Below are 67,170 nucleotides of genomic sequence, written 5' to 3' on the forward strand. Positions count from 1 at the left end.
TTGACAAACAGTTTTACAGAGAGTTTTAGACTCCGGCAGCCCTAATTATTACAGCATAACTAAAAGGGAGAGCAAGCAGGTAACAAGGTCATGAAGGCTTTCACAGGACATCAGCGCCCATCTCCCCACCGTCACCAAACCTGAGTGATCGGACAAGAGAGGCAGAACGACAGCAACCCAACATCCCTGATCACCACAAGTTTCTATGACCAAGAACCCCCAAGCTCTGCGCCTTTGTCTATACTAATCAAAAGCCTGAGAAAATAAATATGTTTTCAGTCTAGACTTAAACATTGAGACTGTGTCCGAATCCCGAATAGAGGCAGGAAGATTATTCCAGAGTTGTGGAGCTTTGTAGGAAAACGCTCTTCCACCAGCCGTGATCTTTTTAATTTTAGGAACTATAAGTAACCCTGCATCTTGTGAACGAAGTGGACGCGCTGGGCTGTAGTGATTAATAAGTTCACTCAGATACTGTGGAGCCAGACCATGTAGCGCTTTATAAGTTAGTAAAAGTATTTTGTAATCAATGCGAAATTTAACTGGCAGCCAGTGTAGAGATGATAGAACAGGAGTAATATGGTCAAATTTTTTAGTTCTAGTTAGCACTCGAGCTGCTGCATTTTGAACTAACTGGAGTTTGTTTAAGGATCTACCAGAGCATCCAGTTAGAAGAGCATTACAATAATCTAACCGAGAAGTTATAAACGCATGGATCAGTTTTTCGGCGTCATTAACAGATAGTATATTTCTTATTTTAGAAATGTTACGCAAATGATAGAAAGCAACTCTAGTAATATTATTAACGTGTGTATCAAATGAGAGATCTGAATCTATTGTGACACCTAAGTTTTTTACATCTGGGCTGGGAGTAACAGAGAACGTGTTTAAGTTTAGCACCAGGTTAGACAATTTGTCTCTTGCAGCTTTAGAGCCAACAAGTAAAACCTCTGTTTTATCTGAATTAAGTAAAAGAAAATTACACGACATCCAGTTTTTTATGTCGTTTACACAATCTTCTATCTTACTGATTGTGTCAGTATCATTTGGTTTGGCTGATATATACAGCTGTGTGTCATCTGCATAGCAGTGAAAGTTTATGCCATGTTTATGAATAATTTCACCTAGTGGAAGCATATAGAGTGTAAATAATAGCGGTCCCAGTACCGACCCCTGTGGAACACCATACTTTACTTTTGTAGTTTCCGAGCATTTATTATTTACATAAACGAATTGAGAGCGGTCAGTCAGATATGATTTAAACCAAGAGAGTGCGAGTCCTTTAACACCTACTGTATTTTCTAGCCTCTCCAGTAAAATGTTATGATCGACCGTATCAAACGCTGCACTAAGATCTAATAGAACAAGAAAAGAGACACATCCATTATCAGAAGACATTAACAACTCGTTAACTACTCTAATTAATGCGGTTTCGGTACTATGATTGGGTCTAAATCCTGATTGAAATTTTTCATGAATACAATTTTCATTCAAATAAGAACATAACTGTTTGGAAACGACTTTTTCTAATATCTTTGAGACAAAAGGAAGGTTTGAAATTGGCCTATAATTAGCTAGTACATGTGGATCAAGATTAGGTTTTTTAATCAGGGGTTTAATAACAGCACTTTTAAACAATTTAGGTACATATCCAAGGCTAAGGGATGCATTGATTAATGTAAGCAGGGGCTCTACAATAGCTGGGAGTAAATCTTTAAGTAAACGAGTTGGAACAGGATCGAGTATACACGATGATGACTTCGATGATTTAATCAACACAGTTAGTTCATTTTGGGAGATATCACCAATGCTGCTCGGAGTGAGTCCATACTTAACATTGGCAAGTGACACAATCTGACTCTGAAGTCGTATTTTTTCTATCTTGTCATTAAAGAATTTTAAAAAATCATCACTGGTACAGTCAGGCGGTATATTAGATTCAGTTTCATTAACGTTTTTAGTTAATTTGGACACTGTCTCAAAAAGGAATCTGGGATTGTTTTTATTTTTCTCTATTAGGGATGAATAATATAAAGATTTAGCTTTTATAAGTGCATGTTTATACTCAGTTAGAGCATCTTTCCAAGCAATCTTATACACTTCTAGTGTAGTGTGACGCCACTTGCGTTCTAATTTTCGTGCTGCTTGTTTAAGTGCGCATGTGTGGTCATTGTACCAAGGAGCAAGTTTTTTCTCCCTAATCAGTTTAGTTTTGAGTGGGGCTACGTTATCTAAGGTTGTGCGCAGTACGGTCTCTAGGTTTTGAGTTGCCTGATCTAGTTCTTTAGGTTCTGATGCTGATATATTTGGTAATTCTGGTAGGCAGTTTATGAACGCTGCTGCAGTTGCAGATGTAATAGTGCGCTTACATTTAAAACGATTTGGTTGCTGTATATTATTGGACAGGGACACTTCATAAATTAGTAGAGAGTGATCAGAGATTAAGTCATTCTGTGGTATAATTTCCAGGTTGTCTATGTTTATACCATAAGTAAGTATTAAATCTAAGGTATGTTTACAGCGGTGAGTGGGTCCTGTTACATTTTGGGTGATGCCTAAGGATTCTAAAATAGAGTCAAACGCAATTTTGAGTGGATTACACTTATCCTCATAATGAATATTAAAGTCACCAACAATTAAAGCTTTCTTAGTTGATAAAACTAATTTAGAAAGAAAATCGGCAAATTCGTTAAGAAATTCTGAGTAAGGACCAGGGGGTCGATAAACAGTAACCAGCTTAAACATACTATTTTTATCAGATGAACATTTATTGGTTATGTCAGAGATAAGAACTTCAAACGAGTTTGTTATGGGAGATGATTTTACAGTAAGACCTATGTCTTTATCATAAATTGCGGCTATTCCTCCACCACGACCGCTAAGACGTGGCTTATGTTCATAACTGTAACCCGGAGGAGATGCTTCATTTAAACCTAGATACTCATCAGGTCTAGCCCAGGTCTCGGTTAAACACAGGGCACTAAGACAATTATCTGTAATTATTTCATTTACAATTACTGTTTTGCATGCAAGTGACCTGATGTTTAGAAGTCCTAACTTTAGTTTAACTTTACTAGGGTTTTCATGATGCTCATTTAGATTAATTTTAATTAAGTTATTATGACATACTTTTTGATTTTGTTTTGGCTTACACCTGCCACGGTAAACAGACACAGTCTCAATGGTTTGTGACCTAAGGATTCCAGGTGACGTCCGATGGCGACTCGCAGACAGTCGGTTAGGCCTGTTAGTCTGCTGCCTGGTCTTGGCTCTGGATAGTCATTTAACACTATCTGCCGCTACACTAACGCGGTGGTAAAGCCTGTCACCTATGCTGCAAGAAATGCGAGCAGCACCCTCCCACGTGGGGTGGACACCATCCCGCTTCAAAAGACCAGGCCTTCCCTCAAAGGTGGACCAGTTATCTACAAAATCAATGCAGTTTTCTGAGCACCATTTAGACATCCAGCGGTTCAGCGACAACAACCTGCTGTAGGTTTCGCCACTGGGTCGAATCGGTAAGGGGCCAGAGCACACTACTGCCTCAGACATCGACCTAGCTAACTCACACACCTCTTTAACATTACTCTTAGTAACCTCAGACTGCCGTAAACGAACATCATTAGTGCCGACGTGGATAACAATCTTCGAAAATCTACGATTAGCATTAGCCAGCACTTTTAGATTTGCTCTGATGTCAGGCGCCCTGGCCCCCGGAATACAGGTGACTATGGTTGCTGGTGTCTCTATGGGGGTTGCAATACGCACGTGTCGGAGCTGAGAATCTCCTATAACCAGAGCACTTACATTAACAGGCTTCTCAGCGGGTGGCTCACTGAGTGGGGAAAACCTGTTGGACACGTGCAACTGAGATGGTCGGTGCTTTTCCCTACGACTATGTCGCCGAGACGTCACCCAGTCGCCCCGCTGTGAGGGCTCTAATGCCGGAGTCTGGGGTTCTACACCTGAACTGCTGGCATTCGGGACTGCTACAGCTGAATCTAAGCCCTCACTAGTAGTAGTCTGTTCTAACGCCCGAATGCGCCCTTCTAACACTGAGATCTTCTCCGTCAGACTAACAACTAATCTACACTTATCACATGTAAAGTTATCACTAAACACGGAGAAGGAATAACTGAACATATTACACTCGGAACATGGATATAATGCTCCTGCTGGGGCCATAGTAGCAAAGAAATGTACTTAGCTTTACAAGATGAGTTGGAGATGATGTTAATGTTGGATTCACCGGCGCTTCTGCTGGTAGTCACAGAAGAACGGCTTTAATTCCGGATGAAACAGGCGATGATGAGCTTCTCCTTTTTTGTCCACCTGTTTTTCTTTTCTGCTGTTTTGTCAGTGACAGTTTAACCAGGTGGATTCGCCAAGCCCCCCTCAGTGTGGCAGCCTGCTGGCAAATCGATTTTATAGTGCAAATCGATTTTATAACACAGAAAATAAAATACTGAGGACTTTAGCAGCTTTTGTTTTTCTTAACCTCTGTTTGGCTCTCTGATAGCAGTGGCATGTTTATTAGCAATAACAAAAACTCTACAATAAAATCTGATTATTACAGAACATAGAAAAATAAATGTAAATATCAAGGATTAGGAACAAAGAAGCAAGTTCCTGAACAGGCAAATAAATACCTAACATTTCCATTGAAATAAAGCACTGCAGATGAACAAAGCCAAAACACAGCAGTTAGTAAAAATCACAACAGTAATCTTCCTGACTGACACTTTGTTCATGTAGAGAAACAGATTTAAGTGAAAAACTGATCAGCAACAATCAGAACAACAATATATGTATTTGATTTTGAGAAAGGTTTTGATTTGATTTGATTTGGTTTTTATGTCAGATGAGGTTTTTTGTTTGTTTATAAATGCTGGCGAGTGTGTGAGGACCACAGAATTATTTTAGGCCTCAATAAAATAGCTTAGTTATAAAGCATTCAAATATTAATAAACAATTTGAAGAATAAACCTTTTTAATATTGGGTGAATAATTTAAGGGTGTTATTTGTAAACCCCATTTGATTTAACAAATAAGTAACAAAAAGGTAACAATACAAATGGGCTAGCAATTAGCTTATTTTTTATAGCGGTGGAAAGAGTACTAAAATATTGTACTCAAGTAAAAGTACTATTACTTTGATGATATTTTACTTAAGTAGAAGTAAAATTACTAGTCTAAAAATCTCCTCAAGTAAAAAGTAAAAAGTAACTCATTTAAAATGTACTTAGAGTAAATGTTACTTATTTAACAGAAGGAGGGACATTATTTTCCAACAGACGTTCATACATCAATTATACAGCAGACTACACACAGCTCACCAGACATGCAGTGCATATTAGCAGTTAATGTGTGGATTTAGCCACTTTACAGACCTAACAGTCTGCAACTGCTGTTATCAATTCAAAATAGCATTCTGTCTGTGCTCACCAGCATCCGATTCTCCTCTTGATGCTGCACCAAACATTTCCATTAGAAGACAGATCTGAACTCCACAGCAGGCCAATCAAGCACACGCATTCTGTGTCTATGAAGTCATGCTGTTGTAGCACATACAGAATGAGGCCTGACATCGTCTTGCTGAAATGATCATGAACCTCCTAGAAAAAGATGTAGCAGCATGTGTCACTTTAAAATCTAAATATACACCTCTGTGTTAATGGTACCTTCAGACATATACAAGTTGCACTGATGCCCCTCTATGCGGTGACAAATGTTAGATTTTGGACCTGTCACTGATAACAGTCTGGATGGTCTTGTTTTTCCAACAATGCCAAATTTCCAACAAATAAGCTGAAATGTGACTCATCTGACCACAACAACCTTTCCTCTGTCTGTTGGTCCATCTCAGGTGAGCTCAGGCCAAGAGAATTTGGTGGCATTTCTGTACATAAATGATGTATGGCTCTGTCTTTGTTTCAGATTGCACTTCTTGATGCAGTGGTGGACTGTGTTAAGTGACAATGGGTTTTCAAAGTACTTTCAAGCCCTTGTAGCACTATTTATCACAGTAACGTGGCTGTTTCTCATTCAGTGCTGTCTGAGGTTAATTGAACAGTGGCTTCCTGTATTGTCTGAGATTTCTTTAGATCCCTGAATCTTTTCACAATATTATGTACAGTAGATGGTGAAAGATCTAAATTATTTATCATCTTGCACTGAGAAATGTTTTAAATAAACTGATTGACAATTCTGTCACAAGGTTTGGTATAAAGCAGGAGTATTCAACTAAAATTTAAAGAGGTCCAGTTAGAGAAAATTTCTTGAAGCAAAGGTCCAGAATGTCTAACTATTTAGTGATGTGTATATACACAGTATCTCACAAACAGTACACCCCTCACATTTTTGCAAATATTTGATTATATCTTTTCATGGGACAACACTATAGAAATGAAACTTGGATATAATTTAGAGTAGTCAGTGTACAGCTTGTATAGCAGTGTAGATTTACTGTCTTCTGAAAATAACTCAACACACAGCCATTAATGTCTAAATAGCTGGCAACATAAGTGAGTACACCCCACAGTGAACATGTCCAAATTGTGCCCAAATGTGCCGTTGTCCCTCCCTGGTGTCATGTGTCAAAGTCCCAGGTGTGAATGGGGAGCAGGGCTGTTAAATATGGTGTTTTGGGTACAATTCTCTCATACTGGCCACTGGATATTCAACATAGCACCTCATGGCAAAGAACTCTCTGGGGATGTGAGAAATAGAATTGTTGCTCTCCACAAAGATGGCCTAGGCTGTAAGAAGATTGCCAACACCCTGAAACTGAGCTGCAGCATGGTGACCAAGACCATACAGCAGTTTAACAGGACAGGTTCCACTCAGAACAGGCCTCGCCAGGGTCGACCAAAGAAGTTGAGTCCACGTGTTCAGCGTCATATCCAGAGGTTGGCTTCAAAAAATAGAAACATGAGTGCTGCCAGCATTGCTGCAGAGGTTAAAGAAGTGGGAGGTCAGCCTGTCAGTGCTCAGACCATACGCTGCACACTGCATCAACTCGGTCTGCATGGTCGTCATCCCAGAAGAAAGCTGACGCACAAGAAAGCCCGCAAACAGTTTGCTGAAGACAAGCAGTCCAAGAACATGGATTACTGGAATGCCCTGTGGTCTGATGAGACCAAGATAAACTTGTTTGGATCAGATGGTGTCCAGCATGTGTGGAGGCGCCCTGGTGAGGAGTACCAAGTCAACTGTCTCTTGCCTACAGTCAAGCATGGTGGTGGTAGCATCATGGTCTTGGGCTGCATGAGTGATGCCGGCACTGGGGAGCTGCAGTTTGTTGAGGGAAGCATGAATTCCAACATGTATGTGTTTTCCAACACGATAACAACCCCAAAACACACCTCCAAGATGACAACTGCCTTGCTGAGGAAAGGTGATGGACTAAACCCAATTGAGCACCTGTGGCGCATCCTCAAGTGGAAGGTGGAGGAGTTCATGGTGTCTAACATTCACCAGCTCCGTGATGTCATCATGGAGGAGTGGAAGAGGATTCCAGTAACAACCTGTGCAGCTCTGGTGAATTCCATGCCCAAGAGGGTTAAGGCAGTGCTGGATAATAATGGTGGTCACACAAAATATTGACACTTGGGCACAATTTGGACATGTTCACTGTGGGGTGTACTCACTTATGTTGCAGCTATTTAGACATTAATGGCTGTGTGTTGAGTTATTTTCAGAAGACAGTAAATCTACACTGCTATACAAGCTGTACACTGACTACTAGTTATATCCAAGTTATATCCAAGTTTCATTTCTATAGTGTTGTCCCATGAAAAGATATAATGAAATATTTGCAGAAGTGTGAGGGGTGTACTCACTTTTGTGAGATACTGTATATATATATATATATATATATATATATATATATATATATATATATATATATATATATATATATATATATATATATTATTTTTTGTTTGTTAATAACATTTTTTGAGTGTGTGAGGACCACAGAATTGTTTTAGGCCCTAATAAAGTAGCTTAATTATAAAGCATTAGGATTAAACAATTTAAAGAATAAACACTTTTAATATTGGGGGAGTAATTTAAGGGTGTTATTTGTAAACCTCATTTGTTTTAATAAATATTTCTTACCTCTCCAAACTAAAAATCTTCATTTTTAAATGCTTTTGTGAGTTATAGACTTTTACAGATTATAGCATTTTACAGAATGTCCCAACTTTTCTGAAAAAAAGTTACTATTTGCAAATATTTGAATTGTACCATAAAAATCATATAATTTTACACATTTTTTTGTTTGCATTAAGGAGCCTAAATTATGTTCAGTTGGTCTATCACAACCATTATTAATTAGTTTGTGTCTTTCTAATTAGTGGCTTGATCACGTTAGCAAAACCAGTAATGATCAAAAGCTGGTAACAATGGTGAGCAGAGGAATTAGGACACTTTAATGTTTACCATTTAAATGTTATGTCACTGAATACGGCCCTGACCTCATCTCAATATGGTTTGACTTGTTGATTTAATACAATATGAAATTTAAGTTCTAAAATAGTGTTTTATTTATTAAATAACATGAATTAATTCAAAATTAGGAATATTTGTAGAGTTAAAATTATTAAATGCACTTTACTTCACCTACCAATCTCTTAATGAAAGTACATGTTAAAATTTATTGTGTTTTTTGTTGTCAGATGAGGTTTTTTGTTTATTTATAAATTTTTATGAGTGTGTGAGAACTCATAGTTTTAGGCCCTGATAAAATAGCTTAATTATAAAGCATTAAGATGTTATTAAACAATTTAAAGAATAAACACTTTAATATTGGGTGACTAATTTAAGGGTGTTATTTGTAAACCTCATTTGATTTAATAAATATTTCTTAACTCTTCAAGCTAATAACAGTTTGAGTGTTGAGTGTTACAGAGCTACAAATTGGTGCCATCATGTCCCATAAGGAAGAACAATACAAATGGGCAAGTAAGTAGCTTATTTTCATTACTCAAAATAAAAAATACAACCCCAAAAGACACAGGTAGAACATTCAAACTCCTCAGAAGCAATAAAAAGAGTTAAATATTGAACTCAGGACCCATACTGCGTGTGACACAATATGCTCAACAGTGTGTGCTTAACAGTGGAAATAAAAACTAGTATCCAGCAATTAAAACAATTATATTGAAACAAACAAAGACCCTGACTTTATCAGTGTTCTATATGAGCACCACATCAATAAAATGTAATAAAATGTTATCTCATTATTACAGGTGTACATGGCATTTTGGTTCAATCTTTTTACATGTTTTTTTTTTTATACAAAATGATAAAATCTGAGCTTTAAGGTCTAAAATAGTTTAATTTATGAAATAACATTTAGTAATCCAGAATCAGTTTGAAATATTTGTAGTGTTATTATTATTTTAATGCACCTTCGAAACCAGGGGTAAAACAGAGCATAAATCACCGGATTAATGGTGGAATTAAGACAAATTATAATTAATGATTTCTGTACATACTGTAGATCACCTACCAAGCTTTGTATGAAATATGGTAATAAACAGGCTATAAACAAGGAAACTAAAATGCCAAGAACTTTAGCTGCTTTTCTCTCAGATTTCATGGACTCGGTGTGTGTTTGAGATCTTGTTTGTTTACTAAGCTCTCTGATAGCAGTGGCATGTTTCTTAGCAATCACAAAAACTCCAGAATACAAAATGATTATTACAGAACATGGAAAAATAAACGTAAATACAAGATCAATTACAGACAAAACCTCATTAAAAAAGAGTGAACAGACTTCTGGACATTTTGTCCAACTGCTTACATTTCCATTAAAATAAAGCAGTACAAAGCTGTATACCATCCACACACACCAGTTAATAACAATCACAACATTAATCCTCATCACTGAGACTTTGTTCATGTAGAGAAACGGGTTTGAGAGGGCAAAATATCGATCAACAGCAATCAGAACAACATTGTATATGGATATGGATGTCAGGAACATTAAATTAATTAAAAAGATTATGCAAAACCCTTGACCTAAAATCCAGCAGGACTCGATTGTCCAGCTTAATATTGGAGGCATCACTAAAGCTCCGATGAGGAAATCTGATATGGCCAGAGAGAGCACGAGCATGTTGGTCGGTGTATGAAGCTTTTTGAAGTGAAAAACAGAGATGATGACCAGCAGATTTCCACCCAGTGTTAGTAGAACCACAATAGCTGCAAAAACATACAGTAAAATATAAACTGCAGGAGATCCAGGTCTCTCTGTACAGGAGATGTTGAGACAGTAATCCAACTGATTCAGCTCTGTAAGATTCATCAAGATAGTATTTAAAAACAGTGTACACCGTTTAGAAAAATAACTTATATATCTGCTTTTACCAGAATAAAGTTCTGTAAGTACAAAATTCATGATGAAATGAAGTATGATCTGAGCTGCTGATATTTTTATACTTTAGAAATGAATCACGCCCCCAAGTTTGATTTGCTACATGAAACATACGTAATGCCTCAGTGCAACAAAAGCCTAAATTATTGATTGGTCATAAAATTCCCTTGTTTCTGTATGTGTGTTGTGTGTTTCTACACTACAATGATGACACATGTTCCCAACACTGTTTAAATTAACCTATGAATACATCAGAAAGGGGAAAAACTGACACTCCAAGGTCTCGTCACATTAAAATATTTAGTGTGTATTGGGTGACAATTTATAATTTATTTAGGAAAGTCTTTGCACTTTTGATGTACTTATTTACAAACCTCATTTGCAAAAAACTCAGTATTTTGTAAATATGAACACATTCAGAATGGGATGTCCAGAACACACTCCATCAAGGTGTTTCATCACCTTTCCTTTAAATGAGACGTTGAATGGTTTGGGAGCTGAGGACACTAATTGATGCACTTTTGCAGGTGGAATTTTCATCCATTCTTGTTTGATATGAAACTTCAGCTGCTCAACAGTCTGTGCTCACCAGCGTCTGATGCTCCTCTTGATGCTGCACCAAACATTTTCATTAGGAGAAAGATCTGAACTCCAGAGCAGGCCAATCAAGCACACGCATTCTGTGTCTATGAAGTCATGCTGTTGTAGCACATACAGAATGAGGCCTGACATCGTCTTGCTGAAATAATCATGGACCTTCTAGGAAAAGATGTAGCAGCATGTGTCGTTTTGAAATCCAGATATACGCCTCTGTGTTAATGGTACCTTCAAACTGATACCTTTCACTGATAACAGTCTGGATGGTCCTGCTTTTCCAACAATGCCAAATTTCCAACAAATAAGCTGAAATGTGACTCATCTGACCACAACAACCTTTCCTCTGTCTGTTGGTCCATCTGAGGTAAGCTCAGACCAAGAGAACTTGGTGGCATTTCTGTACATAAATGATGTATGGCTCTGTCTTTGTTTCAGGTTGCACTTCTTGATGCAGTGGTGGACTGTGTTAAGTGACAATGGGTTTCCAAAGTACTTTTAAGATCTTGTATAACTATTTATCACAGTAACGTGGCTGTTTCTCGTTCAGTGCTGTCTGAGGTTAATTGAACAGTGGCTTCCTGCCTTGACTGAGATTTTTTAAAATCCCTGAATCTTTTCACAATATTATGTACAGTAGATGGTGAAAGATCTAAATTATTTATCATCTTGCATTGAGAAATGTTTTATTTAAACTGATTGACAATTCTGTCACAAGGTTTGGTATAAACTGTTGAGCCACAACCTATCTGTGCTGGTAAAGACTGATCCTCTGGTGGATCCAATTAAGATTCCCTCACCTGTGACCAGTTTACTTGTTTATTGTGGAACGTTTCAAAACACTGTAAATCTTTAAACTTTTACAGAATGTCCCAACCTTTCTAAAATAGGGGTTTGCAAAAGTTACTATATGCAGATCTTTCAACTGTACCATAAAAATCATATTATTTTACGCATTTTTTGTTTGCATGAAGGTGCCGAGATTATGTTCAGTTGGTCTATCACAACCATGAATAATTCGTTTGTGTTTTTCTAATTAGTGGCTCTGCTTCAGCCCGCCTAAAGCACTGCGAATCTAGAGAAGTTTTCATTCATCAGTAGCCAGTTGCATTTTTCCTTTTGTTACGTACATTGTTTGTGAAGATGAGTGCACAACCAAGCACAAATAAACCAAAAACGGTTCGATTCGGGCAAGAACACTGCAAACACACTGCAACGTTCCTACGTGGAAGAAGCTGAGAGAGAGATTTTAAACCTACAACCTGACATTTATATGAAGTAGAGGCCTCTGCTGGACAATTTTGGAACTTGCTGGCTGAGGTAAAATACCCTAACATCAAACTGTGCCACATCTGCCAGCATTTTTTAAAGATCAACCTACTTGTGTAAAAGCTTTTTCCCCCACATAAAAATAATGAAGTCTAAATATCGGTCTACACTTACTGATGAACACTTGAAAGCTGCTTGAGAATTGGCATCAGCAGCTACTGTAAAGACGACATTAACCTGTATGCTGTCCTCACTAAAATTCATTGGAAAACAATTTAGCTATACAGCTAGCAAACAAAAATTACTATTTCCAAGTGCGTATCCTCTAAGGAACAGGCAAGTGTTGTGTTTGGCAGGATTTGGAAAAAACAGGTAATCTTCTATTTTGTAAAACTATGAAAAAGAACAAACATGGTAAATACTCATGTAAGTATTACAAATCAGTGTGAGTAATGAAATCTTAGAAATATTAACAAACCATAGTACAATTACTATAAACAAAGCAAAACTCACAGATAAAGCCGGGTTCTGCGAACTTTAAGGCAAAGAAGATGATTAACGGAGCTGCTCACTCTACAAACTCCTGAAGAGAAAAGGAGTTTCTGTGCTGCTCTCCGTTTCCTTTCTACATCATTTCTATCAACAGACTTTCTATTCAGAGCAGCTACTGGCAACCGCCACTAGGTGGTAATAAAGACCAAACAATGAAAATCGCTACACTGAATCCAATGCACTCCCCGCCTGGCATATTAAGAAATATGCCACTACACATAATGACCCACAGTCCATAGAGTCTTTACAGAAGAATAGTTAAGTTGTAAGCCGAGGCCTATGACAATTACATTACTAGCAAGTCACGTAACACAGCTATTCTGTTATTGACTCATGTGCGAGAGGCTGTTGAGTTAAAGGAGAGGTCTCTTGGGTTTGCTCGTCCTCCTGACAAAGAAGAAGGACAACCTCAGAAATCTTGACTGTCTGATTTCTTGTCACTTTGACTTCCACTTTCCTAACCAGTCCATCTCGGCTGGGAATGGCTTTCACGATAACTCCCATTGGCCACTGATTTCTTTTTGCTTGACTGTCTTTCATTAGAACTATGTCTCCTTCCTTGAGATTGGGTTTTTGTGATTGCCACTTCTGCCGACTCTGAAGTGTGATCAAATATTCTCGTTGCCATCTAGCCCAGAAGGTCTCTGCCAAGGCCTGAACTCTCTTCCATTGGTTCTTGAGCAAATCTCCTTTTGAAAACTCAATGGTAGGAGAAAAAGGTGTGCCTGTTTTCTGTGTCAGCAGCATAGAAGGGGTTAGAATGAGGGGAGCCTCTGGATCAGTGGATACGGGAATGAATGGCCTCGCATCCACAATAGCACTAACCTCTGCCATAAAGGTAGTAAGGACTTCATGGGTGAGTTTAGAAGGTCCAACTTCAAGGATCATGGAATCTAGAATTCGTCATGCTACTCCAATCATGCGCTCCCAAGCACCACCCATGTGAGAAGCGTGAGGAGGGTTGAAAACCCAGGTGCATTTTTGTTGAAGGAGGTAGTTTTCTATGTTTGAAGGACCAGGGCATGGTAAATCCATTTTCAGCTCTTTACATGCACCAATAAAACTGGTCCCACAGTCTGATCGAAGCTGTCTGGCACAACCTCGGATGGCAAAAAATCTCCTGAGTGCATTTATGAAACCTGAAGAGGTCATGGTTTCAATTACTTCAATGTGAATGGCACGCGTGGACATACACGTGAATAAAACTGCCCACCTTTAATTCTTGGCTTGCCCACCTCTGGTACGACATGTGAGGACTTCCCATGGCTCAAATACGTCAAGTCCTACATAGGAAAATGGGGGGTCTACTTGTAGGCGTTCTGCAGGTAGATCAGACATTTGTTGTTGCTCCATCCTTCCTCTCAGTTTTTTGCATGTGACACACTTGTGAATGCAGCTGTTGATGAGGCGTTTTCCTCCCACTATCCATAGACCACTGGCACGAATTGCACCTTCAGTGAAATGTCTGCCCTGATGTTTCACACACTCATGATGGTGGCGGACGAGCACAGTTGCTACATGGTGACGGCTTGGTATAATGAGAGGATGGGCTTCACACACCGACAACCCATCCATACACATGTGCCATCCGACACAGCCACGATTGCTTAATGGAATTCTGAAGCATTGACCGGTGTGACTGAGACGGGCTACAGCTTTAGTAAGTGAGTTCCACTGGATCTATGAGGTCATATGTCATCTCATTCTCAGTGTTGACATCTGAACTGGTTGGCTTGGTCAAGAAAGTTGGTCCAGTCAGCCATGTAGTGCTTGCAAGCTCAACAGCTGGAACAGACCGGGACCCATAATCTGCAGGGTTTAGCTCAGAGGGAACATAACTCCACTGTTCTGGCTGTGTTGACTGTCGGAGACGTTGTACACGATTACTCACGTAGACGTAAAATCTTCTCGTCTTATTGTGAATGTATCCTAATACGACTCTGCTATCGGTGTAGAGTAGTACTGCATTTACTTTAAGATCAATCTCTCGGATGACAAGCTCCATAATCTCAACGGCCAATACAGCTGCACACAACTCTAACCTGGGGATTGTCAGCTCGAGCTGGGGTGTGAGCTTGGACTTACCAAAAACAAAGCCTACCTCACCGTGACCATGCCCATTTGTAACCTTTAGGTAGGCCACTGCGGATATTGCTTTGACAGAGGCATCAGAAAAAACACACAGTTCTATGTGTTTTGCTTTGGACGTAGAGATAGACGTATACGTGCGTGGGATATGCACCTCCTTCAAAGCTGACAATAGAGGGTTTTCCATCCACCAACTTTTTGCGAATTTTGAAAATGTGCATTAAAAAACCTAGATGGAGAAGCTCAAAATTCGAAAAAAGACCCAAATATCGCAAAAAAAGTTTTCATGCTTGAACAAGGTGGAAAAGTTAGAATATCGCATTGCCGAAATGCAAAAAAAGGGGATGGAAACAAGTTTTGCGAATAAACGATGACGTTTCAAGCTCTAAGTCACATGATTTTGCTTCACGTGATCATTAGTTTTGATGTTATTGCTTGGCATACAGTGTATACACTACGGTGAACTGTTGTTACGCTTACGCCGAACGTCTCGCCCACTACCCTGTACTCCGCACAAGTGGCCAGCCTGTACATGGCAATAGCAATCCTCTTTTCAGTTGGCACGGGTGGCCGGTGACTGTAAACTTTTGGCTCTACAGATGACCCGATCATGGTGCATAGCTTATCAAAGGCTGATTTTGACATTCTGAAATTCTTGATTCAAAGCTCGTCTGAAAAATGGTTCTGCACAATGTGCTCCCAAAATTGTTTAGTGCATTTACATTCCCAGATGCGAGGTGAACGTCGCCGTGGCACGGAGATTTGAGCCCACATTAGATGGGCCACTGCTCGTTTTGCCCGACGTCTCTTAGCTGCAAACAAAATAAATATAATTCTACTTACAGCAAAAACCGAATTAAATCTCTCCAGCTTGCTCGTTTCTCTGCAGTGCGTTGACACGCCATGTAAAGGTTTTTTCGCATAACTTGATGGAAACGCGACATTTTCCACTTTTTTTTCTGCCGATATTTCGTAAATGCGCATTACACTTGCGAAACGTTTGGATGGAAACCCGGTTAATGATTCATGCCATGTTCTCCATTCTTCAAATTTGGCTTCAGGAAGAGCTGTATCCCACTCTGTATCTTGAGTTGAAAGCTCTCTAAGGAGTAGTCTGCCTTTAATAGTGACAGGGGCTAGGAAACCTAATGGATCAAACACACTGTTCACTGTTGACAGGACGCCTTGACGTGTGAATGGCTTTTGAATCTCAGGAACATGGAAAGTGAAGGTGTCCGACATAATGTTCCAGTTTATCCCAAGGCTCCCTTGGACAGGTAGGTCATTTACAGAGAGGTTAAGGTCTTTGATGTCATTTGCTCTTTCCTGTGGGGGAAATGCATTCATCACTTGTGCACGATTTGAGGCTTGTGATCTTGTGTAGTGTTATGTTTGACCTAGCCAACATTTGCTGTGTTCGACGTAGAACATAAATGGCTTCAGCTTCCGTTGCAAATGAGCAAAGTCCGTCATCGACATAAAACTCTCTTTTAACAAAGTGTCTGGCATCACTGCCATAATCGTCTTCATGGTGCTTTGCTTCCCTCCTCAGGCCAAAGATTGCTACTGCAGTTGATGGGCTGTTCCCGAAAACATGAACTCGCATGCGGTAATCGACCACTTCTTTACTAAGATCATTTCCCTTGTACCATAAAAACCGTAAGAAGTCTCTGCAGTCTTCACGTACCACAAAACAGTAGAACATCTGCCGTATATCCGCCATCACTGCCACAGGTTCTCTTCTGAATCTGAGAAGCACTCCAATGAGGCTGTTGTTAAGGTCTGGTCCAGGAAGCAAGACCTCATTAAGTGATATGCCATCATACTGTGCACTGGAATCGAATACTACACGAATCTGATTCGGTTTTTGGGGGTGGTAAACTCTAAAGGTAGGGAGATACCAACATTCTTTCCCTTCTTTGAGCGGTGGTGCTTGCTCTGCATGTTTATTGTCAAGCATTTTTTGCATGAACTCAGTGAAGTGAACTTTCATTCCAGGTTTCTTTTCTAACATTCGTCGCAATGACATCAGACGGCTGTAAGCATATTCTCTGTTGTTAGGGAGATGCCTGCGTGAATGGCGGAAAGGAAGAGGAGCAACCCAACTGTTTGTGTCATCTTGGAAGAACTCCTTGTCCATGATCTGAAGGAAAGTTATGTCCTCAATGGAGTGAGCGAGCAGGTTGTCATTCTCCGTCGTGCAAAAGACTGTTTTTCCCAGACTATCTTTATTTGATACCACTGATGTACTGTGTGTGTGTTTTTGCAGAGGAGGATTCTTCCTATTGCCGTTCACACTATAGATCTCTTTCACACGTATCTGATTTTCACATGGAGTATGGAGTCCATTGTCAAGGACGCAGGTTTTTATGACACTTGCTATGTTTGGTTTGTGAGCACCTTCTAAGCATACTTCACCTATTATGACCCATCCAAGGTCTAGCCTTTGAGCATATGGTGCATTGTTAGGACCGTTGTGTTGTTCACGAACCTTATAATGTCTCTTCCCAATAGCAGCAAGATGTCAGCAGCAGGATCAAGAGGTGGATCTTGTGTGCTATCTGTTTTAGGTGATGGTGGTGGGATGCAGCTTCTGGCGTCGGGATCTCTGATCTATGGTTGGGGATTTCGTTACACTCAATGAGTGTAGGTAGTGGGATTTGTATTTTTCCATCAATAGATTCTACTGTGAAACCACAGGCTCTTCTGCCAGCTGATTCCACCCTTCCTGCACAGGAGTGTGTATGTCACTGCTGTTCCCTTGACGCCGAATATGTTAAAGAACTCTGATCTAGCCAAAGACATGTTGCTTTGGTCATCTAAAATGGCTTACATTTTTCTCTGTAGCTTGGGATTACCATCGGGGTGCACATTCATGAGGCAAATCTTTGAGCAGGATCTGCCCTTGAAGTCTTCACCACATACCTTAGTGCAACTTGATGAAATATCTGGCAGCTCTGTATCCTCTCTCTCCCCGCCGTTCTCTGAAGAAGAGGATAGACTTAACTGTGACTGTGGAGCAGGCGCTGGGTGAAGAGCAGCAACGTGTTTATCACTGTTACACTCCTTACAGTTGATGGAGGTTTCACAAGATTTTGCCCGGTGAGTTGTAGAAGCACAGCAGCGAAAGCATATGTTGTTCTCTTTTAGGAATTTCTTTCTGTCATCAAGGCTCATTTTCCTGAATCCTCTGCATTTCTTCAGTGAGTGGGGTTTGTTATGCATAGGGCACAGTCGATCAGGATTTTCCGTTTTGTTTACCATATCAGATGACGACATGCTTGTTTTATGTACAGAGATAGGTTTCATTTGACCAAACTTCTCTTTTTTATAAGAGGTTGTTGAGAGAGTGGGTAGGTTGAAACTGGGGTCATTTCTCTTCTCAGCTTCCCTACAAACGAACTCTTTGAAGTAGCAAAAAGGAGGAAAAGCAACGCCATGTTCTCTCTTATATTTGCATCCTTGAGACAACCACTTGTCTTGGAGATATAAGGGCAGCTTTTCGACAATGGGTTTCACTCCTCTTGCTGTGTCAAGGTAAGCTAACCCTGGCAAGTACCCATCTTTCTTGGCAACATCCAATTCCATCAGTAGGTCTGCTAGCTCCTGCAGTTTTTTACTGTCTCTGTTATGGATCCTGGGAAAGTTCTCAATTTTAATAAAAAGAGCACTTTTGATTACTTCTGGAGATCCATAGGTTTTATTCAATTTTTCCCAAATTATTTTAAGACCAATCACGGGTTGTCTGACATTTACTGATCTAATTCTAAATGCCTGCTCACTGGAAGCCTTGCCTAGCCATTTGATCAACAAGTCCATCTCTTCACTTGGTGACAGCTCAAGGGTTTCACTTGTGTTGATGAAGGTCTCCCTCCAGGCTTGGAAGTGTTCAGGTAAGTCATCAAACTTTGTCAGTCCTGAAGATACTAGCTGGTTCTTAGCAAGGAATTTGGCAAGATCAGCTGTTGTAGCGTTTTGATTGGTGTTGGTCGAATATGATGGATTATTGGGGAGAGCACTGTGCTGATGATCATAAGCTCTTGGTTGTAGTAACTCTGTGTGAAGCGGCTTTGTATCTTTTTGCTGGTACATTGGCCTCCTATTGATGCTCTGTGACTGAGCTCCTCTCTGACCATTGTAGTCTTGTTGCCCTACGACGACTGGAGACAAGGGGCGGTTGACGTCCTTCTCATTTTCAGGTGCCTGGGTGAATGGTTGAGGTGTGAGCACAGGAGGTAGGGGGTGGTAGACATCTTTCTCGTGTCTGTATTCCTGTGCAAAGTGATTCAGCGCATGGTGAGTTACATAGTCATCAGTCCTTTTTAGTGCATTCTCTTGAAGGGGTAGGAACTCAAATCCTTTGACTCGATCAGCGCCATCTATGTCTGCTGCTGCTGTCTCCAATACTACAGCTCCAGCATTGGCAGCTTCAGCTTCTCGCTGAAGATTGATGTAATCAATTCTGGCTTCCGACTTGGCTTTCTCAATTTTGAGTTCAGTCTCTTTCTCTGTGAAGGCCAGCCTGGCTTTGGCTGCCTCTGCTTTGGCACGGGCTCTTGCTGCTTCTAAGCTGGCTCTAGAGCTTGTTGACGAGTGTGAAGAGCGCGATTTCCTGGAACGGCTGTCAGAAAGGACTGAACCTGTCATCTTGTGGACTGTTTGCTTTGCCTTCAACTGGGACCCGTACTGACTTGTCTGTGGTTTCCATGATGATAAATTGCAGTGCAGCTCGTCTATCTTCAAATCCTTCCTAAATCCTGGTTATCTTTTTACTATGCTGTCCTCACTAAAATTCGTTGGAAAACAATTTAGCTATACAGCTAGCGAACAAAAATGACTATTTCCAAGTGTGCATCCTCTAAGGAACAGGCAAGTGTTGTGTTTGGCAGGATTTATTATTGGAAAAAACAGGTAATCTTTTATTTTGTAAAACTATGAAAAAAAAAAAACATGGTAAATACTCATGTAAGTATTACAAATCAATGTGAGTAATGAAATCTTAGAAATATTAACAAACCATAGTACAATTACTATAAACAAAGCAAACTCACAGATAAAGCCGGGTTCTGCGAACTTGAAGATGATTAACGGAGCTGCTCACTCCACAAACTCCTGAAGAGGAAAGGAGTTTCTGCGCTGCTTTCCGTTTCCTTTCTACATCATTTAATTTAATAATCAGAGCAGCTACTGGCAACCGCCACTAGGTGGTAATGAAGACCAAACAATGAAAATCACTACACTGAACCCAGAACAACCTGACAGACACCATTCAGAGCAAATCATCAGAATAATTTGGAGTGATTTTTCAGTCGCTTGCCCTGTAATGCTGAATATCAGTGTAGGAACTGAAGCACATTTAAAAAAGCTACAAAGCTTTTTTGAAAAATGATGAGGCCACCTTTAAAAAGAGGACAGCAATGACCTGTTGACTGAAATAGTAGATCTCAAACCACGAATGTGTGGGCACCCCTGATGTAGAGAAACAGATTTGAGAGAGCAAAAAAAATCGATTAGCAGCAATCAGAACAATAATAGATTGTGTTTATGGATTTGATTGTGAGAATTCTTTGAAGAAAATGATTACATATTAAAATCTGTTTAGTTTTTTTGTTGTCAGATGTGGTTTTTTGTTTGTTTATAAAAGTGAGTGAGGACCACAGAATTATTTAAAGTCCTGATAAAATAGCTTAATTATGAAGTATTACAGTGTTAATGAATTGATTACATTTTTACATTGGGTGACTAATTTAAGGGTGTTATTTGTAAACCCCATAAAACATTAAAACAATCAAAGACCCTGAGTTCTGCATTTATCAGTGTTCTGGATGAGCACCACATCAATACAATGTTATCTCATTATTACAGGCTTACATGGCATTTTGGTACAATCTTTTTACATGTATTGTTTTTTTACAAAATGATATAATCTGAGCTTTAAGGTCTAAAATTGTTTAATTTATGAAGTAACATTTATTAATCCAGAATCAGTTTGAAATATTTGTAGTGTTATTATTATTTTAATGCACCTTCGAAACCAGGGGTAAAACAGAGCATAAATCACCGGATTAATGGTGGAATTAAGATAAAATATCATAACAGATTTCAGAACATACTGTAGTTCACCTACAAAGCTATAAATATAATATGGTAATAAACAGGCCATAAACACGGAAACTAAAATGCCAAGAACTTTAGCTGCTTTTCTCTCAGATTTCATGGACTCGGTGTGTGTTTGAGATCTTGTTTGTTTACTAAGCTCTCTGATAGCAGTGGCATGTTTCTTAGCAATCACAAAAACTCCAGAATACAAAATGATTATTACAGAACATGGAAAAATAAACGTAAATACAAGATCAATTACAGACAAAACCTCATTAAAAATAAGCGAACAGACATTTGGACATTTTGTCCAACTGCTTAGAGTTCCATTAAAATAAAGCAGTGCAAAGCTGTATACCATCCACACACACCAGTTAATAACAATCACAACATTAATCCTCATCACTGAGACTTTGTTCATGTAGAGAAATGGGTTTGAGAGGGCAAAATATCGATCAACAGCAATCAGAACAACATTGTATATGGATATGGATGTCAGGAAGATTGAAGAGATTGAAAAGTTTATGCAAAACCTTTGACCAAAAATCCAGCAGGACTCGATTGTCCAGATTAATAATGGAGGCATCACTAAAGCTCCGATGAGGAAATCTGATATGGCCAGAGAGAGCACGAGCATGTTGGTGGGTGTATGAAGCTTTTTGAAGTGAAAAACAGAGATGATGACCAGCAGATTTCCACCCAGTGTTAGTAGAACCACAATAGCAGCAGAAACATACAGTAAAATATAAACTGCAGGAGATCCAGGTCTCTCTGTACAGGAGATGTTGAGACAGTAATCCAACTGATTCAGCTCTGTAAGATTCATCAAGATAGTATTTAAGAACAGTTTACACCGTTTAAAGTAATAACTTATATATCTGCTTTTACCAGAATAAAGTTCTGTAAGTACAAAATTTATGATGAAATGAAGTATGATCTGAGCTGCTGATATTTTTATACTTTAGAAATGAATCACACCCCCAAGTTTGATTTGCTACATGAAACATACGTAATGCGTCAGTACAACAAAAGACCTAAATTATTGATTGGTCATAAAATTCCCTTGTTTCTGTATGAGTGTTGTGTGTTTCTACACTACAATGGTGACACATGTTCCCAGCATTGCTTAAATTAATCTATGAATACATCAAGGGGAAAATGGCTAAATCAAATTCTAAATGTGTTTATAGTTATAAAATACAATGTTGATCAGTGAAAACACTAGAAATCTTTTTTTTTTTTTTTTTTTGTCAGTTAAAACATTTTACATGTGCAAAAAAACAATCTGCACATATTTGAATTGTACCATAAAAACCCTATAATTGTACACATTTTTGTTTGCATTAAGGAGCCTAAATTATGTTCAGTTGGTCTATCACAGCCATGATTAATTAGTTTGTGTTTTTTCAATTAGTGGCTTGATTGCTTTAGCAAAACCAGTAATGATCAAAAGCTGGTAACAATAGTGAGCAGAGGAATTAGGACACTTTAATGTTTATCATTCAAATGTTATGTCACTGAATACGGCCCTGACCTAACATTTCCATTGAAATAAAGCACTGCAGATGAACAAAGCCAAAACACAGCAGTTAGTAAAAATCACAACAGTAATCTTCCTGACTGACACTTTGTTCATGTAGAGAAACAGATTTAAGTGAAAAACTGATCAGCAACAATCAGAACAACAATATATGTATTTGATTTTGAGAAAGGTTTTGATTTGATTTGATTTGGTTTTTATGTCAGATGAGGTTTTTTGTTTGTTTATAAATGCTGGCGAGTGTGTGAGGACCACAGAATTATTTTAGGCCTCAATAAAATAGCTTAGTTATAAAGCATTCAAATATTAATAAACAATTTGAAGAATAAACCTTTTTAATATTGGGTGAATAATTTAAGGGTGTTATTTGTAAACCCCATTTGATTTAACAAATAAGTAACAAAAAGGTAACAATACAAATGGGCTAGCAATTAGCTTATTTTTTATAGCGGTGGAAAGAGTACTAAAATATTGTACTCAAGTAAAAGTACTATTACTTTGATGATATTTTACTTAAGTAGAAGTAAAATTACTAGTCTAAAAATCTCCTCAAGTAAAAAGTAAAAAGTAACTCATTTAAAATGTACTTAGAGTAAATGTTACTTATTTAACAGAAGGAGGGACATTATTTTCCAACAGACGTTCATACATCAATTATACAGCAGACTACACACAGCTCACCAGACATGCAGTGCATATTAGCAGTTAATGTGTGGATTTAGCCACTTTACAGACCTAACAGTCTGCAACTGCTGTTATCAATTCAAAATAGCATTCTGTCTGTGCTCACCAGCATCCGATTCTCCTCTTGATGCTGCACCAAACATTTCCATTAGAAGACAGATCTGAACTCCACAGCAGGCCAATCAAGCACACGCATTCTGTGTCTATGAAGTCATGCTGTTGTAGCACATACAGAATGAGGCCTGACATCGTCTTGCTGAAATGATCATGAACCTCCTAGAAAAAGATGTAGCAGCATGTGTCACTTTAAAATCTAAATATACACCTCTGTGTTAATGGTACCTTCAGACATATACAAGTTGCACTGATGCCCCTCTATGCGGTGACAAATGTTAGATTTTGGACCTGTCACTGATAACAGTCTGGATGGTCTTGTTTTTCCAACAATGCCAAATTTCCAACAAATAAGCTGAAATGTGACTCATCTGACCACAACAACCTTTCCTCTGTCTGTTGGTCCATCTCAGGTGAGCTCAGGCCGAGAGAATTTGGTGGCATTTCTGTACATAAATGATGTATGGCTCTGTCTTTGTTTCAGGTTGCACTTCTTGATGCAGTGGTGGACTGTGTTAAGTGACAATGGGTTTTCAAAGTACTTTCAAGCCCTTGTAGCACTATTTATCACAGTAACGTGGCTGTTTCTCATTCAGTGCTGTCTGAGGTTAATTGAACAGTGGCTTCCTGTATTGTCTGAGATTTCTTTAGATCCCTGAATCTTTTCACAATATTATGTACAGTAGATGGTGAAAGATCTAAATTATTTATCATTTTGCACTGAGAAATGTTTTAAATAAACTGATTGACAATTCTGTCACAAGGTTTGGTATAAAGCAGGAGTATTCAACTAAAATTTAAAGAGGTCCAGTTAGAGAAAATTTCTTGAAGCAAAGGTCCAGAATGTCTAACTATTTAGTGATGTGTATATACACAGTATCTCACAAACAGTACACCCCTCACATTTTTGCAAATATTTGATTATATCTTTTCATGGGACAACACTATAGAAATGAAACTTGGATATAATTTAGAGTAGTCAGTGTACAGCTTGTATAACAGTATAGATTTACTGTCTTCTGAAAATAACTCAACACACAGCCATTAATGTCTAAATAGCTGGCAACATAAGTGAGTACACCCCACAGTGAACATGTCCAAATTGTGCCCAAATGTGTCGTTGTCCCTCCCTGGTGTCATGTGTCAAAGTCCCAGGTGTGAATGGGGAGCAGGGCTGTTAAATATGGTGTTTTGGGTACAATTCTCTCATACTGGCCACTGGATATTCAACATAGCACCTCATGGCAAAGAACTCTCTGGGGATGTGAGAAATAGAATTGTTGCGCTCCACAAAGATGGCCTAGGCTGTAAGAAGATTGCCAACACCCTGAAACTGAGCTGCAGCATGGTGACCAAGACCATACAGCAGTTTAACAGGACAGGTTCCACTCAGAACAGGCCTCGCCAGGGTCGACCAAAGAAGTTGAGTCCACGTGTTCAGCGTCATATCCAGAGGTTGGCTTCAAAAAATAGAAACATGAGTGCTGCCAGCATTGCTGCAGAGGTTAAAGAAGTGGGAGGTCAGCCTGTCAGTGCTCAGACCATACGCTGCACACTGCATCAACTCGGTCTGCATGGTCGTCATCCCAGAAGAAAGCTGACGCACAACAAAGCCCGCAAACAGTTTGCTGAAGACAAGCAGTCCAAGAACATGGATTACTGGAATGCCCTGTGGTCTGATGAGACCAAGATAAACTTGTTTGGATCAGATGGTGTCCAGCATGTGTGGAGGCGCCCTGGTGAGGAGTACCAAGTCAACTGTCTCTTGCCTACAGTCAAGCATGGTGGTGGTAGCATCATGGTCTTGGGCTGCATGAGTGCTGCCGGCACTGGGGAGCTGCAGTTTGTTGAGGGAAGCATGAATTCCAACATGTATGTGTTTTCCAACATGATAACAACCCCAAAACACACCTCCAAGATGACAACTGCCTTGCTGAGGAAAGGTGATGGACTAAACCCAATTGAGCACCTGTGGGGCATCCTCAAGTGGAAGGTGGAGGAGTTCATGGTGTCTAACATTCACCAGCTCCGTGATGTCATCATGGAGGAGTGGAAGAGGATTCCAGTAACAACCTGTGCAGCTCTGGTGAATTCCATGCCCAAGAGGGTTAAGGCAGTGCTAGATAATAATGGTGGTCACACAAAATATTGACACTTGGGCACAATTTGGACATGTTCACTGTGGGGTGTACTCACTTATGTTGCCTGCCATTTAGACATTAATGGCTGTGTGTTGAGTTATTTTCAGAAGACAGTAAATCTACACTGCTATACAAGCTGTACACTGACTACTAGTTATATCCAAGTTATATCCAAGTTTCATTTCTATAGTGTTGTCCCATGAAAAGATATAATGAAATATTTGCAGAAGTGTGAGGGGTGTACTCACTTTTGTGAGATACTGTAAATATATATATATATATATATATATATATATATATATATATATATATGTATATATATATATATATATATATATATATATATATATATATATATTATTTTTTGTTTGTTAATAACATTTTTTGAGTGTGTGAGGACCACAGAATTGTTTTAGGCCCTAATAAAGTAGCTTAATTATAAAGCATTAGGATTAAACAATTTAAAGAATAAACACTTTTAATATTGGGGGAGTAATTTAAGGGTGTTATTTGTAAACCTCATTTGTTTTAATAAATATTTCTTACCTCTCCAAACTAAAAATCTTCATTTTTAAATGCTTTTGTGAGTTATAGACTTTTACAGATTATAGCATTTTACAGAATGTCCCAACCTTTCTGAAAAAAAGTTACTATTTGCAAATATTTGAATTGTACCATAAAAATCATATAATTTTACACATTTTTTTGTTTGCATTAAGGAGCCTAAATTATGTTCAGTTGGTCTATCACAACCATTATTAATTAGTTTGTGTCTTTCTAATTAGTGGCTTGATCGCGTTAGCAAAACCAGCAATGATCAAAAGCTGGTAACAATGGTGAGCAGAGGAATTAGGACACTTTAATGTTTACCATTTAAATGTTATGTCACTGAATACGGCCCTGACCTCATCTCAATGTGGTTTGACTTGTTGATTTAATACAATATGAAATTTAAGTTCTAAAATAGTGTTTTATTTATTAAATAACATGAATTAATTCAAAATTAGGAATATTTGTAGAGTTAAAATTATTAAATGCACTTTACTTCACCTACCAATCTCTTAATGAAAGTACATGTTAAAATTTATTGTGTTTTTTGTTGTCAGATGAGGTTTTTTGTTTATTTATAAATTTTTATGAGTGTGTGAGAACTCATAGTTTTAGGCCCTGATAAAATGGCTTAATTATAAAGCATTAAGATGTTATTAAACAATTTAAAGAATAAACACTTTAATATTGGGTGACTAATTTAAGGGTGTTATTTGTAAACCTCATTTGATTTAATAAATATTTCTTAACTCTTCAAGCTAATAACAGTTTGAGTGTTGAGTGTTACAGAGCTACAAATTGGTGCCATCATGTCCCATAAGGAAGAACAATACAAATGGGCAAGTAAGTAGCTTATTTTCATTACTCAAAATAAAAAATACAACCCCAAAAGACACAGGTAGAACATTCAAACTCCTCAGAAGCAATAAAAAGAGTTAAATATTGAACTCAGGACCCATACTGCGTGTGACACAATATGCTCAACAGTGTGTGCTTAACAGTGGAAATAAAAACTAGTATCCAGCAATTAAAACAATTATATTGAAACAAACAAAGACCCTGACTTTATCAGTGTTCTATATGAGCACCACATCAATAAAATGTAATAAAATGTTATCTCATTATTACAGGTGTACATGGCATTTTGGTTCAATCTTTTTACATGCTTTTTTTTTTATACAAAATGATAAAATCTGAGCTTTAAGGTCTAAAATAGTTTAATTTATGAAATAACATTTAGTAATCCAGAATCAGTTTGAAATATTTGTAGTGTTATTATTATTTTAATGCACCTTCGAAACCAGGGGTAAAACAGAGCATAAATCACCGGATTAATGGTGGAATTAAGACAAATTATAATTAATGATTTCTGTACATACTGTAGATCACCTACCAAGCTTTGTATGTAATATGGTAATAAACAGGCTATAAACACAGAAACTAAAATGCCAAGAACTTTAGCTGCTTTTCTCTCAGATTTCATGGACTCGGTGTGTGTTTGAGACCTTGTTTGTTTACTAAGCTCTCTGATAGCAGTGGCATGTTTCTTAGCAATCACAAAAACTCCAGAATACAAAATGATTATTACAGAACATGGAAAAATAAACGTAAATACAAGATCAATTACAGACAAAACCTCATTAAAAAAGAGTGAACAGACTTCGGGACATTTTGTCCAACTGCTTACATTTCCATTAAAATAAAGCAGAACAAAGCTATAAACCAGACACACACACCAGTTAATAACAATCACAACATTAATCCTCATCACTGAGACTTTGTTCATGTAGAGAAACGGGTTTGAGAGGGCAAAATATCGATCAACAGCAATCAGAACAACATTGTATATGGATATGCATGTCAGGAACATTAAATTAATTAAAAAGATTATGCAAAACCCTTGACCTAAAATCCAGCAGGACTCGATTGTCCAGCTTAATATTGGCGGCATCACTAAAGCTCCGATGAGGAAATCTGATATGGCCAGAGAGAGCACGAGCATGTTGGTGGGTGTATGAAGCTTTTTGAAGTGAAAAACAGAGATGATGACCAGCAGATTTCCACCCAGTGTTAGTAGAACCACAATAGCAGCAAAAACATACAGTAAAATATAAACTGCAGGAGATCCAGGTCTCTCTGTACAGGAGATGTTGAGACAGTAATCCAACTGATTCAGCTCTGTAAGATTCATCAAGATAGTATTTAAAAACAGTGTACACCGTTTAGAAAAATAACTTATATATCTGCTTTTACCAGAATAAAGTTCTGTAAGTACAAAATTCATGATGAAATGAAGTATGATCTGAGCTGCTGATATTTTTATACTTTAGAAATGAATCACGCCCCCAAGTTTGATTTGCTACATGAAACATACGTAATGCCTCAGTGCAACAAAAGCCTAAATTATTGATTGGTCATAAAATTCCCTTGTTTCTGTATGAGTGTTGTGTGTTTCTACACTACAATGATGACACATGTTCCCAACACTGTTTAAATTAACCTATGAATACATCAGAAAGGGGAAAAACTGACACTCCAAGGTCTCGTCACATTAAAATATTTAGTGTGTATTGGGTGACAATTTATAATTTATTCAGGAAAGTCTTTGCACTTTTGATGTACTTATTTACAAACCTCATTTGCAAAAAACTCAGTATTTTGTAAATATGAACACATTCAGAATGGGATGTCCAGAACACACTCCATCAAGGTGTTTCATCACCTTTCCTTTAAATGAGACGTTGAATGGTTTGGGAGCTGAGGACACTAATTGATGCAGTTTTGCAGGTGGAATTTTCATCAATTCTTGTTTGATATGAAACTTCAGCTGCTCAACAGTCTGTGCTCACCAGCGTCTGATTCTCCTCTTGATGCTGCACCACACATTTCCATTAGGAGAAAGATCTGAACTCCAGAGCAGGCCAATCAAGCACACACATTCTGTGTCTATGAAGTCATGCTGTTGTGGCACAAACAGAATGAGGCTTGGCATCGTCTTGCTAAAATAATCATGGACCTCCTAGAAAAAGATGTAGCAACATGTGTCGCTTTAAAATCCAGATATACTGTATGTCTCTGTGTTAATGGTACCTTTAAACTGATACCTTTCACTGATAACAGTCTGGATGGTCCTGTTTTTCCAACAATGCCAAATTTCCAACAAATAAGCTGAAATGTGGACTCATCTGACCACAACAACCTTTCCTCTGTCTGTTGGTCCATCTGAGGTGAGCTCAGACCAAGAGAACTTTGTGGCATTTCTGTACATAAATGATGTATGGCTCTGTCTTTGTTTCAGGTTGCACTTCTTGATGCAGCGGTGGACTGTGTTAAGTGACAATGGGTTTCCAAAGTACTTTCAAACCCCTGTGGGTATATTTATCACAGTAATGTGGCTGTTTCTTGTTCAGTGCTGCCTGAGGTTATTTGAACAGTGGTTTCCTTCCCTTTTATATATATATATATATATATATATATATATATATATATATATATATATATATATATATATATAGTAGGGCTGTCAAACGATTAAAATTTTTAATCGCGATTAATCGCATTTCTTAAAAAAAAGAAGAAAACAAGGATTTTTAAGTGAAATGTTACAATTAAAATGGTGAACACATTTTATGCTAAATGTATTTATGTTAAAAACTGCTGGGACAAGAGAAAACTGTAAGGGAGTTTTATTCACTCACATACTAGGCAGTAATACTTCGTATATATGTCAGATTGTAGGTTAAAATTTCTCCATCAGCAAACATTGTAGATCAGCGGTGCTTTAGGTGGGATAAGGCGTAGTTATTGTAACAGACTTTTCTGTGGTTGTATCGTGACAATGGTTTGATGGACGTTTCTACACGAAGTAAGTGTGTTTTGACCCTTTGGGGCTTCCATAGTGCATGGAATAGCATGCTTGACTCTAGCTGTGCGCTATTCGGTACCGTAACTGAAGAAGTTACTAAAGTGTTCTGCTCCCGACAATTTGTGAATATACCGTGTATTTATTTCTTTATTAAGCAAGTGCATCACTACGACGCTCGGTTACATTATGTTAACAAACCGCAAATGAAAAACGGTGGCAAGTCTCAACATGAACTACGGATGACTTGCAAGGCCAAACAGAATTTGCGTTAACGGCACTATTTTTTAAAATCGCGTTAAATTGAGATTGCGTTAATGCGTTATTATCGCGTTAACTTCGACAGCCCTAATATATAATATATATATTTTATATATATATATATATATATATTTATGCATTTTCTCCCTTTTTAGAGCGTCTAATTGCTCCCTTGCGTCATGCTTCCTCTCCACCAATGCCGATCTCTTCTCTGATTGAAGAGAACGAAGCTAACCCACGTCTCCTCCGACACATGGGCAGCATGCCGTATGCATCTTATCACCTACACTTTGACGAGTGCAGTGCAGCTCAGCGTTGTGTATGGAGAGACACACCCTAAGAGCACTCTTTTTTCATCTCTGTGCAGGCGCCATCAATCAGCCAGCAGAGGTTGTAATTGCACCAGTCATGAGAGAGAGACCCCATCCGGCTTAGTCCCGCCCATATCTGAACAACAGGCCAATCGTTGTTCATGTGGCCGCTCAGCCTCAGCCGGCAAGGCAGAGCTGAGTTTTGATACGATGTATTCGAGATCCCAGCTCTGGTTCCAGCAGGTGTTTTTACCGCTGTGCCACCTGAGCGGCCTGTGGTATCCTGCTTTGACTGAGATTTCTTTATATCCCTGAATCTTTTCACAAGATTATGTACAGTAGATGGTGAAAGACCTAAATTATTTACCATCTTTCATTGAGAAATTTTTTCTATAAACTGATTGACAATTCTTTCACCAGGTTTGGTATAAAGTGTTGAGCCACAACTCATCTGTGCTGGTAAAGACTGATCCTCTGGTGGATCCTCACAACCATTTAAGATTCCCTCACCTGTGACCAGTTTACTTGTTTATTGTGGAATGTTTTAAAACACTGTAAAACTTTAATTTTGCACCGTCCAAACTTTTTGAGTATGTTGCAGGCCTCAAATTCTAAATGTGTTTATATTTACAAAGTACAAAGTTGATCAGTGAAAACATTGGAAATCTTTTTTTTGCTTTTGTGAGTTAAAGAATTTTACAGAATGTCCCAACCTTTCTGAAAAAGAGGTTTGCAAAAGTTACTATCTGCAAATCTTCGAACTGTACCATAAAATCATATTATTTTACACATATTTTTCTTTGCATTAAGGAGCTGAGATTATGATCCACTGGTCTTTCACAGCCATGATTAATTTGTTTGTGTTTTTCTAATTAGTGGCTTGATCGCTTTAGGACACAATAATGTCACTGAATACGGCCCTGACCTCATCTCAATGTGGTTTGACTTAAATGTTGTTTCAATACAATATAAAATTCTAAAAGCTGAGATTTAAGGTCAAAAATAGTGTTTAATTTATTAAATTATATTAATTAATAAAAAATCAGTTTGGAATATTTGTAAAGTTATAATAAATTAAATGCATCTCGTAAGCCAAGAGTAAAACAGAGCATAAATAACTGGAGTAACAGTGGACAAATAGGATTGAAATAAATTTCTGAATAATTTCATACTGTACTTTACCTACAAAACTATAAATGAAATATGAAATACACATACCAGAAACACAGAAAAATAAAAATACAGATAAAAAACGCAAATAAAAATAAAATACAGTCTGCTTTTCTTTTTCTTTCAGCTCTCTGATAGCAGTGGCATATTTCTTAGCAATAACAAAAACTCTAGAATAAAATCTGGTTATTACAGAACATAGAAAAATAAATGTAAATATAAGATCAAGGATTAGGAACACCTCAATCAGAACAAAGAAACACGTTCCTGGAAAAGTAAATAAATACCTAACACTGCAGATTAACAAAGCCAAAACACACCAGTTACATAAACATAAGAGTACATGAGTACATATTAAAATTTATTGTGTTATTTTGCTGTCAGATGAGGTTTTTTGTTTGTTTATAAAAGTGAGTGAGTGAGGACCCCAGAATAGTTTTAAGTCCTGATAAAAGAGCTTAATTATAAAGCATTAAAAAGTTATTAAACGATTTAAGGAATAAACCTTTTTAATATTGGGTGACTAATTTAAGGGTGTTATTTGTAAACCCCATTTGATTTAACAAATTTTTCTTAACTCTCCATTTAAAAGGTAACAAAAAGCTAAAAAGCAAAAATAAATGATAATTGAGTCTTATGAGTGTTACAGAGCTACAAATATAGCAGGTGTCATCATGTTCCATAGGGAAGAACAATACAAATAGGAAAGCAACTAACTTATTTTTATTACTCAGAAATAAAAAAAAAACCCTAAAAGACACAGGTAGAACATCCTTAATGGTGCTTAACAGTGGAAAAATAAACTAGTATTCAGCAATTTATGAAAAATGATCAGTGTTCTGGACGAGCACCACATCAATAAAATGTTATCTCATTATTACAGGCTTACATGGCATTTTGGTACAATCTTTTTACATGTTTTTTTATACAAAATGATAAAATCTGAGCTTTAAGGTCTAAAATAGTTTCATTCATGAAGTAACATTTATTAATCCAGAATCAGTTTGAAATATTTGTAGTGTTATTATTATTTTAATGCACCTTCGAAACCAGGGGTAAAACAGAGCATAAATCATCGGATTAATGGTGGAATTAAGTTACATTATAATTATAGATTTCTGAACATACTGTGCTTCACCTACAAAACTATAAATGAAATATGGTAATAAACAGGCCATAAACACAGAAACTAAAATGCCAAGAACTTTAGCTGCTTTTCTCTCAGATTTCATGGACTCGGTGTGTGTTTGAGACCTTGTTTGTTTACTAAGCTCTCTGATAGCAGTGGCATGTTTCTTAGCAATCACAAAAACTCCAGAATACAAAATAATTATTACAGAAGTTGGAAAAATAAACATCAATACAAGATCAATTACAGAGCAAACCTCATTCATAATGATTAAACATGTTTCTGGACATTTTGTCCAACTGCTTACATTTCCATTAAAATAAAGCAGTACAAAGCTGTATACCATCAACCCACACCAGTTAATAACAATCACAACATTAATCTTCCTCAATGAGACTTTGTTCATGTAGAGAAACGGGTTTGAGAGAGCAAAATATCGATCAACAGCAATCAGAACAACATTGTATATGGATATGGATGTTAGGAAGGTTACATTAATTGAAAAGATTATGCAAAACCTTTGACCTATAATCCAGCAGGACTCGATTGTCCAGCTTAATAATGGAGGCATCACTAAAGCTCCGATGAGGAAATCTGATATGGCCAGAGAGAGCACGAGCATGTTGGTCGGTGTATGAAGCTTTTTGAAGTGAAAAACAGAGATGATGACCAGCAGATTTCCACCCAGTGTTAGTAGAACCACAATAGCAGCAGAAACTTACAGTAAAATATAAACTGCAGGAGATCCAGGTCTCTCTGTACAGGAGATGTTGAGACAGTAATCCAACTGATTCAGCTCTGTAAGATTCATTAAGAGAGTATTTAAAAACAGTGTACACAGTTTAAAAAAAATTACTTATATTTATGCTTTTACCAGAATAAAAGGCTGTAAATACAAAATTCATGATGAAATGAAGTATGATCTGAGCTGCTGATATTTTTATACCTTAGAAATTAATCACGCCCCCAAGTTTGATTTGCTGACAAATACATATGATGTAATGCCCTGGTGGAACAAAAAACCTAAATTAATGATTGGTCATAAAATTCCCTTGTTTCTGTATGAATGCTGTGTGTTTCTACACTACATTTCTATGAAGTCATGCTGTTGTAGCACATACAGAATGAGGACTGTAAAGTGTCGAGCCACAACTCATCTGTGCTGGTAAAGACTGGTCTTCTGGTGGATCCTCACAACCAATTAAGATTCCCTCACCTGTGACCAGTTTACTTGTTTATTGTGAAACGTTTTAAAACACTTTAAATCTTTAAACTTTTAACTTCAATTTTGCCACATTCCAACGTTTTAAGTGTGTTACAGGAATCAAATTTTAAATGTGTTTTTATTTACAAAATACAACGTTGATCAATGAAAACATTGGAAATCTTTTTTTTTATTGACTTTTGTGAGTTGAAGCATTTTACAGATTATAGAATTTTACAGAATGTCCCAACCTTTCTGAAAAAGGTTTGCAAAAGTTGCTATTTGCAAATATTTGAATTGTACCATAAAAATCATATAATTTTACAAATTTTTTTGTTTGCATTAAGGAGCTGAGATTATGTTCAGTTGTTCTATCACAACCATTATTAATTAGTTTGTGTTTTTCTAATTAGTGGCTTGATCGCTTTAACAAAACCAGTAATGATCAAAAGCTGGTAACAATGGTGAGCAGAGGAATTAGGACACTTTAATGTTTACCATTCAAATGTTATGTCACTGAATACGGCCCTGACCTCATCTCAATGTGGTTTGACTTTTTGATTTAATACAATATGAAATGCTGAGATTTAAGGTCTAAAATTGTGTTTTTTATTCATTAAATAACATGAATAAATTCAAAATCAGGAATATTTGTAGAGTTAAAATTATTTAATGCACTTTACTTCATCTACCAAACTCTTAACGAAGGTACATATTAAAATTTATTGTGTTTTTTGTTGTCAGATGAGGTTTTTGTTTGTTTATAAATTTTTATGAGTTTGTGAGGACACAGAATTGTTTTAGGCCCTGATAAAATAGCTTAATTATAAAGCATTAAGATGTTATTAAACAATTTAAAGTATAAACACTTTAATATTGGGTGACTAATTTAAGGGTGTTATTTGTAAATCTTATTTGTTTTAATAAATATTTTTTAACTCTCCAAGCTAATAACAGTTTTCACATGCAAAAATAAATGATAATTGAGTCTTATAAGTGTTACAGAGCTACAAATTGGTGCCATCATGTCCCATAAGGAAGAACAATACAAATGGGCAAGTAAGTAGCTTATTTTCATTATTCAAAATAAAAAATACAACCCCAAAAGACACAGGTAGAACATTCAAACTCCTCAGAAGCAATAAAAATAGTTAAATATTGAACTCAGGACTCATACTGCGTGTGACACAATATGCTTAACAGTGTGTGCTTAACAGTGGAAAAAATAACTAGTATCGAGCAATTAAAACAATTATATTGAAACAAACAAAGACCCTGACTTTATCAGTGTTCTATATGAGCACCACATCAATAAAATGTAATAAAATGTTATCTCATTATTACAGGTGTACATGGCATTTTGGTTCAATCTTTTTACATGTTTTTTTTTTTTTTTTTTTTTACAAAATGATAAAATCTGAGCTTTAATGTCTAAAATAGTTTCATTTATGAAATAACATTTAGTAATCCAGAATTAGTTTGAAATATTTGTAGTGTTATAATTATTTTAAGGCACCTTCGAAACCAGGGGTAAAACAGAGCATAAATCACCGGATTAATGGTGGAATTAAGACAAAATATAACTATAGATTTCTGAACATATTGTGCTTCAACTACCAAGCTTTGTATGTAATATGGTAATAAACAGGCCATAAACACAGAAACTAAAATACCAAGAACTTTAGCTGCTTTTCTCTCAGATTTCATGGACTCGGTGTGTGTTTGAGATCTTGTTTGTTTACTAAGCTCTCTGATAGCAGTGGCATGTTTCTTAGCAATCACAAAAACTCCAGAATACAAAATGATTATTACAGAACTTGGAAAAATAAATGTAAATACAAGATCAATTACAGACCAAACCTCATTCAAAAAGAGCGAACAGACTTCTGGACATTTTGTCCAACTGCTTACAATTCCATTAAAATAAAGCAGTGCAAAGCTGTATACCACCCACACACACCAGTTAGTAACAATCACAACATTAATCCTCATCACTGAGACTTTGTTCATGTAGAGAAACGGGTTTGAGAGAGCAAAATATCGATCAACAGCAATCAGAACAACATTGTATATGGATATGCATGTCAGGAAGGTTAAACTAATTGAAAGGCTTATGCAAAACCTTTGACCTAAAATCCAGCAGGACTCGATTATCCAGATTAATAATGGAGGCATCACTAAAGCTCCGATGAGGAAATCTGATATTGCCAGAGAGAGCACGAGCATGTTGGTGGGTGTATGAAGCTTTTTGAAGTGAAAAACAGAGAGGATGACCAGCAGATTTCCACCCAGTGTTAGTAGAACCACAATAGCTGCAAAAACATACAGTAAAATATAAACTGCAGGAGATCCAGGTCTCTCTGTACAGGAGATGTTGAGACAGTAATCCAACTGATTCAGCTCTGTAAGATTCATCAAGATAGTATTTAAAAACAGTGTACACCGTTTAAAAAAATAACTTATATATCTGCTTTTACCAGAATAAAGTTCTGTAAGTACAAAATTCATGATGAAATGAAGTATGATCTGAGCTGCTGATATTTTTATACTTTAGAAATGAATCACGCCCCCAAGTTTGATTTGCTACATGAAACATACGTAATGCCTCAGTGCAACAAAAGCCTAAATAATTGATTGGTCATAAAATTTCCTTGTTTCTGTATGAGTGTTGTGTGTTTCTACACTACAATGGTGACACATGTTCCCAACACTGTTTGTGTGTATTGGGTAGCTATTTATAATTTATTCAGGAAAGTCTTTGCACTTTTGATGTACTTATTTACAAACCTCATTTGCAAAAAAGTTGGGATCGTTGGTAAAACGCAATAGAAATAATCTGGGATTTGTTAATTCTCTTAATTCTTTATTTAACTGATGAAATTAGAAAGAAAAGATTTCCAATGTTTTCCTTGATCAGCTTTATTGTATTTTGTAAACGTAAACACATTCAGAATCTGAGGCCTGGAACACACTCCATCACCATTCATTTTAAAGAGACTTTTTAATGGTTTGGGGATTAAGGACACTGATTGATGCAGTTTTGCAGGTGGAATTTTCGTCAGTTCTTGTTTGATATGAAACTTCAGCTGCTCAACAATCTGTGCTCACCAGCGTCCGATTCTCCTTTTGATGCTGCACCAAACATTTTCATTAGGAGAAAGATCTGAACTCCAGAGCAGGCCAATCAAGCACACGCATTCTGTGTCTATGAAGTCATGCTGTTGTAGCACATACAGAATGAGGCCTGACATCGTCTTGCTGAAATAATCATGGACCTCCTAGAAAAAGATGTAGCAGCATGTGTCGCTTTAAAATCTGAATATACGCCTCTGGTACCTCCGGTGCTTAACAGTGGAAAAATAAACTAGTATTCAGCAAATTATGAAAAATTATCAGTGTTCTGGACAAGCACCACATCAATAAAATGTTATCTCATTATTACAGGCTTACATGGTTTCATTTATGAAATAACGTTTATTAATCCAGAATCAGTTTGAAATATTTGTAGTGTTATTACTATTTTAATGCACCTTCGAAACCAGGGGTAAAACAGAGCATAAATCACAGGATTAATGGTGGAATTAAGACAAAATATAATTATAGATTTCTGAACATATTGTGCATTAACTACCAAGCTTTGTATGTAATATGGTAATAAACAGGCCATAAACACAGAAACTAAAATACCAAGAACTTTAGCTGCTTTTCTCTCAGATTTCATGGACTCGTTGTGTGTTTGAGACCTTGTTTGTTTACTAAGCTCTCTGATAGCAGTGGCATGTTTCTTAGCAATCACAAAAACTCCAGAATACAAAATGATTATTACAGAAAATGGAAAAATAAACATCAATACAAGATCAATTACAGACCAAACCTCATTTATAAAAAGCAAACACATGTTTAGACAATTTTTCCAACTTCCTACATTTCCATTAAAATAAAGCAGTGCAAAGACATAAACCACCCACACACACCAGTTAATAACAATCACAACATTAATCCTCATCACTGAGACTTTGTTCATGTAGAGAAACGGGTTTGAGAGGGCAAAATATCGATCAACAGCAATCAGAACAACATTGTATATGGATATGGATGTCAGGAAGGTTGAAGTAATTGAAAAGCTTATGCAAAACCTTTGACCTAAAATCCAGCAGGAATCGATTGTCCAGATTAATAATGGAGGCATCACTAAAGCTCCGATGAGGAAATCTGATATTGCCAGAGAGAGCACGAGCATGTTGGTGGGTGTATGAAGCTTTTTGAAGTGAAAAACAGAGATGATGACCAGCAGATTTCCACCCAGTGTTAGTAGAACCACAATAGCAGCAAAAACATACAGTAAAATATAAACTGCAGGAGATCCAGGTCTCTCTGTACAGGAGATGTTGAGACAGTAATCCAACTGATTCAACTCTGTAAGATTCATTAAGATTGTATTTAAAAACAGTGTACACAGTTTAGAAAAATAACTTTTACCAGAACAAAGTTCTGTAAGTACAAAATTCATGATGAAATGAAGTATGATCTGAGCTGCTGATATTTTTATACTTTAGAAATGAATCACGCCCCTAAGTTTGATTTGCTACATGAAACATACGTAATGCCTCAGTGCAACAAAAGCCTAAATTATTGATTGGTCATAAAATTTCCTTTGTTTCTGTATGAGTGTTTCTACACTACAATGGTGACACATGTTCCCAACACTGTTTGTGTGTATTGGGTGGCTATTTATAATTTATTCAGGAAAGTCTTTGCACTTTTGATGTACTTATTTACAAACCTCATCTGCAAAAATGTTGGGACCTTTGGTAAAAAGCAATAGAAATTATCTGTGATTTGTCAATTCTCTTAATTCTTTATTTAACTGATGAAATTGGAGATTTCCAATGTTTTCCTTGATCAGCTTTATTGTATTTTGTAAACGTAAACACATTCAGAATTTGAGGCCTGGAACACACTCCATCACCATTCATTTTAAAGAGACTTTTTAATTGTTTGGGAGCTGAGGACACTGATTGATGCAGTTTTGCAGGTGGAATGTTCGTTTATTCTTGCTTCATATGAGACTTCAGCTGCTCAACAGTCTGTGCTCACCAGCGTCTGATGCTCCTCTTGATGCTGCACCAAACATTTTCATTAGGAGAAAGATCTGGACTCCACAGCAGGCCAATCAAGCACACGCATTCTGTGTCTATGAAGTCATGCTGTTGTAGCACATACAGAATGAGGCCTGACATCGTCTTGCTGAAATAATCATGGACCTTCTAGAAAAAGATGTAGCAGCATGTGTCGCTTTAAAATCCAGATATACGCCTCTGTGTTAATGGTACCTTCAAACTGATACCTTTCACTGATAACAGTCTGGATGGTCCTGCTTTTCCAACAATGCCAAATTTCCAACAAATAAGCTGAAATGTGGACTCATCTGACCACAACAACCTTTCCTCTGTCTATTGGTCCATCTGAGGTGAGCTCAGACCAAGAGAACTTGGTGGCATTTCTGTACATAAATGATGTATTCCTCTGTCTTTGTTTCAGGTTGCACCTCTTGATGCAGCGGTGGACTGTGTTAAGTGACAATGGGTTTCCAAAGTACTTTCAAGCTCTTGTATCACTATTTATCACAGTAACATGGCTGTTTCTTGTTTAGTGTTGTCTGAGGTTAATTGAACAGTGGCTTTCTGTCTTGACTGAGATTTCTTTAGGTCCCTGAATGTTTTCACAATATTATGTACTGTAGATGGTGAAAGACCTAAATTATTTATCATCTTGCATTGAGAAATGTTTTAAATAAACTGATTGACAATTCTGTCACAAGGTTCGGTATAAACTGTTGAGCCACAACTCATCTGTGCTGGTAAAGACTGATCCTCTGGTGGATCCTCCATTTAACCATTTAAGATTCCCTCACCTGTGACCAGTTTACTTGCTTATTGTGGAATCTTTTAAAACACTGTAAATCTTTAAACTTTAATTTTGCACCGTCCAAACTTTTTGAGTATGTTGCAGGCCTCAAATTCTAAATGTGTTTTTATTTACAAAGTACAACGTTGATCAGTGAAAACACTGGAAATATATTTTTTTGCTTTTGTCAGTTAAAGCATTTTACAGAATGTCCCAACCTTTCTGAAAAAGAGGTTTGCAAAAGTTACTATCTGTACCATAAAAATCATATTATTTTACACATTTTTTTGTTTGCATTAAGGAGCCGAGATTATGATCCGTTGGTCTTTCACAGCCATCATTAATTTGTTTGTGTTTTTCTAATTAGTGGCTTGATCGCTTTAGGACACAATAATGTCACTGAATACGGCCCTGACCTCATCTCAATGTGGTTTGACTTAAATGTTGTTTCAGTACAATATAAAATGGTCAAAAATACTATTAAGGTCAAAAATAGTGTTTAATTTATTAAATTATATTAATTAATTAAAAATCAGTTTGGAATATTTGTAAAGTTATAATAAATTAAATGCATCTCGTAAGCCAAGAGTAAAACAGAGCATAAATAACTGGAGTAATAGTGGAAAAATAGGATTAAAATTAATTTCTGAATTATTTCATACTGTACTTTACCTACAAAACTATAAATGAAATATGAAATATACATACCAAAAATAAAAATACAGATAAAAAACACAAATAAAAATAAAATACAGAGGACTTTTGTTAGGGTGCCTGCGGCGTCTGGTGAACGTACCACCAGTTCCCAACATTGCAGGCGTTACAGAACGCCAAACAGCATGGCCTCTAATAGGAGGCCAGCTGATTAGTGCGAACGACCTGCAGCTGCACTCTGCTTATTTAAGCGGGCGTCGCCTGGCTGCAGGCGTCGCACCTTTGTCTTTTGTTTCACTTGCATGGCTGCGCAAGTCGTCCCTTTGCAGGGAAAGTTGGTATCCCCGGCCGTCACTAGGATGGTCGGGTGTGTAAGCCGAAAGGCTGAGGTAGTTAGGGTCTTTTGTTTTCCTGATAGGGAAAGTTGGTGTGACTTCACACAGCCCTTGCACTGCTGTTAAGTTTGGTGCTTTTGTGCTAGTCCTGTCCCGGCTTGGTTTAGTCGGTTAAGCATCTGCTTTGCACACCCACAGCGTCGGTTCGAATCTGCACTCTGAACTAACACTGTTCTCTATTTTTTTCATTACAGATCGGCTCCTTCCCAGCGGCTGCGGTGCAAAGCTGGTGACCACGCCGATCCGGGTTTTCCAGAGACCGCTAGCCGTTTCGATTTTGCTTTCCCGGCTTGGATTCCGGTGATCTTTTGCCTCAGCGCTGGTTTAAGCACGAGGGCTCTGTTTTGAACTTGCTACTAGGTAGCGCAGCGAGTAACGCGAACGCCTCGAAAGCAGGTGATCTGGGTTCGTGCCTCGCGGCCTTTGTCTTTTTCACTTTTTTCATTTTGCTCTTTTTTCAGTTGCCTGTGGCGCCAGCGGCTCAGTCGGGATCTACCCGATTTGTTTTTTGTTATCTATTTTTTGATCTCTTGTGTGTTGATTATTATTATTTTTATTGTTAATAAAATAATTTTCTGCTGTGCATCCTTGGGTCCTAAAGCTTCTCACTATAACAACTTTAACTGCTTTTCTTTTTCTTTCAGCTCTCTGATAGCAGTGGCATGTTTCTTAGCAATAACAAAAACTATAGAATAAAATCTGATTATTACAGAACATAGAAAAATAAACGTAAGTATAAGATCAAGGATTAGGAAACCTCAATCAGAACAAAAGAAACACGTTCCTGGACAAGTAAATAAATACCTAACATTTCCACTGAAATAAAGCACTGCAGATTAACAAAACCAAAACACATCAGTTAGTAACAAATATATAAATATAAGAGTACATGAGTACATATTAAAATTTATTGTGTTATTTTGCTGTCAGATGAGGTTTTTTGTTTGTTTATAAAAGTGAGTGAGTGAGGACCCCAGAATAGTTTTAAGTCCTGATAAAAGAGCGTAATTATAAAGCATTAAAATGTTATTAAATGATTTAAGAAATAAACCTTTGTAATATTGGGTGACTAATTTAAGGGTGTTATTTGTAAACCCCATTTGATTTAACACATTTTTCTTAACTCTCCATTTAAAAGGTAACAAAAAGCTAAAAAGTAAAAATAAATGATAATTGAGTCTTATGAGTGTTACAGAGCTACAAATTTAGCGAGTGCCATCATGTTCCATAGGGAAGAATACAAATAGGAAAGCAACTAGCTTATTTTTATTACTCAGAAATGAAAAAACCCTAAAAGACACAGATAGAACATCCTTAATGGTGCTTAACAGTGGAAAAATAAACTAGTATTCAGCAATTTATAAAAAATGATCAGTGTTCTGGACGAGCACCACATCAATAAAATGTTATCTCATTATTACAGGCTTACATGGCATTTTGGTACAATCTTTTAAATGTATTTTTATACAAAATGATAGAATCTGAGCTTTAAGGTCTAAATAGTTTCATTTATGAAATAACATTTATTAATCCAGAATCAGTTTGAAATATTTGTAGTGTTATTATTATTTTAATGCACCTCCGAAACCAGGGGTAAAACACAGCATAAATCACCGGATTAATGGTGGAATTAAGATAAAATATAATCATAGATTTCTGAACATGCTGTGCTTTACCTACAAAACTATAAATGAAATATGGTAATAAACAGGCCATAAACACAGAAACTAAAATGCCAAGAACTTTAGCTGCTTTTCTCTCAGATTTCATGGACTCGGTGTGTGTTTGAGACCTTGTTTGTTTACTAAGCTCTCTGATAGCAGTGGCATGTTTCTTAGCAATCACAAAAACTCCAGAATACAAAATGATTATTACAGAAAATGGAAAAATAAACATCAATACAAGATCAATTACAGAGCAAACCTCATTCATAACGATTAAACATGTTTTTGGACATTTTGTCCAACTGCTTACATTTCCATTAAAATAAAGCAGTGCAAAGCTGTCTACCATCAACACACAACAGTTAATAACAATCACAACATTAATCTTCCTCACTGAGACTTTGTTCATGTAGAGAAATGGGTTCGAGAGGGCAAAATATCGATCAACAGCAATCAGAACAACATTGTATATGGATATGGATGTCAGGAAGGTTGAAATAATTGAAAAGATTATGCAAAACCTTTGACTTAAAATCCAGCAGGACTCGATTGTCCAGATTAGTAATTGAGGCATCACTAAAGCTCCAATGAGGAAATCTGATATTGCCAGAGAGAGCACGAGCATGTTGGTCGGTGTATGAAGCTTTTTGAAGTGAAAAACAGAGATGATGACCAGCAGATTTCCACCCAGTGTTAGTAGAACCACAATAGCAGCAAAAACATACAGTAAAATATAAACTGCAGGAGATCCAGGTCTCTCTGTACAGGAGACGTTGAGACAGTAATCCAACTGATTCAGCTCTGTAAGATTCATTAAGATTGTATTTAAAAACAGTGTACACTGTTTAAAGTAATAACTTATATATCTGCTTTTACCAGAATAAAGTTCTGTAAGTACAAAATTCATGATGAAATGAAGTATGATCTGAGCTAATATTTTTATACTTTAGAAATAAATCACGCCCCCAAGTTTGATTTGCTACATGAAACATACGTAATGCCTCAGTACAACAAAAGCCTAAATTATTGATTGGTCATAAAATTCCCTTGTTTCTGTATGTGTGTTGTGTGTCTCTACACTACAATGATGACATGTTCCCAACACTGTTTGTGTGTATTGGGTGGCTATTTATAATTTATTCAGGAAAGTTTTTGCATGTACTTATTTACAAACCTCATCTGCAAAAATGTTGGGTTTTTTGGTAAAAAGCAATAGAAATAATCTGTGATTTGTCAATTCTCTTATATCTTTATTTAACTGATAAAATTAGAAAGAAAAGATTTCCAATGTTTTCCCTGATCAGCTTTATTGTATTTTGTAAACGTAAACACATTCAGAATTTGAGGCCTGGAACACACTCCATCACCATTCATTTTAAAGAGACTTTTTAATTGTTTGGGAGCTGAGGACACTGATTGATGCAGTTTTGCATTTGGAATGTTCGTTTATTCTTGCTTCATATGAGACTTCAGCTGCTCAACAGTCCATGATCACCAGCGTCTGATGCTCCTCTTGATGCTGCACCAAACATTTTCATTAGGAGAAAGATCTGAACTCCAGAGCAGGCCAATCAAGCACACGCATTCTGTGTCTATGAAGTCATGCTGTTGTAACACATACAGAATGAGGCCTGACATCGTCTTGCTGAAATAATCATGGACCTCCTAGAAAAAGATGTAGCAACATGTGTCGCTTTAAAATCCAAATATACGCCTCTGTGTTAATGGTACCTTTAAACTGATACCTTTCACTGATAACAGTCTGGATGGTCCTGCTTTTCCAACAATGTCACATTTCCAACAAATAAGCTGAAATGTGGACTCATCTGACCACAACAACCTTTCCTCTGTCTATTGGTCCATCTGAGGTGAGCTCAGACCGAGAGAACTTGGTGGCATTTCTGTACATAAATGATGTATGGATCTGTCTTTGTTTCAGATTGCACCTCTTGATGTAGTGGTGGACTGTGTTAAGTGACAATGGGTTTCCAAAGTACTTTCAAGCTCTTGTATCACTATTTATTACAGTAACGTGGCTGTTTCTTGTTCAGTGCTGTCTGAGGTTAATTGAACAGTGAATACCTGCCTTGACTGAGATTTCTTCAGATCCCTGAATCTTTTTACAATATTATGTACAGTAGATGGGGAAAGACCTAAATTATTTATCATCTTGTATTGAGAAACGTTTTAAATAAACTGATTGACAATTCTGTCACAAGGTTTGGTATAAAGTGTTGAGCCACAACTCATCTGTGCTGGTAAAGACTGATCCTCTGGTGGATCCTCACAACCATTTAAGATTCCCTCACCTGTGACCAGTTTACTTGTTTATTGTGGAATGTTTTAAAACACTGTAAATCTTAAAACTTTTAATTTTAATTTTGCCACATTCCAACGTTTTAAGTGTGTTACAGGCATCAAATTCTAAATGTGTTTTTATTTACAAAATACAACGTTGATCAGTGAAAACATTGGAAATCTTTTTTTTAATTTACTTTTGGGAGTTAAAGCATTTTACAGATTATAGCATTTTACAGAATGTCCCAACCTTTCTGAAAAAGAGGTTTGCAAAAGTTACTATCAGCAAATATTTCAATTGTACCATAAAAATCATTTAATTTTACACATTTTTGTTTGCATTAAGGAGCCGAGATCATGACCAGTTGGTCTTTCACAACCAATATTAATTTATTTGTGTTTCTAATTAGTGGCTTGATAGCTTTAGCAAAATCACTATTTTGGCTTTTGCTTGGTTTCTATCTCCAGGTTTCTAACTCCAGGTATCTAGCTTCAGGTTTCTAGCTCCAGGTTTCTAAGATCCAGGTTTAAAAGCTCCAGGTTTCTAGCTCCAGGTATCTAGTTCCAGGTTTCTATCTCCAGGTTTCTAGCTCCAGGTATCTAGCTCCAGGTTTCTAGCTCCAGGTATCTAGCTCCAGGTTTCTAAGCTCCAGGATTAAAAGCTCCAGGTATCTAGCTCCAGGTTTCTAAGCTCCAGGATTAAAAGCTCCAGGTATCTAGCTCCAGGTTTCTAAGCTCCAGGTTTCTAAGCTCCAGGTTTAAAAGTTCCAGGTTTCTAAGCTCTTTTGTGTATATTGTCTTGTATTATTATTATTACTAATAAACTAAGTTTGTTCACATCTCTGCGTATGTGTTCTCCCCTCTTGCCCGCCATAGCCCTCGCGTGACAAGTAGACGCATAAGGACACTTTAATGTTTACCATTTAAATGTTATGTCACTGAATATGGCCCTGCACCCATCTCAATGTGGTTTGACTTAAATGTTGATTCAATACAAAATGAAATGCTGAGATTTAAGGTCTAAAATAGTGTTTTATTTATTAAATAACATGAATTAATTCAAAATCAGGAATATTTGTAGAGTTATAATTATTTAATACACTTTACTTCACCTACCAAACTCTTAATGAAAGTACATATTAATATTTATTGTGTTTTTGTTGTCAGATGAGGTTTGTTTGTTTATAAAATGTGTGTGTGTGTGAGGACACAGAATAGTTTTAAGTCCTGATAAAATAGCTTAATTATAAAGCATTAAGATGTTATTAAACAATTTAAAGAATTAAAACTTTTAATATTGGGTGACTAATTTAAGGGTGGTATTTGTAAATCCCATTTGATTTAACACATTTTTCTTAACTCTCCATTTAAAAGGTAACAAAAAGCTAAAAACTAAAAATGAATGATAATTGAGTCTTATGAGTGTTACAGAGCTACAAATTTAGTGAGTGCCATCGTGTTCCATAGGGAAGAATACAAATAGGAAAGCAACTAACTTATTTTTATTACTCAGAAATGAAAAAAAAAAATCCTAAAAGACAGGTAGAACATCCTTAATGGTGCTTAACAGTGGAAAAATAAACTAGTATTCAGCAATTTATAAAAAAGTATCAGTGTTCTGGACGAGCACCACATCAATTAAATGTTATCTCATTATTACAGGCTTACATGACATTTTGGTACAATCTTTTAAATGTATTTTTTTCACATAAAGATAGAATCTGAACCTTAAGGTCTAAAATAGTTTAATTTATGAAATAACATTTATTAATCCAGAATCAGTTTGAAATATTTGTAGTGTTATTATTATTTTAATGCACCTTCGAAACCAGGGGTAAAACAGAGCATAAATCACCGGATTAATGGTGGAATTAAGATAAATAATAATAATAGATTTCTGAACATACTGTGCTTCACCTACAAAACTATAAATGAAATATGGTAATAAACAGGCCATAAACACAGAAACTAAAATGCCAAGAACTTTAGCTGCTTTTCTCTCAGATTTCATGGACTCGGTGTGTGTTTGAGACCTTGTTTGTTTACTAAGCTCTCTGATAGCAGTGGCATGTTTCTTAGCAATCACAAAAACTCCAGAATACAAAATGATTATTACAGAACATGGAGAAATAAACATCAATACAAGATCAATTACAGACCAAACCTCATTCATAATGATTAAACATGTTTCTGGACATTTTGTCCAATTTGTAACATTTCCATTAAAATAAAGCAGTACAAAGCTGTATACCATCAACACACACCAGTTAATAACAATTACAACATTAATCCTCATCACTGAGACTTTGTTCATGTAGAGAAACGGGTTTGAGAGAGCAAAATATCGATCAACAGCAATCAGAACAACATTGTATATGGATATGGATGTCAGGAAGGTTGTAGAGAGTGAAAAGCTTATGCAAAACCTTTGACCTATAATCCAGCAGGACTCAATTGTCCAGATTAATAATTGAGGCATCACTAAAGCTCCGATGAGGAAATCTGATATGGCCAGAGAGAGCACGAGCATGTTGGTGGGTGTATGAAGCTTTTTGAAGTGAAAAACAGAGATGATGACCAGCAGATTTCCACCCAGTGTTAGTAGAACCACAATAGCAGCAGAAACATACAGTAAAATATAAACTGCAGGAGATCCAGGTCTCTCTGTACAGGAGATGTTGAGACAGTAATCCAACTGATTCAGCTCTGTAAGATTCATCAAGATAGTATTTAAAAACAGTGTACACCGTTTAAAAAAATAACTTATATATCTGCTTTTACCAGAATAAAGTTCTGTAAGTACAAAATTCATGATGAAATGAAGTATGATCTGAGCTGCTGATATTTTTATACTTTAGAAATGAATCACACCCCCAAGTTTGATTTGCTACATGAAACATACGTAATGCCTCAGTGCAACAAAAGCCTAAATGAATGATTGGTCATAAAATTCCCTTGTTTCTGTATGAATGTTGTGTGTTTCTACACTACAATGGTGACAAGTGTTCCCAACACTGTTTAAATTAACCTATGAATACATCAGAAAGGGAAAAAATGACATTAAAAGGTAAAATATTTTGTTTGTATTGGGTGGCCATTGATAGTTTATTTAGGGAAGACTTTGTACTCTTGGTGTACTTATTTACAAACCCCATTTCCAGAAAAGTTGGGACAGATTGTAAAATGCAATAAAAACAATCTGTGATTTGTTAATTCTCCTAAATCTTTATTTAACTGATAAAATTAAAAAGAAAAGATTTCCATTGTTTTCACTGATCAGTGAGACGTTTAATGGTTTGGGGATTAAGGACACTAATTGATGCAGTTTTGCAGGTGGAATTTTTGTCCATTCTTTCTTGATATGAAACTTCAGCTGCTCAACAATTCGTGGTCTGACTCTCCTCTTGATGCTGATACATTTTTATTAGAAAACAGATCTGGACTGCGGGCAGGCCAGTCAAGCACACGCATTCTGTGTCTATGAAGTCATGCTGTTGTAGCACATACAGAATGAGGCCTGACATCGTCTTGCTGAAATAATCATGGACCTTCTAGAAAAAGATGTAGCAGCATGTGTCACTTTAAAATCTAAATATACGTCTCTGTGTTAATGGTACCTTTAAACTGATACCTTTCACTGATAACAATCTGGATGGTCCTGCTTTTCCAACAATGCCAAATTTCCAACAAATAAGCTGAAATGTGGACTCATCTGACCACAACAACCTTTCCTCTGTTGGTCCATCTGAGGTGAGGTCAGAACGAGAGAACTTGGTGGCATCATGTATAGCTCTGTCTTTGTTTCAGATTGCACTTCTTGATGCAGTGGTGGACTGTGTTAAGTAACAATGGGTTTCAAGCTTTCAAGCTCTTGTAGCACTATTTATCACAGTAATGTGGCTTTTTCTTGTTTAGTGCTTTCTGAGGTTAATTGAACAGTGTCTTCCTGCCTTGACTGAGATTTCTTCAGATCCCCGAATCTTTTCACAATATTATGTACAGTAGATGGTGAAAGACCTAAATTATTTACCATCTTGCATTGAGAAATGTTTTATTTAAACTGATTGACAATTTTTTCACCAGGTTTGGTATAAAGTGTTGAGCCACAACTCATCTGTGCTGGTAAAGACTGATCCTCTGGTGGATCCTCACAACTATTTAAGATTCCCTCACCTGTGACCAATTTACTTGTTTATTGTGAAATGTTTTAAAACACTGTAAATCTTTAAACTTTTATCTTTTGCACCGTCCAAACTTTTTGAGTGTGTTGCAGGCCTCAAATTCTAAAAGTACAACGTTGATCAGTGAAAACATTGGAAATCTTAATTTTTTTTGCTTTTGTGAGTTAAAGAATTTTACAGAAAGTCCCAACCTTTCTGAAAAATAGGTTTGCAAAAGTTGCTATTTGCAAATATTTGAATTGTACCATAAAATCATATAATTTTACACATTTTTTGTTTGCATTAAGGAGCCTAAATGATGTTCAGTTGGTCTATCACAACCATTATTAATTAGTTTGTGTTTTTCTAATTAGTGGCTTGATTGCTTTAGCAAAACCAGTAATGATCAAAAGCTGGTAACAATGTTGAGCAGAGGAATTAGGACACTAATGTTTACCATTCAAATGTTATGTCACTGAATACGACCCTGACCTCATCTCAGTGTGGTTTGACTTAAATGTTGATTCAATACAAAATGAAATGCTGAGATTTAAGGTAAATAGTGTAAATAAAATAAATAGTGTTTTATTCATTAAATAACATGAATAAATCAAAATCAGGAATATTTTTAGAGTTATAATTATTTAATGCACTTTACTTCACCTACCAAACTCTTAATGAAATATGGAAGTATACATACTAAACACACAGAAACTTTAGCCGCTTTTCTTTTCCTTTCAGCTCCCTGATAGCAGTGGCATGTTTCTTAGCAATAACAAAAACTCTAGAATAAAATCTGGTTATTACAGAACAAAGAAAGATCAAGGATTAGGAAACCTCAATCAGAACAAAAGAAACACGTTCCTGGAGAAGTAAATAAATAATTAACATTTCCACTGAAATAAAGCACTGCAGATTAACAAAGCCAAAACACACCAGTTAGTAACAAATATATAAATATAAATTTACTGTGTTTTTTGTTGTCAGATGAGATTTTTTGTTTGTTTATAAATTTTTATGAGTGTGTGAGGACACAGAATAGTTTTAGGCCCTGATAAAATAGTATAATTATAAAGCATTAAGATGTTATAAAACAATTTAAAGAATAAACACTTTTAATATTGGGTGACTAATTTAAGGGTATTATTTGTAAATCCCATTTAATTTAATAAATATTTCTTAACTCTTCAAGCTAATAACAGTTTTCACATGCAAAAATAAATGATAATTGAGTCTTATAAGTGTTACAGAGCTACAACTTTAGCAGGTACCATCATGTCTCATAGGGAATAACAATACAAATGGGCAAGTGTTTAGCTTATTTTCATTACTTAAATGAAAATACTCATGAATATGAGTTAAAGATTGAACTCAGGACCCATACTGCATGTGACACAATATGCTCAACAGTGTGTGCTTAACATCTTTTTCATGCTTTTTTAAGGTCTAAAATTGTTTCATTTATGAAGTAACATTTATTAATCCAGAATCAGTTTGAAATATTTGTAGTGGCAATATCAGTTCATATCAGTATTTTATACTTGTGTTGCTAAGTTGAAACAACAAAAACAATATAGTCACATCAACTCTCTGAGAGTTACAATAAATGATTGAAAGTCAGAAATTAGTTAAAATTATCATTTGATTTTTGAGCTAAACTTATCACACTTTTCAGATAACATTGACATAAATCATCACAGAATTGTACAGCAGTGAAACAACCAGAACAGTAATTTATGTGTGACTGACTGTAAATTAAATATGTTTAGATTACAGTAACAGGTTGTTCACAGCGATCAGAGACACTCAGACACACTTGTTAGCTGGAAACTGAGAAAGTTCAACAGATTCCTTAAAATGTTTTATGATATTATCACCAGAGAGAGAGAAGTATGAAAATTCCAATCTTTTTTTTTTGTCTTTATTCTTTTGTCATTACTTAGCTTTTTTAACTTCATTACTAGCCCTAACTTGGCCCCATGCCAACATTTTTGGAATGTGTTATGCCTAGTTCACACTACACGATATTTGCCCTGATTTTCGCTCGGCGACTGGTCGGCGCTAGATTTGCCGGTGTTATAATATAAATTATTATTGGGCATTACAATATTGGTCTAAAACATTTGGGTATTCAAGGAATGTGATTGGAGTTGGGCCAAACCGCCACGTGGCATAAAACCGGTTAGAACTGGCTGAGCGGAAGCCTGGAACAAAAGGCATACCTTAAATGGAGTAGTACTACGCCTGGCCACTAGGGGGGGGGGGTAAACTATAAATAACAACTGCGCGCTCTACTCGAGGTCGGTTGCATGCTTCACTTAGACGGAGAGGCTTCAGAACGCAGCTGCTTGTGACCTGGAAGACGAACCAACCTTTTTCTGAATAAAACTTTTAAAGAACGTCACCTTGCCTCCTGATAAATTCGGATCGATTCTAACAAAAGATCCCCGACACCGGCTCGGGAGCAACTCGGCGTTCGCTCGGCGATCAAAACTCGGCTCTTAATCGCTAAGTGTGAACTACCCAACAACTCGATCCGACCGGCTCGCCGAGAGCTCGCCGACCGGATCGAGATATCTAGCATGTCAGAAATCTGAATGAGTGTTTCCTGACTGGCAGTGAGTGCTATGTCGAACAGCCAATGAGAACGCAAGATACAGCGTGAGAAGAAATGCAGGGGCTTAATATAGTTTATATCATAATACACAGGTGTTACACACAAGTTTTACAGTATTTCTGACCTTATTGTTCTCTACAAAACACCAACGTTGCATTGCAAAAAATATTTATTAACCTCCAACTCACTACACAACAACCCAAGCCAAATCCACTAAGATTCATTTATTTTCTCTCTTTGTTTTTACGTGCACAAACTTTGATCGCTCGCTACTTGTGCATTTTAGGACGTGGTATCATTAAACCTTTCGTCACATCTCGCGTGTGTAACAAAACGATATTTGTGAGAGCAGAGAAGCCTGCCTGCGATTCCAGTTGGTGATAGATGGTGTAGTGTGAAACCCCCTATCACCGATCAGTCGTGTAGTGTGAGATACACACCGACTGAAAGATTCCCGAGTGCAAAAGATTCAGTCGTGTAGTGTGAACTGTACAGCGACCCGGCAAATCAGAAAGTCGTGTAGTGTGAACTTGCCATTAAAGGTCTGAAATGGAATAGATGCATATTAACAAATAGATAAAATGAAGTTGGCCAGACAAAACATAAAATATCTTGTGTTCATACTGCCTACAGTGAAATATGTGAATATGAAAAAAAAAACACAGTCCCAACTTTTTTTCTGATTTGGGATTGTACTAGAACTGTTGCATTGTACTTGAGAGAACCACTTATATTATATGGATATCTCTCTTTCTCATTAAAAAATTTAGTTTATTTCAATCACGTTTACAAAAGAACAATCAGTGTGCAGAATTTTACAGCTCACTATTATTCTAATGCATTTCTGGAACCAGGAATAAAACAGAGCATAAATGATGGGATTAATGGATGAATTGAGATAAAAAAGGATTAAAATATTATTGATTATGGGGTAAGACGAATCAGAGATGGTATCACTCATTAAACTGCTCACGTAATACGGCACCAAGCACACAAGAAACACAAAAACCAGAATGCCAAGCATCGTCACAGCTTTTCTCTCAGATTTCGTGGAGTCCAGGTGAGTTTTGGAGAGGTTCTTGTTGATCTGACTGAGTTCTCGTATGGCGTTAGCGTGCCTCCTGGCAATAACGAAGATCTGGATATATAAAATCACCATTAAAGCGCTGGGCACAACAACTATGAAAACCAAATCAATGAATGAGCTGACTTCACCAAGGGTGTACAGACATTCTCCCGGGCACAGGGACAAATCTGTGAAATTTCCATTCATATAAAACATCACAGAATTGTACAACAGTGAAAACAACCAGGATAATAATATAACAGTGTGAACGAGAGTAGATGAAATGTCTTTGGAGTACAGAAACGGGTTGCTCAGGGCCACATAACGATCCAGAGCGATCAGAGCCACGTTACCCACAGACACACTCGTAAGCTGAAAGCTGAGGAAATTAAACAGGATGCAGAAAGCTTGTCCGAACCTCCAGCACGACTCGATCAGCCATGTGAAGTGGAACGGCATCACAAAAAGTCCGACCAGGAAATCGGACACAGCCAGAGAGAGCAAGAGCATGTTGGTCGGTGTGTGGAGCTGCTTGAAGTAACAAACGGAGATGATGACGAGAAGATTCCCACAAATTGTGAGCAGAACGACAGCAGCAGCAGAAACGCTCAGGAAGACGTAAACGGCAGGGAAAGCTGATCGATCTGCGCAGGAGAACTGAAGGCAGTGATCAGATTGGTTAAACTCAGTCTGATTCATGAATCCGAGCGCCACTAATGATCAAAGGCGAAAATAGAAGATGTTAGATCGCTCTGAGTAAACCAGGCAGGTAAAACCAGTGGTCTGGCATCTCACATTTATATGTTTTATTGTGTGTGTATAAACTCCACCCATATTACATGTTTATGATGTCATCATGTTTTCATTACTGTGATGTGACTGGTAACTGTTTATGAGTGCTGTACATCAACATGGGTCCTAATGACCCGAGTTCAATAGTTACCACTGGTCACAGTCTGTGTCCATGTGGGTTTGTACTTCAGTTCCCTCTCTACCGAAGAAAGCATGTAGAAGGTGGATTTGCTTATCTAAATTGTGAGCAAATGGGTAAGTGCCCTGCAATGGATTGGTGCTCTGTCCAGGTTGTTTTCCTGCCTTGTGCCCAGATTTTCTAGGTGCTGCCAGGTCTACTACACCCTGACCTGGATAAAGCAAAAAAATATGCGTCCAACCTTGTAGCATCAGTTTGTATAGCTTATATAAATACTCACAACTCAATTCAAATGATAACAAGAAGGCAAGATTATTGTTTGGCTCCTGAAGATACTGGGTCAGTTCTACTGTTGGCAAAGACGTTTTAATTACACATCATTGGGTGCTTTAAAGGCACTGGTATAACACACTAACCCTTCACCATGAAGATCTGTGGGGGCAGTTGTTGGGTCCTTGAGCAAGGAACTCCTAAATTAAATTCTCAGCTGTGCAATCAACCTGGCTGGGCATCCAACTAACATATTTGGCCACGTTTAAAGGACGGAAGTGTGTATTGCCTTGCAATGGATTGGTCCTCAGGCCTACTACACCCTAATCTGGATAAAGAAAAAAATATGCTTCCAACCTTGTGGCATCAGTTTGGGGAGGGCACTTTGCGGTTCCTTTGACTGTGCTTTTGTGATTTTGGTGTGGAGGAACTTCAGTGGCCTGTACAGAACTCTGACCTCAACCCCTCTAGACTTTTAAGATTAACTGGAATTGGAGTATAGCAAGTATAGCAAGTGCAGCAGTGTTGTTGGGATTCCAAATCCTGTTTAAACATACTGGCCTCTTTATTAGGAACACATACCCTGATAGTGCTGGTTGTTGGTGGACATTTAAGGACACAATGTGTGTTCAACTTAGATTAATGGACACTTTCTGATCACAGGCTTTATATTTTTAGTTGGAGTGTTGTTCTACTCCCAGCAATGACACTGAGGTGTCTATAAAAATCCCAACACTGCTGCACTTACAACACAAGTGCAACTACAATGTCATTGCCATGTTAGTGTCATTGTAGTGCTGGAAATGATCCACCACCCAAACATCTGATCAGTAGGGGTCCAATAGGGGGACCTTTCCATAGATTAAAAAAAAGAATAGGCGGTGACGAAGTGTACACAGCAGCAGATGGGCTACAGTCAGTAATTGTATACTCACAAAGTTCACTGTATTGTAGGTTTATAAAATAATCAATAAACATGCAGAGCAGACATGTGTTCCCAATTAGGTGTTTGTAAGTGTACATTTGAGTAGTTTAGGTTTGTCATTTAGACAGGGTGGGAAAAAGATGACCAGGATTCAGGAGTTAAACTGTAGAAAACATCATGAAATTTTCACTCAGGCACCCAGGTCTAGCGGGCATAATTGGCAGTGCCTGCACCAGATACTAATTGGTCACCGTATCTGCAGGATGGGGGCCGGACTATGTGTGGGTGGGTGGGTCTTCATACGCTGTGTAAGGACCCTGATTGGCGGTAGAGACGCCTGTGCAGAATGCAGGGGCGAGAAGAGGAGGGCTGTACACGTGTCGGAAGAGGCGTACAGCGACGTGCTCTCCTCGGATGCAATCGGGTATCTCTCAGCAGCGGAAGACAAAATTGAGTGTGCTAAAATTGGGAGGAAAATGGGGAGAAAATGAAGAACTTTTCACTCAGAAATGAGATGAAATATACAGAACACCTTTAATCAGATTTATTAAATAAAGTATGAAAATCAACTTAACCAATGATCTGAAATCATTACATTTAATAAATCTAATAATTATGTTTCATGTAGCATTTTGCACACTGTGACCCTGCACACGATACATATGACATTTTAAATGATAAAAAAAACTTTTATTTTATAAGAAAGGCGATGGATTAAATCATAGACGCACAATTTTATAACAAATATAACAAAACATTTACAGTTAAAACATCAGAATTCATACAAATGATACAGAATTTTCAGATTATTCAGATTATTGTTTGGCCGTTTGTAAAGACTTTAAGATCACAAAATTGAGGCTGGATTTAAAAAGAAATAAAATATTCAACAATGTAAAATCATAAATAAAAACGAGTGTGTTTTTGAATCCTAACATTGTTATCAGCTTCTTTATTATAAGCAATATCGAATTGCTAAATTATTGAATTGATTTTTAGCTGATAATAAAAGAATATACTGGGAATGGCACTTTGTTTGGATAAATAAACACACATTTTAGCACTTGATGCACCTTTTGAACAGCTTTACTGCCCTTTATGCAGTGATTATTTATAGGAGTTTATTTCTTTCTTTATTTCTTTGTGTATGAATACATGCATCATCAGTAGTGCTGCACTGCACTAGAACAACAGATACAAATAATAATGTGATGCAGATTACAAGTCACATTTCAGAAACATGCTAACTGTTTGGCAACCACAAACATTTAATTTCAGCTCTGATATAGTAAAAGAAAAACAGATTCGAACAGTAAAGGTTCCAGTATAACTGTTTCTGAACTGATTCACCGTGAGCTAGCAGATCGATGCTCTACGCTGCGGTACAAATCATCAGTACTTAGCACTTAGTGTTCCATCATGTTTCCTACTATCATTTTATTATCTTTCATTATTTATTTATTCGTTTGCTCCTTTTGTACTTAGGTACATAATGTTTAGATAAATAAGCACAAATCAAATCAAATGATAACAAGAAGGCAAGATTATCACTTGGCTCCTAAAGATACTGGGTCAGTTCTACGGTTGGCAAAGGCGTTTAAATTACACATCATCGGGCACTTAAATGGCACAGTGGTATAACACACTAACCCTTCACCATGAAGATTTGGAACTCCTGAGTTAAATTCTCAGCTGTGCAATCAACCTGGCTGGGCATCCTACTAAAATATTTGGCCACATCTAAAGGATAAAAGTGCTGTTGCACAAATGTGACTTCTGCTGTTTGGTCAAGGGCATAGCGTGACTCTCCAGATGCGGTACAGCTTTCTGTAAGACTCCACAGCTGACTGGTGAAAAAAGGCACTGCTGGAAGGAGCCATGTGATAATATCAGGCTCCACTTAGCCACCACGTTTGGTGTAAGTAGCAAGCATTTCCACATTGGCCCACTAGAGGGTGATAATGGGCAGCGTGGGAATGGGAAAGCCAGAAAATGTCACATAAGGCCAGCATAGTTAAGCCCATATTGGACCCGCTCAAACATTCAGGTAAAGTGCTGTTTGTGGGTTGGCTAAGGACAGTGCAAGCATGAGCAAACACAACCTGTATACTGTATGAACTTAGCCCAGAGTCAATAGAGGCTTCAGTCAGGGGCCAACCATTTGCCAATGAGCTAATTTTGGGCCCCTTGATTTAGCCCACTGAGGGCCTGTAATTGTGTTTGATGGGAACTAAAAATCAAATCCATTTGGCATAAAACTTCAAATATTCAAATAAAGAAATGTTTGTTAAGAACAAATTATTATTATTAGTAAAATATAAAGTGATATTCAACTTTTAGGCATGAAAGCATTTCACTTGCAGCACTGAGTTCAACTTTGTGTTCTCTTAAATCCACATTGTAGAGAATTAAGGACAAGTTTAAAGTTAATATGATTAACATATTTCATACTAGAATTCACAGATTAGTGCAAGCAGTGCTAACTCGCATTCATAATCTGTAATACTAGCATGAAGTGCATGAAAAATAGGGAGATCACTGATCATTACACACATCTAACCTGGTTTATTTACTAGAACTTATAAAAACCAGTAGAAATAATTTAAAAATCATTTTAGAACCCTTTAATGCTAACTGGAAGATGATAGTTTAAGGTGTTATTATTACTGATGTTAGCAGAATGTCAGAGTTAATTTTGCATTACTGTAAAAAGAATATAAAGATAAAAACATGCATGACCTTTTTAAATGCTAAATTGTAAAAGTAGTCAAAGAGTAAGTGTTGTCATTAGGAGTGCTAACTGCAGTCTTTAACATTTCCTCCATACTAATCTACAGTGCTGGCCAAAAAGTATTTAGTCAGCCACTGATTGTGCAGGTTCTCCTACTTAGAAAGATGAGAGAGGTCTGTAATTTTCATCATAGGTACACTTCAACTAAGAGACAAAATGAGGGAAAAAAAATCCAGGAAATCACATTGTAGGATTTTTAAAGAATTTATTTGTAAATTATGGTGGAAAGTATTTGGTCACCCACAAACAAGCAAGATTTCTGGCTCTCACAGACCTGTAACTTCTTCTTTAAGAAGCTCTTCTGTCCTCCACTCGTTACCTGTATTAATGGCACCTGTTTGACATCGTTATCTGTATAAAAGACACCTGTCCACAGCCTCAAACAGTCAACCATGGCCAAGACCAAAGAGCTGTCGAAGGACACCAGGAAGAAAACTGTAGACCTGCACCAGGCTGGGAAGAGTGAATCTACAATAGGAAAGCAGGTTGGTGTGAATAAATCAACTGTGGGAGCAATTGTAAGAAAATAGTGAGCAAAAATCCCAGAACTACACGGAGGGACCTGATGAATGACCTGCAGAGAGCTGGGACCAAAGTAACAAAGGCTACCATCAGTAACACACTACGCCGAGAGGAACTCAAATCCTGCAGTGCCAGGCGTGTCCCCCTGCTTAAGCCAGTACATGTCCAGGCCCGTCTGAAGTTTGCCAGAGAGCATATGGATGATCCAGAAGAGGATTGGGAGAATATCATGTGGTCAGATGAAACCAAAATGGAACTTTTTGGTAAAAACTCAACTCGTCGTGTTTGGAGGAAGAAGAAAAACCCAAGAACACCATACCTACTGTGAAGCATGGGGGTGGAAACATCATGCTTTGGGGCTGTTTTTCTGCAAATGGGACAGGACGACTGATCCGTGTTAAGGGAAGAATGAACGGGGCCATGTATCGTGAGAGTTTAAGCCAAAACCTCCTTCCATCAGTGAGAGCATTGAAGATGGAACGTGGCTGGGTCTTCCAGCATGACAATGATCCCAAACACACCGCTCGGGCAACGAAGGAGTGGCTCCGTAAAAAGCATTTCAAGGTCCTGGAGTGGCCTAGCTAGTCTCCAGACCTCAACCCCATAGAAAATTTGTGGAGTCCGTGTTGCCCAGCGACAGCCCCAAAACATCACTGCTCTAGAGGAGATCTGCATGGAGGAATGGGCCAAAATACCAGCTACAGTGTGTGCAAACCTGGTGAAGACTTACAGGAAACGTTTGACCTCTGTCATTGCCAACAAAGGTTAGGTTACAAAGTATTGAGTTGAACTTTTGTTATTGACCAAATACTTATTTTCCACCATAATTTACAAATAAATTCTTTAAAAATCCTACGATGTGATTTCCTGGATTTTCCTCATTTTGTCTCTCATAGTTGAAGTGTAGCTATGATGAAAATTACAGACCTCTCTCATCTTTCTAAGTAGGAGAACTTGCACAATCAGTGGCTGACTAAATACTTTTTGGCCCCACTGTATGTGGTTATAATAAAAAAAACCTGAACATATTAAACAAATCTGGATAGAACTTATATAGTATAGTGCTAAATAAAACATGCAAAATGTCATTTATTACCATATTAGCAAATTAACAGAATCATCTATTTCATCCTCCAAGAGTTAAAATGTATAAAAGGTAAAATCTATTAGCCTAGCGTGACGCTTGTAAAGAAGTGCTAACTTCCATTTTTCATTGGCGATATTAGTACCAATGAAAAAGCCTCATAATATCATTAAACCAAAACCTTACAAAAAGTTCATGTTAACACTAGCGTTCAGACACACTGCTAGCTTTTAATCATTAATAATCATCTCAGCATCATTAGATGTTTTCTAGCTAAAAAGCTGCTAATGCTTATATATTTTTAGTTTTAGAAGCATTTATCATCCATATTACAAAGAAACCACACAAGTTCCACTTATATTAGAGTACAAGTTACTGCATGAGAAAACCTGAAGAAATGCAGATTGTTTCGCAGCTTTTAATTATTCACTGACACAAAACCTCAATGAGCTAATTAATAATTACTCTACGTTTCCAGTTAGCACTTTAATTCTACAAATGTCTTGTTATACAACATCTAATAAAGACCAAAGTTAGTGATTTTAAAGGATTTTAGCTGGAAGCCTTTAGTAAGCATGACCTATACTGGAAGTAAATATGCTAAAGTGAAAGGTTTCTTATTCTTTATTATGAATGATACATATTGAGCAAATATATTCGAGTAATATGAAGAGAACAAATCAAGATAAAACATTTCAGACTTGGAGAATAAATAAACGTTAAATCTAGCATTATTAAGTGAGCATGTGAACAGAATAGTGCTAACTGTGAGTCTTCATTCCATGTTAAATAATAGGCTAAACATGTGACATTAAAGAAAGAAAACAATACATTTAATTCTTGCTCTGTATCTTATAGAAGTTAAAATAATCATCACCCTCCGCCCATCCAAAATTACAAATGTTAAAAGCGGCTAATCAGAAAATGAAGGCAAGCTTGAACTGAAAACACATGAGAAATATAAATGTTATTCATGTCTGATTATAAATGTTATCTTACGTCTGATTGGAGTTTTTACTCACACCAACCTTCAACATCACAGGAAAAACTCTATCCAATATTGTATTTGGACTGATTGGGGTTTGTAGTGCAGCTTTGAGTGTTTGGCTGCTTCACCTCTGCCGGTTCAGGTCACGAGGTCACAAGCTTTATTTTTTAAGAGAACCCCAGATAATCAAAGCCACGACCACGATCAGCACGGCCAGGATCACCATCAGGATGCAGAGCTTCTTACGAGATTTTTGCTGTGGAAAGAAAAACGAATCAGAAAGAGCTGGGACGATATTTTTAATTACACCTACAACCTAAGAACAAAGTAAACACTTATTTTAGGGACAGTGGTCGCCTAGTGGGTAGAGCTTTGGGCCATCAACTGAAATGTTGAAAGTTTGAATCCCAGCTCTGCCGTGCAGCCACTGTTGGACCCTTGAGCAAGGCCCTTAACCCTCTCTGCTGAAGAGGCGCCGTACAGTGGCTGACCCTGCGCTCTGACCCCAGCTTCCAAACAAGCTGGGATATGCGAGGAAACAATTTTGTTGTACTGTACACCTGTATATGTATATATGACAAATAATGGCCTTCTATCTATTTTATTTTAAATTTGCTTCTTGCAACATATTCCAAAAAAGTTGGGACAGTAAAGCATTTACCACTTTGTAACACCGCTGGTCCTTTTCCCAACATGTTTCGGGATGGAAAAGACCGAACTATGAAGCGTTTCAGGTGTAATTTTGTTACAACCTTCCTGCATACAACAGTACAAGGTCACACATTCTAAAATAATTCTTATAAAAATGCATTCAATATACAATATTCAATGACACATTATCAGGCCTGATCACTGACCACACTCATGAATTCTCAGGCATTTGGGCAGGCATTTAGTACAAAATGGGTATTTTTGGGAGGTGTGTTGGTGTTACCTGGTATGAGGCGGCGCTGGAGAGCTGCTGTGTTGCATTCTGGACGTGAACTTCGGCATTTTCAACGTTCGCCTCGATGCTGTCTGTAAGTACAGAATATCATTTACATTTTTGGCATTTAACGGATGCTTTTATCCAAAGTGACTTACAGTACTGAGACAGTATACAGTGTAAGCAATTGAGGGTTAAGGGCCTTGCTCAAGGGCCCAACAGTGGCAACCTGGCAGAGGTGGGGCTTGAACCAGCAACATTCTGATTACTAGTCCAGTACCTTAACCAGTACTTTAGTAGGTATATCAAAAAATAATAATCATTTTAATACATACTTTGCTAATTTATCCAGACAAATGTGCTTTTATTGGTCCTTATCATTTTCCTATTAATAATGTAACTTGAAACTAACTCGTATGAATAAACAGCTCATTACAGCATGTACGGTACACCACTCAATATTTTGTTTTAACTATTGCACACAAGGTGGTGTTTGGAAACAAATACTGTATATACAAATACTATAATTTAACTTTATATAAATATTTAAAAAAGGAACACTGGTTTTTGCAAATACCAAAAAATTTATTTTTGTATTGATTAAAAAAGTAAGGAAATTTGAATTGACTTTTTTGACACACACACACACACACACACACACACACACACACACACACACACACACACACACACACACACACCACCCCCACCCACACACACCCTCCTGATTTGTTAGTTAAACTGCAACATGGGAGGTTTCCAGCAAGTGTGTGTGTGTGTGTCGGGGGACATCATTAACGCAGTTTATGTTGATCTTTTAACACATTTAATTAATGTTATATGTTGGCTCAACTGTTAATACACACAAACATGTTTCAGACAGAAATAAACACACAAAGTGTATTTCCTCTGAGGTTTAAGTATGAGTAAGCAAGTGGGAGATCACCAACCACTAGTGTGTGTGTGTGTGTGTGTGTGTGTGTGTGTGTGTGTGTGTGTGTGTGTGTGAGAATGTGTGTGTGTGTGTGTGGCCTCTTGCTTGAATTGCTTATGATGACCTTATGATGTGGAGTGACATTGGAACTATTTACATTCAACAACAGTTGTTAGTTTCTAATCTAAACTCAGACCTTTCTAAAACTTGCTTAAGTAACAGAACCTCTGCCAGCAGGAGACGTTCTGGTGATCCGTACTCACAACAGAACCACCCAACAAACAGAACCAGTCCATAATTATGTCCTACCAACCATTCCTAATAAGGCCAATATTCATTTATTTATGTACTATGCACTGACAGTCAGTCACTCACAGAAGCAATGTGGAATAGCAAATCCACCGTCTGTCTGCCTGGGTTTTACAAGGTTAAGGCTCTTGACAATAATAAATCAAGGGTTCAGTTCCACAAAGCTGCCACTGGAGGGCGTTTGGGCAAGGCCTCAACCCTTCCTGCTCCAGGGCACCACGTCATGACTAACTCTGTTAGAGATCAGGCAGAGATCAGCCTTTCATAAATCTGAGTTCTTTCAGAGCCGTATTGCTGGGTCAAAAATATATAGACACCAAATTAAATTACTCTTGGTGGTGTTCTATTGTCATCTAACTTTGTAGAATGGCCTCCTTAATCCTTATTAGTGCCCATATAAACAGTGCCAGTATGACACCCATTTAAAAATCATGTAACAGTGCTGTAAGGTAATGTGTCCTGACTGTTATATGTAATCCAAGAACCATCAAAATGTGTGTCGACAGTAACTAGATGCTGCTGGAACTGTTCACAGTCAAACAAGCTTTACTTCACCATGGGTTCAAAGGCTACGGTGCAAAAAAATATCAGTCCCTGAAGCCTGGACAGATCGTTATGACCAGACGCCTGGGTTGAAGTATCTGCCAAACAGCAAGGGGTGTCACAGGCAGCCGTGGTGAGTACCCACTGACAGTGGTTAGAGGTACAAGCCACCAATCATGGACAGATTGTTGGGTGGCCAAGACTTATTGATGCCAGAGGACATGAAGTCTATGATGTCTGGTACAAACAAACAGAAGTTCTACTATGGATCAAACTGCAGATCATTTTAATCCTGGTGATGAGGTGAATGTGTCACAAGACACTGTGTACCAAACCCTTCTGTGCCAGTCAAAGTGGCCAAGCTAACTCCTGTCCACCTTCAAAAGCACCGACAATGTGCACACAAGCATCGGTTTTGGACATCAGAGCAACAGAAGGAGGTCGACCGGTCTGACTAAACCTGCTGCTGTGCAGTCACTATCTTAATGACGTGGTTCTGTGTTTGATTAAACTAAGCTGAGTAAAAATGAAAGCACATTCTTATCACACAACCTTTTGGCACCATAACACACACCCTTACCTTCGACCAGTGGCTAACTCTGCGTGCGTGTGTGCATGCAGGTGTGTGTGTGTGTGTGTGTGTGTGTGTGTGTGTATATACACTATTCTGCAAAGGATACATGAAAACCTGACCGGCTAGTTGACATCTCATTCCAAAACCATGTCATCAACAAGTCTTATGTAATTTATTACAAGATTCTGGAGTGTGTCCCTGGAAATTTGTGCCCGTTTAGTCAAAAGAGCATTTAAAAGGATGGAACAAGAAGGCCCGGCTCACAGTCAACAATCCAATTCCAAATCATCCCATAGGTTTTGACTGGGCTCTGTGACGGCTGCTGGAGCTTAACATCATGTTTTACACTTTGGTTACATTCATGACAGGAACGGTCGTTACTGGTAGGGCTGTCGCGCTAACCGCAATTTTGAAATATCGCGGTATAGACCAGCCAACCGCAGGGCATGCCAAGCAACCGCAACACCGCGGTGTTCACGTTTTTTCTTTCTTTCTTCTATTTTTTTTTGTTTATATTGTTGCAGGGCCCATCTTGTTTTACGCTTACATTCGGGCGTAATAAATGTTAAATGAATTCATAATGAAAATGAGCTAGGAGCGTCATTTTCCCGCAACCTGTTCTCATGCGTTGCTGCTGAGTGTCAGGCTTTGTGTTTTAAAATGTAAACAATCGCAACATGAATTATAGGCAAGTTTATTAATGATCAAATTGAGTTCACACTCAATAAATACTTGTAATTTAGACTATATTCAAACAGCCTTGGTGAACTAAAACACTTAATGACGGTTAATATGGCATTGCAGCCTGCAAATATTCTCTTTCTGGTCTTGCTGGAATGATTTAAATGTATTTTTTCGTTGAATAAAAATTTATTGAAACGAATAATAACTTGAAATGTAGTATATATTGTTATGTTAATTATACCTACTAAATAGATAGTTTGTCGCATTGTAAAGTCGCATGCAGGTACAGTACACGTGTATTAGTGTAACGAGCCCCATCAGAGAGAGTTTTAGTACCGAGGGGAACATCGCTACCCCACTCAGATCCTCTCTAAACCACATCAGGTGAACGTGTTGGTTCTTCTAGCGCGCATAATAACGCAGGTTTAAACTCTTACAGACTTTATTATATTTCTTTTTTACCATATTTTGATTAGATGTGTATTTACAATATTTAGCCTAAACACTTTTTTTTTTCGTTTCACACTGTATATCTAGCCTAGGAGCTAAATTTAAACCTTTTTTTAATAGAGAAAAGACGCGCATCCCTGCTCTGTTCTGTATTTAACATTAAACATGCATTTCATTGGTCTTAAAGCTGTCTCATCTTTGTCATTATAAAGCAATAATATACCGAATCATAGCCTAACAATAAAGCTTGTTTATATAGCGCTAAAATGCAGATTAATTAAGTAATTTTCAAAAAAAAATATTACCGCATACCGCGATATTGAGACAGGTTGAATATCGCAAGGGGAAATTCTTTCACCGCAACAGCCCTAGTTACTGGTTACACAAGATTCATCTGTTCCAGTTTTAATGTCAAACACAGTCACAGACAATTTAATATCTCCAATCCACCTGCCTGCACGTCTTTTTACTGTGGGAGGAAACCGGAGCTCGTGGAGGTAAACCACACAGACACAAGGAGAACTCCACACATAGAGGACCCAGACCGCTCCACCTGGGAATCAAAATCAGGACCTTCTTGCTGTGAGGCGACAGTGCTACCCACCGAGCCACCCCTCCTCATTATTATTTTAAAGAACTGATAATAAACACATTAGCAATGGATGTGTGTGTGGGTGTGTGTGTGACTTGTTACCGATCATGTCTCCTTGTTCATGCACCATCACTGCCAGATCTTTGAAGATTTCATTGATGTCCGTGATATCTGACTGAAAACCATAATAGAGAGTTTAGACACTGTACGGACGTCTTCATCCACTTATATTTTATTTTGATCCACTTTATCCTGGTCAATATTGTGTTGGGAAATAATGTCAGAAATAATTAATTTCGCACCGAGTTTTGGCGCATTACTGTTGACAAATCATCTTCAAATCTAAACATTAAAGCCCAGCTCTCTGTATGTGGAACTAATGACAGAGTGGATTTCGAAAACACATTAAGACAGAAATTTCAGGGTTTCAAAGATTATTATTTTTAAATATACCAGGGCTCTTCAAAAAGTTTCAGTACTTTTATATTTTGGTTATAAGCGCTGAGGGTGGGAGAAGTGGCAATCGGTCGTGTCTGAGAGACGCTTATAGTACGGATTTAGCTCCATCTGATTTCCACCTTTTTGGACGCTCAAAGAAGCTTTAAGGGGAAGAAGATTTTTATGTGATGATGATGTGAAAGCAGTGGTACATCAGTGGCTATGCGCTCAACCAAAAACTTATGGCATTAAAAAGTTGGTATGACGCTGGAAAAATGCATCGAAAGGCGACGGTGTAGAAAAGTCATGACATTTGTTTTTGAAATTCTTAATAAATACAGTTTTTGAGGAACTCTCATATTTTATATTGTAAACAGATAGTGTACAGTGGGATAATCAGATCCTTCCATCTCACCTCGAGCTGTCTGATTGATGTTTCTCTTTCTTGGATGAGATATAAATCCTCCTCGGTAATTCCAGCTTCATAACTTTGTGTCTGATAATCACTGCACACACACAAACACATTATTAATATATATTTTTTTTATTTTTACTAGCTGCTAGTGGACATGATAAGTGTTTACTTCTTGTTGGAGGATGTTTTACCTCTCGATAGCTGAAGGTTTTCCACCAAATGCATCATCAGGAAAGCCGCCCTGTGAACATTCAGACCAGAAGATCTTAAAAACACTGAAACACTCATTTTCATGCAGCAGTTCCTAAACGTTTTTACACCAAGAATCACCCCGATCAATCCAAAACCTCCCAGCAGCAGCTATACGTGGTCATCCAGTAGCAGTAGCCTCTATGTGCAGTCAGTACATTTGATTTTATAATTAGGGGTGGCCTGTTTACAATCATGGTCTAGCATTTTTCTCACAATCTAATTGTATCCAATTTTATATCAGCGTGTCCGTAATAAACTTACCGAAACTCTGGAACCAGCTCGGACTCTGGCCACAAACTCTTTCTCTTTTTGTGCTGCTTGTCTCTGGATCTTTTGGAAACTGGACAGTGAGTTGGAGAAATCATTGACCAGTCGTTCTCGCTGGATTTTCCTCTGTCTCTGGTTCATAAAAACAAGGAAAGGTCAGTGATGTGCAGTCACACAAAAACTACATACAAAAGTACATCAATTAAGTTTGAAAATAAACTACATTTATACAGTTTACAAAAGTAACAAGCACTAAACTGTGACTTCTCAGAAAAATGAAATAAATCAGCACATAAATACAGATTACACTAAACGACCATGAGCTTGCTGGACGCCCCATTACAAAATCATGGGCACCGTGTATAAAATTTTAAAGGGTGTCTGTGGGAATTTGTGTTTATTTATTTATTAGGATTTTAATGTCATGTTTTACACTTTGGTTACATTCATGACAGGAACTTACTTGTGTAGTTGTGTAGTTACTCATTACACAAGATTCATCAGTTCACAAGGTTATATCAAACACAGTCATTGACAATTTAGAGTTCCTCACTTGCTCGTCTT

At 37.3% G+C, this 67,170-nt stretch overlaps 9 protein-coding genes and 1 pseudogene across 9 annotated transcripts in view; all 10 read right to left on the reverse strand.

Annotated features, from left to right (window-relative positions):
* Positions 1-9,346: 9,346 nt before the first annotated feature.
* On the reverse strand, positions 9,347-10,315 carry LOC134319807 (trace amine-associated receptor 13c-like). Its single transcript, XM_063001060.1, has one exon. It carries the CDS (start codon positions 10,313-10,315, stop codon positions 9,347-9,349), a length of 969 nt encoding a protein of 322 aa, XP_062857130.1.
* A 10,528-nt stretch (positions 10,316-20,843) lies between these two features.
* Positions 20,844-21,812, reverse strand: LOC134319809 (trace amine-associated receptor 13c-like). The gene has a single exon (XM_063001061.1). The coding sequence runs from the start codon at positions 21,810-21,812 to the stop codon at positions 20,844-20,846; it is 969 nt and encodes a 322-aa protein (XP_062857131.1).
* Positions 21,813-27,236: 5,424 nt separating this feature from the next.
* Positions 27,237-28,205, reverse strand: LOC134319810 (trace amine-associated receptor 13c-like). The gene has a single exon (XM_063001062.1). It carries the CDS (start codon positions 28,203-28,205, stop codon positions 27,237-27,239), a length of 969 nt encoding a protein of 322 aa, XP_062857132.1.
* A 4,384-nt stretch (positions 28,206-32,589) lies between these two features.
* On the reverse strand, positions 32,590-33,558 carry LOC134319811 (trace amine-associated receptor 13c-like; annotated as a pseudogene).
* A 1,839-nt stretch (positions 33,559-35,397) lies between these two features.
* Positions 35,398-36,366, reverse strand: LOC134319812 (trace amine-associated receptor 13c-like). Its single transcript, XM_063001063.1, has one exon. The coding sequence runs from the start codon at positions 36,364-36,366 to the stop codon at positions 35,398-35,400; it is 969 nt and encodes a 322-aa protein (XP_062857133.1).
* A 1,045-nt stretch (positions 36,367-37,411) lies between these two features.
* On the reverse strand, positions 37,412-38,380 carry LOC134319813 (trace amine-associated receptor 13c-like). Its single transcript, XM_063001064.1, has one exon. The coding sequence runs from the start codon at positions 38,378-38,380 to the stop codon at positions 37,412-37,414; it is 969 nt and encodes a 322-aa protein (XP_062857134.1).
* Positions 38,381-42,416: 4,036 nt separating this feature from the next.
* Positions 42,417-43,385, reverse strand: LOC134319814 (trace amine-associated receptor 13c-like). The gene has a single exon (XM_063001065.1). It carries the CDS (start codon positions 43,383-43,385, stop codon positions 42,417-42,419), a length of 969 nt encoding a protein of 322 aa, XP_062857135.1.
* A 3,023-nt stretch (positions 43,386-46,408) lies between these two features.
* LOC134319815 (trace amine-associated receptor 13c-like) lies at positions 46,409-47,588 on the reverse strand. The gene has a single exon (XM_063001066.1). The coding sequence runs from the start codon at positions 47,586-47,588 to the stop codon at positions 46,620-46,622; it is 969 nt and encodes a 322-aa protein (XP_062857136.1). The 3' UTR covers positions 46,409-46,619.
* Positions 47,589-52,412: 4,824 nt separating this feature from the next.
* LOC134319817 (trace amine-associated receptor 13c-like) lies at positions 52,413-53,411 on the reverse strand. The gene has a single exon (XM_063001067.1). The coding sequence runs from the start codon at positions 53,409-53,411 to the stop codon at positions 52,413-52,415; it is 999 nt and encodes a 332-aa protein (XP_062857137.1).
* A 6,378-nt stretch (positions 53,412-59,789) lies between these two features.
* Positions 59,790-67,170, reverse strand: part of stx7l (syntaxin 7-like) — an 11,988-nt gene continuing 4,607 nt past the window's right edge. The window contains exons 5-10 of the mRNA XM_063001068.1: positions 66,601-66,738; positions 66,279-66,328; positions 66,088-66,178; positions 65,337-65,409; positions 61,158-61,240; positions 59,790-60,479 (exon numbers count right to left, since the gene is read on the reverse strand). Of these exons, the coding sequence (XP_062857138.1) occupies positions 60,384-60,479; positions 61,158-61,240; positions 65,337-65,409; positions 66,088-66,178; positions 66,279-66,328; positions 66,601-66,738 (531 nt within the window). The 3' untranslated portion in view covers positions 59,790-60,383. The remainder of the gene's footprint in view (positions 60,480-61,157; positions 61,241-65,336; positions 65,410-66,087; positions 66,179-66,278; positions 66,329-66,600; positions 66,739-67,170) is intronic.

The sequence above is a fragment of the Trichomycterus rosablanca genome, chromosome 9 (assembly GCF_030014385.1).
Source record: "Trichomycterus rosablanca isolate fTriRos1 chromosome 9, fTriRos1.hap1, whole genome shotgun sequence".
NCBI classification, from domain to species: domain Eukaryota; kingdom Metazoa; phylum Chordata; class Actinopteri; order Siluriformes; family Trichomycteridae; genus Trichomycterus; species Trichomycterus rosablanca.

Excerpts from the sequence above, each read along its gene's own strand:
- LOC134319815 (XM_063001066.1), bottom strand. The coding sequence starts at position 47,588 with ATGAATCTTACAGAGCTGAATCAGTTGGATTACTGTCTCAACATCTCC.
- LOC134319817 (XM_063001067.1), bottom strand. The coding sequence starts at position 53,411 with ATGAATCAGACTGAGTTTAACCAATCTGATCACTGCCTTCAGTTCTCC.
- LOC134319807 (XM_063001060.1), bottom strand. The coding sequence starts at position 10,315 with ATGAATCTTACAGAGCTGAATCAGTTGGATTACTGTCTCAACATCTCC.
- LOC134319810 (XM_063001062.1), bottom strand. The coding sequence starts at position 28,205 with ATGAATCTTACAGAGCTGAATCAGTTGGATTACTGTCTCAACATCTCC.
- LOC134319812 (XM_063001063.1), bottom strand. The coding sequence starts at position 36,366 with ATGAATCTTACAGAGCTGAATCAGTTGGATTACTGTCTCAACATCTCC.
- LOC134319813 (XM_063001064.1), bottom strand. The coding sequence starts at position 38,380 with ATGAATCTTACAGAGTTGAATCAGTTGGATTACTGTCTCAACATCTCC.
- LOC134319809 (XM_063001061.1), bottom strand. The coding sequence starts at position 21,812 with ATGAATCTTACAGAGCTGAATCAGTTGGATTACTGTCTCAACATCTCC.
- LOC134319814 (XM_063001065.1), bottom strand. The coding sequence starts at position 43,385 with ATGAATCTTACAGAGCTGAATCAGTTGGATTACTGTCTCAACGTCTCC.